This window comes from Polypterus senegalus, chromosome 8 (genome assembly GCF_016835505.1).
Source record: "Polypterus senegalus isolate Bchr_013 chromosome 8, ASM1683550v1, whole genome shotgun sequence".
In the NCBI taxonomy this organism is placed as follows: Eukaryota; Metazoa; Chordata; class Cladistia; order Polypteriformes; family Polypteridae; genus Polypterus; species Polypterus senegalus.
In genome coordinates, this window is record NC_053161.1 from 87,112,369 (window position 1) to 87,184,457 (window position 72,089).

Here is a 72,089-nt window from a genome sequence, read left to right on the forward strand (position 1 = left end):
ATTAGTGAGTGTAACAAACTTCTTTCAAAACTTGTGCCTTCCTTACCTCAAAACTTCTGCCTTCATTATCTGAAATAGCTACCTTATAAAAGTGTCCTGTTGGAGGTGCTAATAATATGAGTATGTCTATCTGTATGATTCATATAATTCTCAGCAACCTTATCACCAGAGAGTCAATCAGCTAAGAAAATAATAAAACAATACATTTTATTTATGTAGCACCTTTGCTGTGCTCAATGTATTGGAAAGATTGTTTCCAAGATACATTTCCAAGAAGTTTGTAAAGTAAAAAAAAAAAAACAGTTTTGAATTTCAAGGATTTGTATTTTTATAATTGTAAAGAACATTTTTTAAAACTGGTATTGTCTTTGTAAAATGAAGTTACTATCAAACAATTAACATGTTTATTATGTTATGTTGTTATATTTATATGCTATTTCTGTTTACACATTTTGTGAATAAAATATAATCAGTACTAAAATGCTAAGTCAAATTTACACACATTTATCTAAACTGATAGTTGTACTTGGCATAAGTTATCAAGAATATTGAAATTCGCCAAAACAAGTATATACCCATAGCTCATATAAGAGGCATACATGAATGTGAAAATATATACTGTATATATATACTCATCTTGGTAAAGAAAGATGCAAAAAACTAAACCAATGTTGCAATTTATACCTTCTTTCCCCGCTGATTTTATCGTCACACACACACTTTACGACAGGTTAATTCCAAGTGGCATATGAATATGATTCACTTTTCTTTAAAAATACAGCATATAAGCTAAATTACCGCCTCAAATCCTTTGCAGCCCTAACATCCTTTGCTCATGCTGCTATAACCCTGGAAAGCTCAGATGTAAGGGTCTGAAAATTAACCTCAGTCTTAAAACTACTATGCTAAAATGACGTTTTTTCATTCACATGAAATCATCAATGAAAATCCATTAACAACACGAAATAGCTGTCAATATATTTATTATTTAAATCGCATGCGGTACTTATCCTTCTAGTGAGCATACCGATGCATTTAAGGTCACTACTGCGGAACTCACTGAATCAATGACACGATTACAGTAAATGAGACCTTCTCACCGACGCTGTATAAGGAGAATTGTGAGCCCAATGAGTAACTCTTTCACTCCAATTGGTGAAAGCTCAAACCTCCTCCGAGCACCGATTGGCTAACTCCAGCTGTATTCTTCGATTTCATTGTGTCTAGATGGAGAGGTTTTAAAAGGCGGAAGTGTCTATCATGATACATCTGAATGCGCAAACACTGGAGAGAATACTGTAGTACAAAGCCGCCCCCATTGCTCGAGGTGTACGTTTTCTTCGTCCGTTCATCCAGGACGATTCATTGTACACGCTGTTAATCAGCCTTGATAATGGAATTGGAAAAAGAAGCAAAAAAGGTAAACTTGTAATATTATTTAACTAGAGCTAAAGAATGAGAAATATTTTATTGTAAGTTGTTTAACCGTGCCTTCTAGCTAAATAGTTAAAACAATAAGGAAGGAAGACTTTTAATATGAAATACCATACTTTTCTGTACTGTATATACCACTGTCTACGTTGAGGATGCACTTAGGTCTTGCACCTTTAAACCTCCAAAAACACATGCTGTCTTAAAGGAAAAAAGTTAAAGAAAATGCAGAAGACTTTCAGGTAACGAAAGTGGACTTCTTGAGTTGCAAACCGTAAAGGCATGGGCGTTGTCTGTGAGTCAAGTTCAGCTTATCTTTAATTGAATGCAGCCTTTTCCGTTTTCTTTTATATGTTTTATCTTTTAAGTTTTATTTTATGTTTTCCCGAGCCTTTTGTCATTATAGCATAGCATTCCATTTCTTAAAGTGGTAAATGCGTTTTCTGTTTTTTTTACACGGTACTTTCGCTTTACTTTTATCTTGATGTCTTGGCCAAGTTACAGTAATTAAGGGATTTGGATTCGAGTCCTATCCTGATCGTTTTCTTTGTGGGCTGCACATCTCATTATCGTGTAGGTTTTCAACGATTTTCGCCTCATCACTAAAGACCTGACAAAACAGAGCGAAAGTGCATGGTTCATTCCTTATTTGCACCTCCTGCCAGTTCACGCCCCACCGCCCAGGAACTTGAATATTGGAGATTTAAGTAGATGAGGATGAAGGGTCTATGGTGCCGGAGTAGGTTTTCTCAGTTTTGGTAAATTCTGTCTAGTGTATATACAGTAAGTTGGAGTGCGTTTATTGTTTAACATTTGTCATTAATAATTTGTGACAGCCTCGATTTATCCTGTTAATCGTGGAAGTTGTCGGTGCCCAAAACCCGTTTTTTCCCCCCTAATCTCCCAGTCATTGTGCATGTTCAGGAGGCTCACCACAAAAGACTGGGATTGGGCAACAAAAAGTTACAACTGGTAAATGTATTCACTCATAAACTTGCACTTTACAGTCAAGTAAAAAGAGTCTCCTCCATAACGCAACTTGAACGAATAAAAGCTGTTTTTAATACAGTTAATAAGATGCATACCCACCCAAACAAGCCAAGAAAGTGCCTCTAAAGGGTTTCAGTGGAATGTTTGTCATGATTTTTATTTAGATATTATAGTGCCTTTTAATTGCAATAGACTGGCAAACCTTGTGATCACCTCTGCTCCTTAAAATGGATTAAACAGAATTGAGAATTATTGTTAGGATATAGCGGGTTGGATAATGGATAGATGTTATTTCAGTGAAGCAAATCATGAAGTTTTTCTTGGGAAGCTTTCCTATTTCTTCTGCTGATCAAAATACTTTATGTATGATACAAGTCATATTTTATAAAAACCTAATCTTGAGTTTTCAGTCATAGTTTCATTTTTCTTTTCATTTGCTTGTGTGAAGAATACACTTTCATTGCAGTTAGTTTCAGCGAGTCAAAGCAGGGTGTGGACTGAATATGTAACTTTGTGGTTTCAAATTAAGCTCCTTAGCTACCAGTCCATAATTGCGTAGTTTATCTAATCTTGATAGGCTGCATCAAGCTGTGCCAAGTCACATTCAATATTTTGAATGTAGGAAACATTTTAAATGTACTCTCATGTTAGAAAACAAAAAACTATTAAATTGCCCAATAGTATGTTATACGATGCTGTCAAATAAGAACACTGTGTAAAGTTCAAAGCTAATATGAAAATTGGTTCAACAGCATATAATGAGTATGTTGGAGAAGACTTTTATTGTAGAAACTGCACAGGAGATGTGGTCAGATATGAGTATATCTCATGTAAAAGAGGAATCATCAGGAATGTGTCACAGAAACAGTTTTGTGTATGAAGTTGCCTTTTTCAAATAAAAATACAACCCAGATGTTTTTAATAGTTTGAGATTTTTGTTGCAGCTGTGAACATGTCAGCTGTACAGAATGCTTTGTGATGTGGAGCATATTTGACTTGGAGATGCTTAACTGAAGTTTGAAGTCTTTTATGCAGAGCTGTCTGTGTAGAGGCCAAGAGTTCAAAGGAAGGAAATGAGAAGAGAGTTTTGTGCCATCGGTATGGCAATGGTAGGAAGTAACCCTCCTTTTAACTGTCCTTATTGCAGTACAGTGTATATTAGAAAATTGCTCAACACCCATATTTTTTATCTTAAAGACATGTTAACTTTATTACAGAAATATTTTAAAGGCAAATGTCACTTAGTCCTATGACATTAGAGCAGTACGAAAATAAGACAAAGCTGCCCTCAAAAGGCAATTAGGAGAATATTTTTTGTGCAAAAGTTAAATTTAGTGTTTATCCCTCACTCTGTCCTTGCTTTGCCGTCAAATGCCCCCTCATACTACTACTAGATTATTTCTAAGCTTATAAGTATTATTACTTATTTCTATATCAAATTATTGATTGTTTAGAATAAATTGATTATTTTTGGGGAAAAGTATTAAATTGTGTAACTTCCAGTCATGCATTCTCTGCTCACATTTTTGATTCACCTTCATCAGAAGCACTAAACTGGTGTAAAATGTTTTGACTTTGTTAATAATACTATTTTTTAACTGTCACCTTTGTCCAAGGAGGCATACAAAATAAGGATACTGTACAACTGTTTACTTACATACACTTTTTGAAGCATAGACTAGGCAAGGGGCCTGTTTGGGGTCACATTGCAAACAATAAAGTATCTGGCAATCTTCTGCACTCTGCACGTGTAGCCTGTAGGTCTTTGTTGAAATCATTACATGTAAGTGGGTCTCATTTGGGGGAAAAAAAGTGGATGCAGAGGTGTAAGTCATATTGGGGAAAAAAAGGCATCTCAGTTTCTCTTTGTGAATTTGGGAAAAGAAAGAGTGTCTGGAAAACTAATAGTTACCTATTAAATAAGCCTAAAGTATGCTATCACATTTGATCATATAACCAATCATGGGATAATACATGATATTTAATCAGTTGGTACAAAAAAATGTTATCCCAGGTCACACCTTCAGGCGAAGGGTTTTTTTGGGGCAATAAACGATACCTTCCAAGGACACCACCGTCTGTTATTGTAAGCACGCTAAACTGTAGTGCAATACAGTAATGTGAACTGTTTTGAAAGTCTGAAAGTTGATCAGATAACAGGTTAACATTGTAAAGTACTCTATGATGAATTTCTGTACATATTAAAAAAAAAAAAATGAAATGTATATTGATGAAGAAAGATGGTTGTGAGGAGCACCAAGTAGATCTTTTTTCTGCCTGTTATCTTTGTTTGTTTGCAAATTATTGCTTTTTAATTTATCATTCTTTGTTTTTATTTTACCAATGTTGTTTAATTTCATTGTATGGTGACCTTGAGTGCCAAGAAAGGTGCCTATTAAGTATTAAGTGTATTATTATTATCTTTTTTCTCTTCCTTGCGTCAAACACAGTTGTTAGTGACTTCCTCCAGATTCAGACCGCACTGCTCACATTTTGTTTTAAACATTGAGAAGTGTACAGATCCAGCCTGTGTATCATCCTGATTCTCCTCATTGTTCCAAATTCACTATGATGAACACAGTGTTAAATCTGCATAAAAAATATAATGGCTTTGAATTCATCTTTAAAAAAAAAAAAAAATAAATAAAAAAAAAAATAGCATCACCTGCTGTATTTATGGGATGCCTTTGTAATCCTTAGTTTTTTCCTTTCACTGAAGTGCAGGGAAGCTGAAATTATGCAGGCTCATTGAGTTTACACTGTAGTGTCAAATTGCACAATAATGCTGTGAAATATATTGTTATACTGTATTATATGCAGACTGTCAGAGCATAGCAATGGGTATGAGAGTAAGCGGGAAGACTGCAGCTTTGCTACCGTAAGCGTTTGCACATTTAGTGCAAGTTTAACTTGTCTTATAGTGAATTGCAGAGAATTAATATTAAAATATACAGTTAAAATAAACCTTAATTTCCTTAATTTTTACTCGATATATATCCTGTAACTTCATTCTAAGTATATTTTACCTAAAAATCGTATTCTCTTGGCTTTATAATTGATTGGCGTTAACATGAGATGGCATATGTGCTGCCATCTTATGAACTTATGTGCATAGCTAATAAATCTCCTCTTGGCAGCTTATATTTTTAGTATTTTCTAAAAATTACATATAAAGGTCTTTTTTAAAGCTAGAAGTTTCTTTTGGATAAGAACAAGCATTTTTTTAATCTCTCTCTCTCTCTTACTATTTTCCATCTGTTTCATTAGTTATAATAGTGGTGGACCTGTTGTAATTTTTTTTTTAAATTATTTTGTGATTAACATAAGATGAACATTTCATGCAGAATAACCTCTTCTTACTAAAATTGCTTGTATATTATTATCACCCACTTGATATCCTTTATTAATGTTGTTGGTATTTATTTTTAACTTTGAAAGTAGAGAAAATAGTGGTCTTTTAAGAGGTTTTTTTTTTTCATTGCCAGCTTTGATGAAAACATTTTTTTCCCCAATCAAAGCCTTCAAGCACTATTTTTGTTTTCCTTTATCCTGCTTTCCAGGAGCCTTTCTCGTCACTTTGTCTCCTATTTTTTTTAAATTGAAGTGGCAATCATTCACAGAAAATTGCCCCTGCTGGAAGCACAAGGGGAAAAGCACAGAGAAGAATCCATATAAGATGAAATTTAGAATCCGATTTCACATTATTTCAGAAGTCATTCATTCATTCCTCCATGGGTTCATCCATCCATTTTTGAGCCTGCTTAAAATCCATTTTTTGGAGTTAGCTGGAGGCTGGAGTCTCTTCTGAAAAAGTCGCAAAGAAGGAATCAACACTGGATAGGATACCTATTTGCTGCAGAGCACATTCACACACACACCCACACTCACTCACACTGGACCAGTTGAGAGTTATCAAGTCAACCTAATCATCATGTCTCTAGAATGTGGAACATAAAAACTCATACTAGCTCAATACTGATGTTTCTTGAAACTGCAAAGATAGTTTAAAATTTCACAGTGTAAATGCACATAATCCTGTATGTGGTATATAACTGGGTAGTCATTTCCCAAGGTTATTTCTGCATTAAATTCCTCATATTTAAAGCAAATTGTAATGCCATCATAATACAGTCATGGCCGAAATTATCGGCACCCCTGGAATTTTCCCAGAAAATGCACCATTTCTACCAGAAAATTGTTGCAATTACAAATGTTTTGGTATACACATTTATTTCTTTTATGTGCATTGGAACAACACAAAAATATGGAAAAAAGCCAAATCTGACGACGTGTCACACAGAACTCCAAAAATGGGCTGGACAAAATTATTGGCACCTTTTCAAAATGGTGGGTAAATTGTTTTATTTCAAGCAAATGATGCTCGTTTGAACTCACCTGTGGCAAGAAGCAGGTGCTGGCAATATAGCAATCACACATGAAACCAGTTAAAATGGAGAAAAGTTGACTCAACCTTTCTGTTGTGTATCTGAGTGTGCCACACTAAGCATGGAGAACAGAAAGAAGAGCAGAGAATTGTCTGAGGACTTGAGAACAAAAATTGTGGAAAAATATCAACAATCTCAAGGCTACAAATCCATCTCCAGAGATCTTCATGTTTCTTTGTCCACTGTGCGCAACATAATCAAGAAGTTCATAACACATGGCACTGTAGCTAATCTCCCTGGACAGGTACGGGAGAGAAAAACTGATAAAAGACTGCAACGAAGGATAGTCCGAATGGTGGATAAACAACCCCAATCAACTTCAAAATATATTCAAGCTGTTCTGCAGACTCAGGTTGCAACAGTGTCAGCTCGAACTATCCGTCAACATCTGAATGAAATGAAACTCTATGGCAGAAGAGCCAGGAAGACCCCACTGCTGACACAAACATAAAGCCAGACTGGAGTTTGCCAAAATGTACTTGACGAGGCCAAAATCCTTCTGGGCAAACGTCTTGTGGACAGATGAGACCAAGGTAGAGCTTTTTGGTAAAGCTCATCATTCTACTGTTTACAGAAAATGGAATGTGGCCTACAAAGAAAAGAACACAGTACCTACAGTCAAATAATTCTTAGTTTAGTAAAGTGCTAATGTTTCCCTCTGAAACTATAGAAAAGGTAGAAAGAAAGAGAATCAAGCTAGCTAACAATCAAACTTTATTCTACTGTATTTTAAGTTTTAACTACCTTGTGTTATTTATTGCCATTATTTTAATAATGACAAGTGTATATCGTCAATAATGTCTCATGTACAGAGTGTAGTAAAATTTATGCCAGTATCCTTAATTCTATGTATCTATTTTTTTTTTTTACTTTAAATATAATTCAACCATGTCAATAACTTATTACTAATTATTTTCCTTACTTCAGGTTTGAGTTCAATAGTACATGAAATTTTGTTAAAGTAGTTTATTGAATTACTAAGTACTGCTGTTCCATAACATGGATTTATCAGAAAAATATATATTTTTCACATTGTTAGGTGGTAGAGGATTCAAATACTCTGCATCGTTGAAAGTAGTAATTTACACTTTTTTTGGAATGTTTATTACTATCTAATCGCATTTAACCAAAATACTTATAGAGTAATTAGTATTTACTTCATTAACCATTTTCCTTATTTCTCTCATTTTAATACAAGATGACAAGCAAGAGCTCATTCTGGCATTACCTGGCAAAAAGCAGGATGCTAGTTTATCACTGGTTGTGTGCACGATCAACCACACAAATGGTCTCCATTTGTATCAACTACTGTGCCTCTGAGCTGTTTATGTGATTAATGTTTTCTTATATTGCATGGTTTCAATTACTCTTCCTACTCCAGTATAATGCCTGTGCTTGAACCTTTTGGGTTTGAGTAGCTTTTCTTTAGAGTATTACATTATTGCTGGTATCATGCATATACCTAAATAAAAATTACACTTAATATAGACTCTCACTAAATCTTTTGTCCAAAAAAATAGATTTACCACATTGAGTAGTTTTGTAGTTAAACATTCCCACATAGTACATTCAATTCACCAATATTTTTTTCCACTTGTATTCTTACTTGTACTAAAAGTTTGTTTACATAATGCAGATGCTTGAGTACTATCTTCACTGCTGTCTTTACTTATCACATAATATATCAAAAGAAATCCAAAATGGAAGTTGTTAAAGTAGGTAGAAATTGCATTCAGGGTTTGCTAGCTTTTTTTTTTCTGGTTTTTGGTTATTTATTAGTTTCCTGGCCAAAACTGGTCATTTTTCAAGACCAGTGAGGCCACTTTGCCTGAATTTAGTGCATTAAGAACATCTTATGAACAGCTTTTAGGTACATGTATTAAGGATATCATGTGTAACTTTTACCTTTCCCAACAAAAAGAGGAAAGGTCATGGCATTATTATTAGCATTAATGTAACATTTAAAGTGATCCGTTTTTTTTCATTTGCATAAATGGTTGTTGGTTGAAGTTACGTTTTGTGTTTCTGACATTAATATGGCTTTCACAACTGGTCCTAATCCCATACTTTAACAACTTCACATCTTTAAACAGTTTGGTGACCTATCATGATAACACACTACTTCATCACAGGTAGTCCCCAAGTTACGGACATCCGACCTACGACTTACAAATGGGGCCGCAGCTGCGACGCATGCGCCTCAGTAACTGCTGTTCCGCCTTCTTCAGCCTGGGGACACTGCAAGTGGTGGCTGGACAGAGGCTGGAGGGGGGTGATTTTGTTTCTTGCGCAGTGTAGTGTCCCTCGGGCTGCTCCCGGCAGCATGCGGTGACCCTTGGTCCATAGTCACCAGAGCCACAGCTATCGCTCATGTGCAGGACAGTGGCTTGATGGGGCGGTTTGCTGTCCGCTCACCATACTGCCACAGCTACTGCTCCTGACTGGACGCAGCCTGTATGGAGTAGAGGGGGGCGTTTCACTGCCTACCCACCACACACACGGCTGCCCTGTTCGATCTTGGTGGGCGACTGGTGATGCTGCAAGCGGTGACCTGGTTGTGGCTGAATAGAGGACATTGACGGTGAACAGGCGGGCGGGGAGTAGCATTGTAGTGTGCCTCAGGTGGCTGCCTGTTGAATGGGGGCAGTGGTGGGCGATTCACTACACGCCTTTGGCCTCACCGTGTTCCTTCTCGCTGGGCAGACGCTGCAGGCAACATATTCTCAATAGCAAGCCTGCTTGTACTGTTACGCACATAGCAGGAAGTTGTCTCTTGTCAGGTGCCTTCCTGCTGTGATAGCGTGTACAGTGCTGTGCAGAAGAGCTCATCTTAACCATTTGTCTTCACCCTTCAATAATGTCTCTGAAACACAAATCTGATGCAACTGCTGGTAATACAGTAAAGAAGAGAAAAACCATCACCATTACATTGAGAGTTGAGAGAGAGGTGAAACTCAGTCATTCATTGGCAGAGCACTTGGTTACAGTTGGTCAACAATAGCATTTATTAAAATAATGTACCTGTTCCGACTTGCATACAAACTCAACTTAAATACAAACCTACAGTCCCTATCTCGTACATAACCCAGGGACTCTCTGTATTTAGATTTTATATTTTCAGTCTTATGTTTCTGAATTCTAATGCAGCCTTATTGCATTAAGCAAACCTGTTGCTGTAAGTCATTGAGAGATACATATTAAATGCTTAAAGTCATTATTCATAGATGATTTAAAAATGTAAACATAGTTTCACGGTACAAATATTGTAGGTGCACTAAAAATCACTTTAGTGAGTCCCTTGCCAAGCATTCTGTCTTCTGTTTCCTAAGAAATACAGCACATTGCCTTATAAGGAAGAACATTTCCATAAGCATTTCCATTTGCACCACATTCCTTAAGAATGTCTTGTCGCATTTAAATATTAAGACATAAACTGTTTATCAGTTGTTCTTGGAGAAACTTCAACATAAACCTTTAAATGTATTGGAAGCCCTTTCTCACTGGGCTCATTTAAAAACATTGCATTTGAGGTCATAACTGTACCTGCATACAGTGCTGTTTACAGTATATAGAGACCTAAAATTAGTTCCTCATATAGGTTAATAACTATTTTCTCCAAATTCAGTTCCATGTAAAAGTAATGAGTATACAGTCATATGAAAAAATTTGTGAATCCTTCTTAATTCTTTGGATTTTTGTTTATCATTGGCTGAGCTTTCAAAGTAGCAACTTCCTTTTAATATATGACATGGCCTATGGAAACAGTAGTATTTCAGCAGTGACATTGTTTATTGGATTAACAGAAATATGCAATATGCATCATAAAATTAGATAGGTGCATAAATTTGGGCACACCAACAGAGATTACATCAATACTTTTACAAATATAATAGCCTCTAGACGCTTCCTATAGCCTTTGATGAGTGGCTGGATTCTGGATGGAGGTATTTTTGACCATTCTTCCATACAAAATCTCTCCAGTTCAGTTAAATTTGATGGCTGCCAAGCATGGACAGCCTGCTTCAAATCATCCTATAGATTTTTTGATGATATTCAAGTCAGGGGACTGTGACGGCCATTCCAGAATATTGTACTTCTCCCTCTGCCTGAATGCCTTTGTAGATTTTGAACTGTGTTTTGGGTCATTGTCTTGTTGGAATATCCATCCCCTGTGTAACTTCAACTTTGTGACTGATGCTTGAACATTATCCTGAAGAATTTGTTGATATTGGGTTGAATTCATCTGACCCTCAACTTTAACAAGGGCCACAGTCCCTCAACTAGCCACACAGCCCCACAGCATGATGGAACCTCCACCATATACAGTGGGTACGGAAAGTATTCAGACCCCCTTCAATTTTTCACTCTTTGTTATATTGCAGCCATTTGCTAAAATCATTTAAATTATTTTTTTTCCCTCATTAATGTACACACAGCTCCCCATATTGACAGACAAAAAAAAGAATTTTTGAAATTGTTGCAGATTTATTAAAAAAGAAAAACTGAAATATCACATGGTCCTAAGTATTCAGACTCTTAGCTCAAAAGGGTGCTTCTACTAAATACTGAGCAAAGACAGCCATGAGTCTTCTTGGGAAAGATGCAACAATGTAATCGGTGTACCAGGAAATCATGCATTGACAAAAGCTCCCCTTTGCTTGTAATGCAAAGTGTGATTAAATGCATTATTTTTAGCAGCGTTATGGAGCACATGCATCGAAGCTTCTCAGCTGTGCTTGTGCTAAGAAAAGGAAATATTTTAAAAATAACGTAACACGATTGTCAATGTAACCTTTTGTAAGTAGTGCCTGGAGGATTCAGTGTAGAGAAACTCTAGAGACAGCGTGTGTATTAACTTGTGGATTTTTCTGTGAGTATTTGGTGGCAGTGTGACGAAGTTGCTTCGGAAGACGGCGTTAGCCGCGGAGCTCAGCTCCGAGCGAAATGAGGTAAATGTGAGGGGAGATGATGACGTGACTCCCCAACCCGCCTTAACTGTCAATCCCCCACAAACACAGTCTCTCGGAATTTGCATAAGCACACCCCTTCACCTACAATTTTAACTTAGTTACAAAGTGATCAAAACTCTTGTTTATATCCTGCGTCCTCTCATTAAACTTGTATCCCGCATTACCTGTGGGCATGTGAAACGCCAGCGGTAGCCTGTCTATGAACTTAATTTAAAGTTTAGGTTTACACCTTGCTTTCTTTCCGAGGTAGCAGCACTCATGAATATGGTAGTATATGTCACTCGCGCGCTTCTTATTGTTTCGCTGCCTTCTCAATTATATAATGCATGTTTTCTTAAGCGCTTTTTGGAGGTCTTCCTGGTTTCCTACGTACTGCGTTGACAGTCAGTTCACGTGATTACGTGGGAGGCGTGATGATGTCACACGAAACTCCCCCACGTCTTTCCAGCTCAACTCCATTACAGTTAATGGAGAAAAATACCTTCCAGTTATGACCATTAGGCGTAGAATTTCGAAATGAAACCTGCCCAACTTTTGTAAGTAAGCTGTAAGGAATATGCCTGCCAAATTTCAGCCTTCTACCTACACGGGAAGTTGGAGAATTAGTAGTGAGTGAGTGAGTGAGGGCTTTGCCTTTTATTAGTATAGATAAATTGGAAGGCTAACTAGATCACAGGCAGGACACTTAAAGGATACATGTTTAACGCATGTACAGCTCCTTCAGAGTGTTATTTTAAATGTAAAAAGGTTTTGAAAATTTTGTGCCCTTTATCTGTGCTTCTAGAATAAACTGCAAAAATTGCATTTTATGTATAATTAAAAACAAAAGCTTATTATCTTCATTGCTTTTCATAATTTGCTTTCTTGGTTTTTTTTTGTCTTCTCAGTTGACCCTAGGCCATGAAATAGGATCTGGCGCTGCATGTTTAAAGTGCAAAGACAAATGTGAAGGTTTTGAATTACACTTTTGGAGGTTTGTATTATCTACAATTATTCTTGCATGCTCTTTCGTGCACCAATTTGAAAGTTTTTTTTCATTTGAATGTAATATGTTTTTATAATTTGACAGTGAGCATGGTCAAACAACATCTGTTGTATTCTCCAAAGTATCAATTTGAAGCATCCTGCCAAAGTATGTTAATCATAAAATATGAGCAGCACTATTGTGAAATGCTGAGTGAGACACGTACCATCATCTGAAAAGTAGTAAGGAATTCAAAATAAAATGTAATGTTTTAAGCTTGCTTAAATAATTACTTGCTGAAGTAATAGTTTTGAGTTTAATTGGGTAATGTCATGACATGTGAATAAAACTGATGTATAATATATAAATATATACATACATACATACATACAAGGACTCGGTTCCAAAATACTGTTACTTGAAATAAATTAAATAGCAGAAATTGTTACTTACATAGTCTAGCAAATCCACTTTACACTGTAAATTGTCATTGTCATTCATGTACGAGCATTTTCAGAGAATGTACTGTAACCTGCTGTTCCTGACATGATACTAGTTTATTTGATGCAGTTGGCAAACTCCTTTAGCTATACTAATGATTAATAATTTCTTTAGTGTGTGATTTGAATTTAAGGAAGCATTTGAAACGTAAAATATAGGCAAGATTAATGCAGCAATAAATGTATTGCTTTGTATTAATATATTGCAATGTTTATACTGTGTGTGCGTGTGTGTGTGTGTGAATATATAATATTTACTGTATTATTTAACAATGAACTAGAGTAAACTTTGTTTTTAATCTAGTTTTCAGGGAATAATCTACATTAACTTGCTACAAAGGCCTGTTGAACACTCATAATGGGACATCATATTAGGAGAACTGGACTGCTATGGACTGTGTTCATTTGCAAATTTTCAAACACCTTGAGCATTGACACAAAAAATAAATATATTTTAAAGCTATATTAAAGTTTAAAGAAAAACAGAGAACCCCATGTTGATTAAGAACATGTTGGAATGGCAGATAATGTTGGACCAATACAGTGCATGAGGATTTGTTGATTCGTGCACTAATTTCACATTGGGAAATCACCATCTAGATTGACTTGATTTACCCTCCTCCACACGTTGGAAATGTAAAGCTTTAGCCACTTCATTTACTGCTCAAAGTTGGCTTCTCTGTGATGTGTTTGGAATGAGTAAATCTGTTTTTACTCCTATGTTCCAAATATCTTGGCCATGCTTTTTGATGTACAATAAACTGAGAATGGAAGGAACACAGATCAACAAAAATATACGACTGCCCAGGAACAAAAGTGCAGCTATATTTGTTGTTAGTAAATGCCGTCCATTAAATTTTGAGTGCCTTTTTCCATTCTAGGCACTTTATTGTGCAAGCCCCCTTCTACAGTTGCACTATTGTGTGCTGGCTGTCCTTAGTTTTCTAGACAGATTCTGCATACTTGTTTTCCTTTTGTAATGCACACCACATCTAACTTCTAATATATGAAACCCAAAATGCTAATTCCACATAATGTGCATGACTACATCCTTCTTAGTATTTTACTGCTCTGTATTTTATATGCAGCATATTCAGACAAGTAACATTAGTCAGGAATGAAATCATTTTTGAAACCTTTAAAGTCATACATCATTGACAAAAATAGCTTTGAGTGGCAAATTCCTTTACATCTATGCATCATTATTTTTTAGTATGAAGCAATGCTTTATTCTATGACCTTATACGGTATTTTAACAGAACACTATAAAATTGATTGATTAATTGATCTTTTCTGTTTGTAATGTTAAAAAATGAAAGGGATTGTATATTATATAGGCATATTTTACAGATTTTTTTTTTTGTTTAATGACCTGGTGCTGTTTTACTCATAAGTCAAATCTATTCCTAGGCATAACTGGTAAGAATTTGGCAGTTTGATGCCAAGTAATCTCATATTAACACACGGTACAAGTTATAACTAAAAATTGTCTTTGACCAAACTTGTTGGTACTAAAGTCTTACTCAATTGTCTTTTGTCAGTAGTAAAAAAAAAAAAAATTGTAATCGTTTTCGTGACATGATAAACCTTAAGCATTGGTAAGATTGTAATTGTGAGTTTTATATGAGATAACTTTTGATAATTGATTCCAGTGCTTTTAACCCTTTGTTGATCAGGTTAAAAATTATCGATAAATGTCAACCTGCGTAAGCAAGCTGCCTGGAATTTGAAACAAGCCAGACAGCCCTCAAATACCAGAAATTTGTTGTTCTTTTCACCCACTTTAAAATCATCCCACAAAATGTGCAGTTTAACCAGCACCATGTGTAAACTTTAAAATGCAGATCTTTAATTAAGTTAGACTTTTGTTTAAACATCTCTTCATCAAAGCAAAAGCAAGGAAAAAAACAGCTTGGGATCCAAGCAATCCAGCTGCAGTCTTTTTTGTCATTCCTGAAATATCTGAGCCTTCTTTAGCAGCATTACAAGTGTATTCTCACTGAGGATCATTTAAGCTTCACAATTATCATATAGAGAGTAACTCCTAGCCTCAGGTTTGATTATTTCAAACAAAAAAGAGAACATAGTTAAATAAACCCAGAGGGCCAGAATGATTTTATGCAATTTGATCTTTTTTTTTTCCCCAGGGGCATTTTAGTGCAATTAGTAGCACTGTAAATAAAGTGAGCAGTAAAGCAAAGGAACATGGAGGTTGTTAGTAGGGATAAAAAGTTATTGTAGTTATATGGGACTAAAGAGTTCCATCCAAATAAATTTAAAAATAAGGACAATACAGCACCATTCTTGTGTTATTTTGCACATTACATCTATTTGACTTATATTTGTGAGGTGCCAGCTAGTCTAGCACCTTCAGTACAAGGTTGCTGAATTTGAAAAGAGACAAGATAGCTTGCATTTTAATAACATATTTGAGAAACTTGTTTAGATGCCCATTAGACTGATAGTTCCACTCAATATGTGGTGTGGCAGAAGCCTCCAGTACAGAGAGAGATAGTGAAAGGTGGGTCACAGTCAGGAATAATTGCAATATAAGAGGACAAAGCTATTCCCAAAGTTACACGTGTACACATTTTCTGGACCTTGTAGAGCTGGGCTGCATGTGTGATAACTTTAAAGCAGTATGCTCCAACAGGTAACCTCTAAACCAGTTTCTAATAAGAGTGAAGTATTAATAGCAGGGAAGTCAGGTTTGTTCCAGCAATAAGGAGTCTTTTGTGGTGTATTGCATTCCGGGCACATATATATATGAGACCTCCCAGGGTATATGGAAAGGACACTAACCAGAGCTGGATCCCTTTGTCATTGTCTAGATGGTCCTGACTGAGGTTCTATTTTTACCACATTCTATCCCAGCAATGATTAAGGTTTAATAAATCGGTCAGATCTTGGTTTAGGATTAATGAATTTAGATTCAGAACATATTGGGCAGCCTTTTGAAACAGATGGAGCTTTCACCATCAGAATGAGCTCAGTTTGAACCAGAAGGGCAAGAATGTACAGTGGTACCACAGGTCACAACTGTAATTCATTCCAAAACTCTGGATGTGACCCGATTTGGTCGTGACCCAAACCTAATGTCCCCATAAGATTGTATGCAAATACAATTAATCCGTTCCAGACCTTATAAACTATATGTAAATATATATATATATATATATTTAAGCACAAAAATAGTTAATTATACCATAGAATGCACAGTGTAATAGTAAACTAAATGTAAAAACATTGAATAACAGTGAGAAAACCTTGAACAACAGAGAAAACTAACATTGTAAGAGTTTGCGCTAGACCCTTACGAACCACTCGCTGTACTCACTTTTTTATGAGTTTTAAGCACAGGGGAAAAAAATTAAATGCCACTTCTCTTGTGAAACTTTTCAAGCCATCCTCTACTGGCTTTAAATTCCTCACCTTCGCCACTCGAAGAAGGATTTTTTTTTTCAGCAAATCGCCATGAATCATCCAGGCTTTCTCGCATATGACCGCCTCGCTTATGCTATCGCCAGCAAGGTGCTTCTTGTTCAACCACACTAGCAACAGTTTTTCCACCTCTTCCAGCACTTGAGGCCTCTGCTTGGTTAACATTGTAACTCCTTTTGCAACATCAGCTGCTTTGTTAGGCCCTGTATATGCAAACAAAAGAAAATGGAAAACTGAGAATGGAACGCGTAGGGAAACTGGCCGCCAGTGTTTTTGTTTGCAACCAGAGCGTGCAGTTGTGAACAGATGCAAAATTTTGGCAAACTTTTTTGATTGTATCCCGATTTGTACATGTTCGGAAACATTCGTGACCAGAGGTTCTACTGTATTGGGAACGCATATGAATAGGTTAGTCGAAAACTGTTTAAACTAATAATTCCATTGGGGGAGTTGCATGAATTTGAGTGCAGGCCAGGTTCATGTAAGGGAGGAAACAGTAATATTAGTAAAATAGGTAACTTTGAAATTAAAAAAGGTAAATTTGAAATCTAGGCTAAATCCTAGAGGTGGCAGTTAGTAAAATTAATGTTATTTAGAAAAAAGTGTTTTGATGAGGGAGTGATCATTTTCATAATTTACATGAGAATTATCTTCAAAGTGGAGATAATATACATCTAAAGCTGATGTCACCTTACGTGGCTTTTTGTCATGGGGGCATATCAAATTTGCAGTTGCTGATCTTGTCACCACACCAAAATACACAAAATGTCAGATTATACATCTGAAAATTGCTAGGCATGTTTACTCTGATGACCGGGTTAAGACTTTCCAGTACAGCTTTTCTTGTCTCTTTTTCTGACTCTTTTCCTGACTGGTGGAAGTGGTGCTGTGCTGTAGAATGGGATAGCTGCGGGGAGTTCAGTAGCAATCTGCATCCTTATTTTTTGTCTTTTTTTTTCCCTTTTTGTCATGGCACTTAAATCCTGAGGCATCAGGCACCTGACAGAGTTGGCCCTGTACAACCACTGTGTGAAGGGTTAATGGCTATGAAGGTTTAGCAGTAACCCCATTTTTCTTTTTTCCATTCTGTTTTAATATATAAAATATGAGACATCATAAAGATACAAGATTTCTCTTGTATTTGCAAGGTGCGAAGCATGCAAGTTCTTGTCACTACATTCTTCAGTATGTATTCATTGGTTGTCAGCTCTTCTGCCAACCTACATACACAACCCATTTGATTTTTTACTAGTCCTTTGCAGACTAGTAGATCTCGGTCATTAGGTGTGTCAGATTAGGTGACTAGCTTCACGGGTACGCTGGCAATTGCCTCCAATTGGCTAAGATCATGTAAACATAGATTACAACAGAAAATTGCTGGAATACAGTAGTCCTCTAATGACTAAGATGTAGGCATTAGTGAGTGTGCAGTAGATTCAAAAAGTATTTAAACCCCTTCACTTTTTGAATAGTTGGTGTTGTAGATTTTGTTTTAAATTAATACATTTAAGAATATTGAACATAAGAGAAGACTATTCTACCCATCAATCTTCTTTAGCTAATAGCTAAGCTGTTGTAGTATCTCATCCCGTACTTTTGAAAGGCTATCAAGGCTTCTGCTACACTCGCATATCTCAGAAATTTGTTTCAGATTCTCAACTCTCTCTCACAGCAGTGGTAGCATACAGTATCTTTGGGAAGTGTAGCAGAAAAGCTGCCATAGAGAGTTAGAATATAAAATTATAAAATTGTGTGACTGATTTCAGTTTTTACTTCTGTCGACAACTAGAAAATAAAGCAGCGATTTACATCTGAAAATCAGCATTCAGTGTCAATAATGGGTATTTGACGATGACTTTCCTAGGTGAATCCACTCCTTGCTGGCACTGAAGGGTGCCACACTGCTGTGGAGTAAGATAAATGGGGTATCAAATTGAATAGGTAGTCTCGTTTTAAAATGGCTGAATCTGAAAACCGTGGTTTGCTTTTTGTTTTTTTCCCTTTTAAAGTAATATGGATGCGCTGTTTTGCAATATGTGTGTAATTGCAAGACACAGATGAATACTCTTATTTTTTTGACTAGTAAAATTGATGTATTTGGTAGGTTAATGCTTTCTGTATCGCCTGTGGACTTGTGGACCCTAATACTCCATTGTAAACTGAAGGAACAGACAAGATATTTTGCAAATGTGTTTAAATAAAATCTCTTTTAGAGCACTATTTTAAACCGGAGCTTAATATACTGTATACCATGATTGTTGATAAATAACTTGAAAAATATCAAACTTATCCTTTAGCTTTGAAGATGACACCATACTAAATAGAATGTCTGAAACTGTAGAGTAAGTAAAATCATTAAAATGGACCTGGACAGAATTAAGACTTAAGTAGATACAAGGCAAGTGGAATTTAATGTCAATAAAAATAGTATTATTACACAAAAGAAGTAAAAGCCTTGCATATCAATAAATGTGTGGGGGTGTAGATTTGAAATGTGGAATTATACTGTCCATAATGAACACCATGTTCAAGCATAGGGGTGTTCATATGTGCACTTGGCACCAGGACACCCTAGGCCTCAGTTTGATGATCGACTTTGTGGTCATGTCGTCGGACTTGCGGCCACATGTCTTGGACACTCTGGTGAAGAGAGGGGCAGAGCTGTCAACTGATCACCACCTGGTGGTGAGTTGGCTTCGATGGTGGGGGGATGATGTCGGTCAGGCCTGGTAGGCCCAAACGTGTTGTCAGAGTCCCATGTCAGAAGTAGCTTCAACTCCCACCTCCGGCAGAACTTCAACCATGTCCCTAGGGCAGGGGTCCTCAGTCACGGTCCTGGAGAGCCGCAGTGGCTGCAGGTTTTTGCTCCAACCCAGTTGCTTAATAAAAAGCACTTATTGCTAAAATAACACTTCTGCTTCACTTTAGTGATTTTGAGCCCTTATTGCTTAATTTTGTCTTAAACAGCTATTTTAATTGCTCCTTATTATCAATAACATGCAAATGACAAGAGAGAGCAGCATTTCTCCATTTAGCTTATTTACATTTACACCTGTGCGTATTTATCTGCACTATTGGGTTTAATTAAATACTTGGAAGAAAAATGAAGAGAAAAAAGTGAAGGACTGAGAATTACTCGTCCATTTTAGCCTTCAAATCATTTGCATGATAGAAAGGGAAAGAAAATCTAGGATATGAGAATGACCTGACATAGCAGAGTTAATTTAATTTCATAGCTTGTTAGTGCTTTATTGGCAAGAATTGCTTTCTAATTAAGCAACCAGGTCAGAACAAAAACCTGCAGCCACTGCGGCTCTCCAGGACTGGGATTGAGGACCCCTGCCGTACGGAGGTGGGGACATTAAGTCCGAATGGGCCTTGTTCTGTGCCTCTATTGTTGAGGCGGCTGAATGGAGCTGTGGCCGTAAGGTGGTCGGTGCCTGCCGTGGCAGCAATCCCCAAACCCGTTGGTGGACTCTGGAGGCAGCTAATAGTTACCGGCAGGCCAAGCGGAATGCGGCTTTGGTGGTTGCTGAGGCAAAAACTCGGGCTTGGGAGGAGTTTGGGGAGGCCATGGAGAACGACTTTCGGACAGCTTTGAGGAGATTCTGGTCCACTGTCCGGCGTCTCAGTAGGGGGAAGAAGTGCAGTGTCAACACTGTATGTGGTGGGGATGGTATGCTGCTGACCTTGACTCTGGATATTGTGGGTCAGTGGGGGAGTACTCCAAAGACCTCCTCAATGCCACTAACATGCCTTCCAATGATGAAGCAGAGCCTGGGGACTCCGAGGTGGGCTCCCCCATCTCTGGGACTGAGATCACTGAGGTGGTCAAAAAACTCCTTAGTGGCATGGCCCCGGGGGTGGATGAGATACGCCCGGAGTTCCTCAAGGCTCTGGATGTTGTAGGACTGTCTTGGTTGACATGTCTCTGCAACATCGCATGGACATTGGGGACAGTGCCTCTGGATTGGCAGACCAGGGTGGTGTTCCCCCTCTTTAAGAAGGGGGACCGGAGGGTGTGTTCCAACTACAGAGGGATCACACTCTTCAGCCTCCCTGGCAAAGTCTATTCAGGGGTTCTGGAGAGGAGGGTCCATCGGATAGTCGAAACTCGGATTCAGGTGGAACAGTGTGGTTTTTGTCCTGGTCGCGGAACAGTGGACCAGCTCTACACCCTTAGCAGAATCCTGGAGAGCGCATAGGAGTTTGCCCAACCAGTCTACATGTGTTTTGTGGACTTGGAAAAGGCGTTCGACCGTGTCCCTTGGGAAATCCTGTGGGGGGTGCTCCGGGAGTATGGGGTACAGGACCCCCTGATAAGGGCCGTTCGGTCCCTGTACAACCGGTGTCAGAGCTTGGTCTGCATTGCCGGCAGTAAGTCGAACCCGTTTCCAGTAAGAGTTGGACTCTGTCAGGGCTGCCTTTTGTCACTGATTCTCTTCATAACTTTTATAGACAGAATTTCTAGGCGCAGCCAGGGAGTTGAGGGGGTCCGGTTTGGTGGACTCAGGATTGGGTAACTGCTTTTTGCAGATGATGATGTCCTGTTTGCTTCATCAGCCCGTGATCTTCAGCGCTCTCTGAATCGGTTCACAGCCGAGAGTGAAGCGGCTGGGATGGGAATCGGCACCTCCAAATCCGAGACCATGGTCCTCAGCCGGAAAAGGGTGGAGTGCTCTCTCAGGGTTGGAGGCGAGATCCTGCCCCAAGTGGAGGAGTTCAAGTATCTCGGGGTCTTGTTCACGAGTGAGGGAAGAATGGAGTTTGACATCGACAAGCGGGTCGGTGCAGCGTCCGCAGTGATGAGGGCTCTGCATCGGTCTATTGTGTTGAAAAAGGAGCTGAACCGTAAGGCAAAGCTCTCAGTTTACCAGGTGATCTATGTTCCTACCCTCACCTATGGTCATGAGCTATGGGTAGTGACCGAAAGAACGAGATCGCGAATACAAGAGGCTGAAATGAGTTTCCTCCGCAGGGTGTCTATGCTTTCCCTTAAAGATAGGGTGAGAAGCTCAGTCATCCGGGAGAGGCTCAGAGTAGAGCCGCTGCTCCTCTGCTTCAAGAGGTGTCAGATGAGCTGGCTCAGGCATCTGATCAGGATGCCTCCTGGATGCCCCCTTGGTGAGGTGTTCCGGGCACATTCAACTGGGAGGAGGCCCAGGGGAAGACCCAGGACACGCTGGAGAGACTGTCTCCCGGCTGGCCTGGGAACTCCTTGGGATTCTCCCAGAAAAGCTAGAAGAAGTGGCCGGGGAGAGGGAAGTCTGGGCATCTCTGCTCAAGCTGCTGCCCCCTCGACCCGACCTCGGATAAGTGGAAGAAGATGGATGGATGAATGGATTATACTGTGTGGAAATGTCTGAGGAGCTGTATTTGATTCTTCATTCTCTTCATCCAGAAGCCACTAAGAACACTAATAGGATGTTATTTTACATAGTGAAATGTGTCCTCTACAAATCAAGATTATCTTTTAAGATATACATCATGCTAGTGAGGCCTCATTTGGAATATTTAGTGCAGTTCCTGTTTCCACATTACATAAAACATAACATCACTAAAGAAAATCCAAAAAAGAGATACCAGAAATATTTAAAGTCTTGAATCTTTGGAACGTAAGCAAGCAAAAGTTAGCAATTATGATAAAAGTAGTAATTATTTGGCATCTTTCAAACCTCTAAAGGAAGATGTTTTAGAAAAATTATGAGAATGGAGATTGATTAGCTTTTTTGGGCTGAGTGGTGCAGTCTTGTAAGATATTTTATTTTATTTTTTTCCCCTCTTAACTGTGTATTTCCTTCTTTCTATTTGATTTATTCTGTCTTTGTCCACCAGATTTCAGGATTAGGGGAAAAATCATGAACAGCTTGCCTGTTGTAATATAACTTTTACATTAAGGAAATTGAGAAGTTAAGCAAAATGACACCTATTATTGGCTAACTAAACAGATTGTAATATGCAAACTTTCAAGGCAACTCAGGCACCTTCTTGAGGCAGTTTGTAAACAAAATAATGCTACAGTTTTTTGCAATACTGCTTTTATATTAAATATTCCTATTACTTATAGGAATTGTTTTGCATCAACTTTCAAGGCTTAGTTAACTTTCCTTGTTGCAGAAAACCCATTACTTGTTCCATGAAAGAGGCCTTTTTGTATAACTGAAAATTACATTATTTTTTCACTTAACCTAAACTTTTTTAACCTGCATCAGTTTGTTTCACCTGTGTACCATTTTAGGTTGTTCACTGGACTTAAACAGCTTAAATTCTAGTAAAAAGTGTAAACAATGAGGGTGTTCTAAAACCCATGACCAGTAGTGACAGTTTGTGTGTGTATGCATATTTAGACATTATTATATATGTATTATATGTTAATTTTGTATCTGATCTGGAAACCGTTTTAATAATGTACAGCATACTTGTCTGGTAGTATTTTAGAGCGGCATCAAGTGTATAGATAAAATATAATGAAATAGTGCCTGATTGAAAAGAGATTGCCTGATTGATGGCACCTCGAATTTTTGTTAGTACAGGCTTACATCCCACAGGGAGTGTCCAAGAAGAGGTAGCTATTACCAACAGAAGAAATCTTGCATCAATTTCCATTTCATTATACACATAAATAAGTTAATGATTCGGTACAGTATTTTAAGAGAACATTATATAGCAGTCCTTAGCCAGACCATTTAAAGACTGGGCCTGATTGACAGAGAATTTCAATACTTCTCTAATCCCAAAGAATCAAGTATAAAACTTTTTTCAGTAATGTAAAGAGTTACGACACATTTTCATTTATTTTTGGAACAAATTCTTATATGAATAATGCATACCTAAAACCTTTTTGGGAGATTTATTCTTGCATTATTTTATGTGTTGTCTTTTTTGTTTTTAGCGAGTAATGGTTATTAGGTGGTCAAAGGGGGTTGATTTATTATGAAGTGAGAGTAATGTTTGCATTCTTAATTTAAAAAATTTCAAGTTGTACTTTTATTGAAAGTTGCTTTCAGTTTCAAGTTGAGCAATGATTTTGCAAAGAATATAACAATTTGCATTAATGAATATTAATTCTTTGTACCATACTGTAGAATGTCTAGATCTGTATATTTGTTTAAAACCATTGTGGTTTTATGGTGAGTGATATATATAATATCTCTATTGTAAAAAAAAAAATCCTGTGGAATGAATGAGACGATACGTGATCTTAACATTAAGATCATGAAAGACAAATAAAAGAACCGCGAGACGAAAGAGAATGGGCAAAAAAAAAATCAGTAGTGTAATGGGAAGCGGCACACACAGATACAGGTGTCTCAGTGCATATAAAGCATATAAAGGACAATACGTTATAAATGAAACGTCGACGAATAAAAGATCGCATTAGCACAAAAAAAAAGGAAATTAATCATCAGGACCAGATGTAATTGAAAAAACAGCAGGACAAAGCGAGGTCAGAAATAAAAGGAAAAGAGCAGAAAACAAAGTTTTCGCATTCGCATCATTCAATGCACAAAACATAGATTTACACAATAATGGAACATGCGCTATGAGAATCTGTGGACCCGCAACAGTTAAATCAACGACAAGTTTACTTTCAAAGAAAACACAATTCGGTCAGGTGTATATTTATGATCACGGAGAAGCGATCTCGACGCGAGCAGCAGAGACACAAAGTAGCAAAAAGGACAGCGGCCATACAGGCTTTAAAACGATCGAAGGGCAGCACGACAGCAGCGCCCCCACTCCGACAGCGTGAGCATTTATAGGTCCTGCAAGTAAGAATTTAACAACGCCCGGGGCCGGAAATAAAGAACAAGTATTGTTATTATGTATATTTATTTGCGTATATGTATTATTGCTTACAATACAAAATTTTAAACTAATCAAGCCCAGAAAATCCTTTTTTCTCAGTAAGCAGAATGTTTTAATGGTATACTGCTCAATCAAAAAAAAAAAAAAAGATCTGACCACTGGAATACAAGGGAGAAAAGCAACAAAAAACAAAGCAAATTACAATTCAAAGCCCACCAAAAGAAAGGGGGTGAGGACACAAGATAAAGGAAAAAATCTTAACTATGTCATATTAAACAAAAAATAGGATTAATATTATGGAATTGTCAAAGATAGGCTCATCATTTTTATTCTAATTTAATATTAATGAATTCTTGCCAAGTTTTAAAATGGTTTTGGATATATCATGTAAGAGAGAATTTGATTCATATAGATATTTTGTTAAAGATATACAATTAAAGAAGTCTAATGGCTGTACATTGTGTTCTTTTAATTGTGTGTTTGTGTGCTATGGCTAAATGATCTCAAATCAGTCATCTAATGAATAGACTAGCATAGTTTAGCAAGGGCAAACCAGTGTATAAAACTAATTAATGATGCTGGCACTGTGTACTACTAAGAATTAAAATAAATGTAAATGCGATTTCATCTGGATAAGATGTAGTTGTGTCTCACTGACTTGTGAGATCTATACTAATAAAAGGCAAAGCCCTCACTGACTCACTCACTCACTCACTCATTAATTCTCCAACTTCCCGTGTAGGTAGAAGGCTGAAATTTGGCAGGGTCATTCCTTACAGCTTACTTACAAAAGTTGGGCAGGTTTCATTTCGAAATTCTACGCGTGATGGTCATAACTGGAACCTATTTTTTCGTCCATATACTATAATAGACTTCTGCTGGATGGTAATTTAGTGCCTGCCCATATAAGGCCGTCCGTCAGCGGCAATCCAATAGAAACACTTCCGCTAAATATTCATGGGTGAAGGACTGTGCTTATGCAGACGAAGATGAGATGGTCAGGGTGGTGTTTGGCACAAACTCAGCGAAACTGCGAGAGAAACTTTTAAGTGCTGGTTCTTAGTTAACATTAAATACAGCCGTGGACATCGCACGAGATGGCACCAGCACAGCTGGGAACCTTCGATTGCATGTACACCGAGTGGCTCACGTGAACTGACGCAGTGCACAGACAAAAAGCAACAGTTCCAAAGAGTGCTGAACAAAAAACTGAATTACACAATTGAGAAGGCAGCAAAAAAATATGAAGTGTGTGATACATACAAGCATATTCATAAGTGCAACTACTGCGAAAACAAAGCACATGGTGGAAAAAGTCAATGTCCCGCTAAAGAAAGACAGTGTAAAAAAAACCCGTGCATGCAGTGTGTCGGGTCTCAGATAAAGAAGAAGACGAGCTGTGTATTGATGCAGTAAGAAACGAATCGATAAATGAAACCTGTCATCTTTACAACGATTGACAAACACGGAATGTAACTTGAACACAACACATCCTACAAATGTCAATTTATTTATATAGCACATTTGAAACAACATAGTAATGCTGCGGCCAAAGTGCTTTACAATAATAGAAAAAAGAAAAAAACAATAAACAATAAAACATAAATAGTAATAAAATATATGAACATAAAATAAGATAGATAACAAATAGAAATAATGTTATATGATCACAAAGAGGAAACCATCAGTATTACTGAAGGTCACTAAATGCAAGTGAAAAGAAGTGAGTTTTTAATCTTGTTTTGAACAGTTCAATTGTAGACGACTCCTTAATATGGTGAGGTAGAGAGTTCCACAGGCGAGGGGCAGCAGCTGCAAAGGACCTGTCCCCCTTGGTTTTACATTTGGTGCGAGGGACAACAAGAGACAAATACAAACCTGATTGAAAGAAATAATGATAATCAAATCCTTGATGACAGCAACACTCAGTAAAACTCACAAAACAATTACTGTATATTGACAGTCATGTTACGTTATTTTTAAAATGTTCCCTTTTCTTTTTCATAGCTTCTTTAACACACTACGTCTCCGCTGCGATACGCGGATATATATATATGTGTATATATATATATACCCCGATCTACATACTCGAATAATGGATACTTTATTCGCCATCAATGATTGTTTAGGTAAAGCCATGCTCAGTGTATTCATTAGATGAACGGTAAAAAAGTAAGAGCGAGGGGAGGATGACTTATTGAGGCATGCAGGCTGTAGTGCACGTCAACTCTATCTGAATTGCGATCACATTTGAAAAAATATATCTTTTCAAGTTCTATTTAGTCCATATGTGTCAAACTCAAGGGCCGCGGGCCACATCTGGCCCGGCGTGTAATTATATCCGTCCCGCGAGATCATTTTATATACTGTATTATTGTTATTAATGGCCCGGGTATATGAAGCGCTGGTAACACAATAAACTACAGATCCCATAATGCAGCGCTTCAGCTGCCTTGCCGAACACTTACGCGTTAATCAAGTCTAGCTTATGATGCTGCAAGTTATTGTGAAGCTAGCTCACACGATGCTGAAGAGAAAAGTTGATTCTGAAAATAGAGCCTTTAAAAACCGATGGGAGGCTGAGTATATGTTTACTGAACCCGTGTGTCTCATTTGTGGAGCTAATGTGGCTGTAATTACAGAATTTAATCTAAGACGGCACTATAAGACAAAACATCAGGGTAACCTGAAAGACCTGAATGCAATGCAGAAGATACAGAAAGCAGAAGACTTAAATAAGAATCTGACACTTCAGCGGACGTTTTTACCCATGCACAATCACAAAGTGATTTCAAGTGAAGCTGCTTTTATGGGAGACACAAATGCACCAGTGCAACTTGCCCCACTTTCCCTGTTGCCAAGTAATGTTGAACCAAGTCGTCACTACGGTGTTCCCAAATACGCACTTTGCTAATAAACTCAGCGCACTGAGTTTGCATGGCGCTTTGGTGACTTTGAAGAACAAAAAAAGTCTGTCTACACGCGGCTCGAACCTTGTGCATGTTTGGTAGCACATATCTGTGTGAGAAGCTCTTCTCAGTGATAAAGACTAACAAAACAGCACACAGGAGTCGCCTCACTGATGAGCACCTGCAATCCATCCTGAGAATCTCCACAACACAGAACCTCACACCAAACAGAAACGAACTTGTTGCCAAAAAAAGATGCCAGGCTTCCAGCTCTAAAATGACATATGAGCAAAGACAACTGAATGATTTGATTTGTTATTGCTGAAAGGAACACATTTCATTTATATTTCCAGGTTTTGTTATGCACCATGTTCATATTTGAATTTGTATAATTTTGACAGGATATATAGTTTTATGGAGAGCAAAATCTTTTGGGATTTAAAATTACATAAGAGTAAAAAATTTTAATGTTTGTTCTTTTAGCGTTTACTTTATTTCTAACTTGTATAATTTAGACAGGATATATTTTTATGGAGAGCAAAATATTATAAGTTGTTTAAGGTTTGAGTGGATTTATTCAGGAATAATATTCCTGTCTGTTTTTACCATTCCTACCAAAGATATTTCTGTCGACTAAATAAAAATTCCTTCTATTTAAAATTTAAATAGAACTTGAACAAATACGATAGTTCATAATATCCACGCAGACTTGCACGTAAGAGCGGGAGTTATCTGTTTTAACAAGCAGCGTATTGCACTGATACGAAATAGCTGTGTGTGTATATATGTAGATATGTATGTATATGTATATATATGTGTGTATATATATATATATATATATATATATATTTGTGTATATGTATGTGTATATATGTAGATATTATATATATATATATATATATATATATATATACAGGAGTGCAGAATTATTAGGCAAGTTGTATTTTGAGGAATAATTTTATTATTGAACAACAACCATGTTCTCAATGAACCCAAAAAACTCATTAATATCAAAGCTGAATATTTTTGGAAGTAGTTTTTAGTTTGTTTTAGTTTTAGCTATTTTAGGGGGATATCTGTGTGTGCAGGTGACTATTACTGTGCATAATTATTAGGCAACTTAACAAAAAACAAATATATACCCATTTCAATTATTTATTTTTACCAGTGAAACCAATATAACATCTCCACATTCACAAATATATATTTCTGACATACAAAAACAAATCAGTGACCAATATAGCCACCTTTCTTTGCAAGGACACTCAAAAGCCTGCCATCCATGGATTCTGTCAGTGTTTTGATCTGTTCACCATCAACATTGCGTGCAGCAGCAACCACAGCCTCCCAGACACTGTTCAGAGAGGTGTACTGTTTTCCCTCCTTGTAAATCTCACATTTGATGATGGACCACAGGTTCTCAATGGGGTTCAGATCAGGTGAACAAGGAGGCCATGTCATTAGTTTTTCTTCTTTTGTACCCTTTCTTGCCAGCCACGCTGTGGAGTACTTGGACGTGTGATGGAGCATTGTCCTGCATGAAAATCATGTTTTCTTGAAGGATGCAGACTTCTTCCTGTACCACTGCTTGAAGAAGGTGTCTTCCAGAAACTGGCAGTAGGACTGGGAGTTGAGCTTGACTCCATCCTCAACCCGAAAAGGCCCCACAAGCTCATCTTTGATGATACCAGCCCAAACCAGTACTCCACCTACACCTTGCTGGCGTCTGAGTCGGACTGGAGCTCTCTGCCCTTTACCAATCCAGCCACGGGCCCATCAAGACTCACTCTCATTTCATCAGTCCATAAAACCTTAGAAAAATCAGTCTTGAGATATTTCTTGGCCCAGTCTTGACGTTTCAGCTTGTGTGTCTTGTTCAGTGGTGGTCGTCTTTCAGCCTTTCTTACCTTGGCCATGTCTCTGAGTATTGCACACTTTGTGCTTTTGGGCACTCCAGTGATGTTGCAGCTCTGAAATATGGCCAAACTGGTGGCAAGTGGCATCTTGGCAGCTGCACGCTTGACTTTTCTCAGTTCATGGGCAGTTATTTTGCGCCTTGGTTTTTCCACACGCTTCTTGCGACCCTGTTGACTATTTTGAATGAAACACTTGATTGTTCGATGATCACGCTTCAGAAGCTTTGCAATTTTAAGAGTGCTGCATCCCTCTGCAAGATATCTTACTATTTTTGACTTTTCTGAGCCTGTCAAGTCCTTCTTTTGACCCATTTTGCCAAAGGAAAGGAAGTTGCCTAATAATTATGCACACCTGATATAGGGTGTTGATGTCATTAGACCACACCCCTTCTCATTACAGAGATGCACATCACCTAATATGCTTAATTGGTAGTAGGCTTTCGAGCCTATACAGCTTGGAGTAAGACAACATGCATAAAGAGGATGATGTGGACAAAATACTCATTTGCCTAATAATTCTGCACTCCCTGTATGTGTGTGTGTATATGTATAGATATGTGTATATATTTATTTATATATATTTATATATATATATATATATATATATATTATACAGTGATCCTCGCTATATCACGCCGACTTTCGCCTTCACTCTATCATGATTTTTCTCATACACGCTTACGTCCTACGCATGCGCTTTCTGAGAACTTTTATCTAAGCCCTACGATGGCTCCTAAACGTGCTGCTTTTTCTAAGCCTGTGTGTGTGTGTGTGTATATATATATATATGTATATGTATATATATATATATATATATATATATAACTGCTCAAAAAAATTAAAGGAACACTTTGAAAACACATCAGATCTCAATGGGAAAAAGAAATCCTCCTGGATATCTATACTGAGATAGACTGGGTAATGTGTTAGGAACGAAAGGATGCCACATCGTTTGATGGAAATGAAAATGATCAACCTACAGAGCCCTGAATTCAAAGACGCCCCAAATATCAGAGTGAAAAAATTATGTGGCAGGCTAGTCCATTTTGCCAAAATTTAATTGCAGCAACTCAAAATTGCACGCAGCACTTTGTATGGCCCTGTGTTCTTGTATACATGCCTGACAACATCGGTGCATACTTCTAATGAGATGACAGATGGTGTTGTGGGGGATCTCCTCCCAGATCTGGACCAGGGCATCACTGAGCTCCTGGACAGTCTAAGGTGCAACCTGGTGGCATTGGATGGACCAAAACATAATGTCCCAGACGTGTTCTATTGGATTTAGGTCAGGAAAGTGTGGTGGCCAGTCAATGGTATCAATTCCATCATCCTCCAGGAACTGCCTGCATACTCTCACCACATGAGGCCAGGAATTGTCGTGCACCAGGAGCCACTGTACCAGCATAGGGTCTGACAATGGGTCCAAGGATTTCATCCTGATACCTAATGGCAGCCAAGGTGCCTTTGTCAAGCCTGTAGCGGTCTGTGTGACCCTCCATGGATATGCCTCCCCAGACAATCATTAACCCACCACCAAACTGCTCATGCTGAATGATGTTACAGGCAGCATAATGTTCTCCATGGCTTCTCCAGACCCTTTCACTTCTGTCACGTGCTCAGGGTGAACCTGCTCTCATCTGTAAAAAGCACAGGGCACCAGTGGTGCATCTGCCAATTCTGGTATTCTATGGCGAATGCCAATCGAGCTGCATGCTGCTGGGCAGCGAGCTCAGGGCCCATTAGAGGACATGGGCCCTTGGGTCACCCTCATGAAGTCTTTCTGGTTGTTTGGTCAGAGACATTCACACCAGTGGCCTGCTGGAGGTCATTTTGTAGGGCTCTGGCAGTGCTCATCCTGCTCCTCCTTGCCCAAAGGAGCAGATACTGGTCCTGCTGATGGGTTATGGACCTTCTATGGCCCTCTCCAGCTCACCTAGAGTAACTGCTTGTCTCCTAGAATCTCCTCCATGCCCTTGAGACTGTGCAGGGAGACACAGCAAACCTTCTGGCAATGACACGTATTGATGTGCCATCCTGGAGAAGTTGGACTACCTGTGCAACCTCTGTAGGGTCCAGGTATCGCCTCATGCTACCAGTAGTGACACTGACTGTAGCCAAATGCAAAACTAGTGAAGAAACAGTCAGAAAAGATGAGGAGGGAAAAATGTCAGTGGCCTCCACCTGTTAAACCATTCCTGTTTGGGGGTCATCTCATTGTTGCCCCTCTAGTGCATCTGTTGTTAATTTCATTAACACCACAGCAGCTGAAACTGATTAACAACCCCCTCTGCTACTTAACTGACCAGATTAATATCCCATAAGTTTCATTGACTTTATGCTATACTCTGATTAAAAAGTGTTCCTTTAATTCTTTTGATTCTTCTATATATATATATATATGTACGTATGTACGTACGTACGTTTGTGTGTGTGTGTGTGTGTGTATATATATGTATGTAGATATGACAGCAAAACTCATCACTCACAACAGTGACAAAACAATTACATTGACAATCATGTTACGTAATTTTCAAAATGTTTCCTTTTCTTTTTCATTACTTCTTTAACACACTACTTCTCTGCTGCGCGGGTATTTTGCTAGTATGTAATAAAAAGTAATATTTGAAATCAATCTGTTACTTTCTAATGTTTATTTTTAAAAGTGGATTTGTAGTTTAATGATTACTATTTTCAACATTTGCAGAAAAATATGCCGGAATTGCAAATGTGGCTTAGAAGATCATGATGTTCAGACAACTTCAGAAGAGGACAAAAAAGTAGGCCGTCTCCTGGAGGATACGAAATACAGCAGCCTTATAGCCAAGCTGAAGACTGATGATCATCCCCTTTATAAAAGAAATGTGGTTACACTCACTAGCCCTGTTTCAGCCAAGAAGGATGTCGACATCAAAACTATTACCTATGAGTGGGCACCGCCTGTGCCAAGCCAGATTGTGGTAATCAGTCAGATATATTTTTCTTTGTTATTAGATGTTTTATTACCAAGATATTAGACAATTTGTTGAAAGATTTTAGAAAATAGATAAATGATTCTGTGATTTTTTTTTTTTTTGGGTAACTAACTATTAATATGTTAATGTGCCAGCAAGGCAGATATACACTGTCTCAAAGTATCTGCACACCTTAAAACTGTGATATACTTAACTGGAGTAAAATCTAGATAACATTTCAAAACCTCAAATGGGTCTGTTACTTTGCATGCCTCTTGGCCTTTCTTATACAGGTGCTGGTCATAAAATTATAATATCATGACAAATTTGATTTATTTCAGTAATTCCATTTAAAAAGTGAAACTTGAATATAAGATTCATTCATTACACACAGACTGATGTATTTCAAATGTTTATTTCTTTTAATTTTGATGATTATAACTGACAACTAATGAAAGTCCCAAATTCAGTGTCTCGGAAATTAGAATATTGTGAAAAGGTTCAATATTGAAGACACCTGGTGCCACACTGTAATTGGCTCTCAGTCTAGTTCTGTAGGCTACACAATCATGGAGAAGACTGCTGACTTCACAGTTGTCCAAAAGACGACCATTGACACCTTGCACAAGGAGGTCAAGACACAAAAGGTAATTGCTAAAGAGGCTGGCTGTTCACAGAGCTCTGTGTCCAAGCACATTAATAGAGAGGCGAAGGGAAGGACAAGATGTGGTAGAAAAAAGTGTACAAGCAATAGGGATAACCGCACCCTGGAGAGGATTGTGAAACAAAACCCATTCAAAACTGTGGGGGAGATTCACAAAGAGTGAACTGCAGTTGGAGTCAGTGCTTCAAGAATCACCACGCAGAGACGTATTTAAGACATGGGTTTCAGCTCTCACATTCCTTGTGTCAAGCCACTCTTGAACAAGAGACAGTGTCAGAAGTGTCTCGCCTGGGCTAAAGACAAAAAGGACTGGACTGCTGCTGAGTGGTCCAAAGTTATGTTCTCTGATGAAAGTAAATTTTGCATTTCCTTTGGAAATCAAGGTCCCAGAGTCTGGAGGAAGAGAGGAGAGGCACAGAATCCACGTTGTTTGAGGTCCAGGGTAAAGTTTCCACAGTCAGTGATGGTTTGGGGTGCCATGTCATCTGCTGGTGTTGGTCCATTGTGTTTTCTGAGGTCCAAGGTCAATGCAGCCGTCTACCAGGAAGTTTTAGAGCACTTCATGCTTCCTGCTGCTGACAAACTTTATGGAGATGCAGATTTCATATTTCAACAGGACCTGGCACCTGCACACAGTGCCAAAGCTACCAGTACCTGGTTTAAGGACCATGGTATCTCTGTACTTGATTGGCCAGCAAACTTGCCTGACCTTAAACCCCATAGAAAATCTATGGGGTATTGTGAAGAGGAAGATGCAATATGCCAGACCCAACAATTCAGAAGAGCTGAAGGCCACTATCAGAGCAACATGAGCTCTCATAACACCTGAGCAGTGCCACAGACTAATCGACTCCATAACACGCTGCATTGCTGCAGTAATCCAGGCCAAAGGAGCCCCAACTAAATATTGAGTGCTGTACATGCTCATACTTTTCATGTTCATACCTTTCAGTTGGCCAACATTTCTAAAAATCTTTTTTTTGCATTGGTCTTAATTGATATTCAAATTTTCCGAGATACTGAATTTGGGACTTTCATTAGTTGTCAGTTATAATCATCAAAATTAAAAGAAATAAACATTTGAAATACATCAGTCTGTGTTTAATGAATGAATCTAATATACAAGTTTCATTTTTTGAATGGAATTACTGAAATAAATCAACTTTTTCATGATATTCTAATTTTATGACCAGCACCTGCAAAGAAGTTTTTATTCATGAATATAGCAATTGTTTTCATTGCCCACTAGATGGCATTGGTGCAACAGCTAAAGAATGATGTTTTCAGGTTAGAACACTGTTAACTCATTTTATGGTTAAAAACGCTACCTTATATACATTGTAAGCTTGGAAAATACTGAATTATGTTGATTTTCTTAAAGGTATTTACAAAGATTATTTCCATTTTGTTGGTCATGTCTTCCTACTAGAAGAGTTGTTTGGTTTGTTTTTTATGACATACTTTAAAATAAGCAATTAAGCAATACAGTACTAGGCTTATAGGCTTATGTATACAGTCATAACATTTTATCTAGAGACAATTGAAAACATCTCTGGAGTGAAAATTAGATTTTGCGGTACCATGTATATTTACTATTAGATTTTTTAGGATTGTTTTTTATACCAATTTTTTTTCTTTTAGTGGAAACCATCAGCAGTATCAGCAGCATGTCTTCAAATAGTTTTTTGTTAACCAAAGTGTTTACTAAAAATAAAGAAAGTTTCTTCTGTCTGTACCAATATTCAAAATCCAGTGAATATGAAAAAATCCTTAGCTCAAAATGCAATGCATTATTATCAGGCGTTTAATTTAAAGGTATTTGGATATATTTTCAAAGTTTAAGCTTATTGTTCTAGATAACCTTTTATTTTTTTATTAATTACAGCAAAAAAATAATTTTAGTAATTTCATCAACACTTGAAAATGCAAATATTAAACTTCCAGTACACACCTTTTCTAGATTGTCAAATGGACAGAAATTCATTTTTTCTAGTAAGTGTTTCAAAACATTTTCAGACAGTATTTCCTCCCTCCTTAATCAGGCTGTACGCTATATTGAGATGCTGCCAAAGGCGAAGCAGCCTGTGTTTGGCACTGAAGGAGCAGTCTATCGTAAGAAGCAGATGGCAAGGCAGTTACCTGAACATGATCAGGACCCCTCCAAATGTCATGAGTTGTCTCCGAATGAGGTGAAGAAGATGGAGCAGTTTGTTAAAAAGTACAAAGATGAAGCACTTGGAGTTGGAGATATTAAAATTCCAGAAGAGTTAGAAATGCAAGTAAAGGACAAAGGAGCCAATGATACTGGAAACAAAAGCACAAAGACAGTTGTGGGAGCTATGGGAGATGGGGCATCTACTGGCCAAAAGAAGACTATTTATGTAAGTATATCTTGAGATTTGTCTTTATATGCTTTTGTTTTAGAACCACGCTAATGTAGTAACCCTTATGTCTTAAAAGCATTGCCTAAATTATTGAAGGTGATCATTTGTGTTTTAAGATTTTTTTATTGCAGTTTCTTTTTAGTATTACAGAGTCAGTTTGCAATCTGAGCTCTTTACAACCTACCCTATTGATAAGACCACTTCAGCATGGAAAGCCATGTTTATTTCAGCAGTTGATGTGTGGTGTTTGTTTTTAATTCTCTTTCATATTATAGTTAACCAAGTTTGAGTCAAGTAATAAAGCAGGAAATTAGGTTTTCCCTTTTTTCACTTCTCAGGCAACCCATCCATCAGCAACATCAGTTTTACATTTCCTCACAGTCCAGACTTAATGTTCTTTTCACCTTTCAGAGATGAGATTATTTTAAATACACCCTTACTGGTCTAAGTAGGCAATAATTTAATCTCTTCTCTGTCATTATATCTGAAGATAAATCTGCATAATAAAGGTTTCATGAAAATTGCAAGGAGTTTTGTTTTTGTTGTTGTTGGGGAAAATGTATTGTCAGTGTTTAGGTTATGTTCTATATAACAACTCTTGTTTGAAGCTTTGTTAGTCCATATGCCTATTGCATCTGCTTGCTAATTCCTACATAACACTTTATCAAAGCATGGAAAGTCTGATTGGCTTCTGTAATATTCAAGATGAGCTATAATTACACTTCTAACCAAAAGCAATTATTTTATTACTTCCTTGACTATGAAATATGTGTAAAATATACTTTATGAGTGATAAATGTGTGTTTTGATGTAAACACATTTTAAAATATTTAGTTAGGCATATATTTTATTTATTCATTTTATATTGGTGTGGTTAAAATATACTTAATTTGGAAAGTAATGTAGTATGTGTTTTTAAATGTATCTAGTATTGATGGTCTACATTATTATTATAATGCTTGAAAAAATTGTTTTATTTGAGGAACTAATGAGCTTTATACAAGCATTAGTGTTTTGCATCTTATGTACTGTTACATGCATAAAGCTATAGTGTTAATTGATTTATACTTTAAAACTATGTATACATTTTTTTGGAAATGAATGTATGAAATTTGATATGGTATGTTTCTTTGAATTCCCTGTGTGGAGAGTATAGAACAAATATCAGGTCCGGTCAGATTGGGGAGCATGCACTGATGCAGCGTGTTGCCACACCCACCACACGATGAAACAGCTGGGGATCCTGGTTGGCAATGCCCCCAGGCAGTTGCGTAGTCCAGTCCCACTCCAGAAATGACCCTTTATCTGCCACAGCCAGGTGTTATGTGGATTTCCTCTTGGCCTGGTCCAGCCACTCGGGTCCTCAACAATGAGGATACTGTGAGCTGGATCAGCCTTGGGAACTCATGTCACATGGCTGTAGTGCCATAACTGATGCTCCCTTACAATGCAGGTAATGTGCCTCATTCAGGACTCCATGAGCAACTGCTCGTTCGACACAAAGTCAAACCAGCGGTATCCAAGGATTCTTTGAAGAAACACAGTACCAAAGGAATCCAGTCTTCATCTTAGGTCACTGGACAGCATCCATGTCTCGCAACCATATAGCAAGACAGGAAGTATCAGGACCCTAAAGACTTGGACCTTCATCATTTTGCATAGATCTCATTGAAAGGAGTGACATCAAACACCATCAGAAGAAGCCAATCTGCTACAGCAACAGCTACTCTCGGAGTATGACAGCCATCAGAGGTACCAGACCAAAAAAATGTGTACCCACTAATAGAGGTATGGCCTATCCCATGTCTGCACACCTCAGAGAGTTCCACCACTGACAGCAGAGGAAGATGATCATCATGTAGGAGAGACGAGACATTCCACACGCCTACCAGGATGGGCTGCCTCAAACTGGGACCCAAGCGCCGCTGTGCAGTGGGCGATGCCTCAGTACTACACCAGTTCTAATCCCCCGACAGGGGCCTGATCTCATTGGCTCTCTGACGGTTTTGACTCTTCCGGGGATGAAGTCCCCAAGGGCTTTCCCCCACCCTCTTCATAAAATGAGTAGCAGAGCTACGGATAGCAGAAAGGAAACCTTTCTGTCATCTCAGAGGTGTTGGAAGTTTTCTTTATGGTGGCTGGAGTGCCAGTACGGTCACCAACACCCATGATTTCCCAGCAAGTTGGAGGACCGCTTGAAGGGCCGGATGTAGTTTAACGTCATACCCAGGACAGAACGTATAACACAACTATGTGGTGTTTTAAATTGTTACCAAGGCATTTAGCATGTACTAAACATAGTTTTTAGTCATGGTTGAGCTATACTTAAAATTTGTGTTTGAATTCTTAAGATGATACCTCACTCTCTCCTTACTTTGAATTGACTGCTATAGACTGCATTATTTGTATATTCCAGCTGTGTTGGAAAATTGCCCCTTGAACATTATCTTTAGACTGTGGGAAAATGTTTTCTCCTATATCCCTTTGGAGCAAATAATTCAACCTTAACATTTCAGTTGCTTTTAGACTTTTCTAAAATTACACAAGGGTCATGAAAATGGTATTTAACTGCCTTTGCTATCAAAGTTAAAATATATTTTTAGACATCTTTTACAAGCAACTATAAAGAGACATGTTACTAAGAAAAAGATTTTGTAAGCAGCTAAAGAGTATGATTTATCAGTTTAAATTTTTCTTCTGAAAAGAATTCTTACAGGCTACACTTGCACACTCTGATATAAATCTGATTCATCCTTTGTGACCTAAATGTCCACTGTTCTTCTGAAATCTATTATCATCAATCCCTGTTTGTACTTGTTGCACTGTATGAATTGCAGATCATGTCTGACTCGTCATTGTTTGTCTCCTTGATTTTTGTAGTCCTGTTATCACTGCAAGCTGAACATGAAAGAAGGTGATCCAGCAGTGTATGCTGAACGTGCTGGTTATGACAAGCTTTGGCACCCAGCTTGTTTTGTGTGCTGTGTTTGCAGTGAGTTACTAGTTGATCTGATTTATTTTTGGAAGAAGGACAAGCTTTATTGTGGCCGTCATTACTGCGATAGCGAGAAGCCACGATGTGGAGGTTGTGATGAGGTATGACTTAAAGTAAACATGTTTAAACAAGTAGTGATGACTTCTGTCTTGTTTCTTAAATCTAATACCACCATTCTTGGTGCACTCCATCCATTTAATACTTCAGTTTAGCACTTACTTTTCCAATGCTGAATTTTTGAGTTTTATGATTTATTGTTAGATATGCATATGTGTTTAAGATGTAAGAGGACGTAAGTGGCTTAATTATACCAGTATATTTAAGAAGCCTTTTACAGCATTATTTTACAGACAATTAAATAAATGGTGACAGTTTTACAAGCACCCCATTCTGACCCTGTAGGCCTGCAGCACACTTCTTATGTTCCTATAATGTAGAGTGTTACAATCTGTATATCTGTTTCTTATTGTTGTAAAGAAAATAACTGGCAATGTAATGCTGTACAACAAATCACCCAAGGCATATTAAAATGTTTAGCCCTTATCCATATTTCCAGGGTGCAGGTGAATAATTTGGAACTTAGGTATTTAATAATTAATTCATTTTCAATATTCCCAGTGGCATAATTTTTTATTTCCAGTGTATGTGAAGTCTTTTAGATTTTACTTTTATAATTCACCACCACTACCAATAAATGCCCCTGCATTCTTGTTTTTGTTTTTTTAGTTTTTTGTTTTTTTTTACTTTCAGCACATGTACTGTAGTAAACATTTAGGAAAACAGTTGTTACAGGGGCAAATTTTCACTTTGAGTTCACAATGTATTTACACTTTTTCAGTACATGATTTGACCACTTTGGAGTGATGTGTGATTTATCTAAATGAGTGCGTATTTGAGTGTAAGGATATTGGTGTGAGAGCATAATTACTCAATAATGAATCAGAATGAAACCTGGACAGTCATTAGCACTCTTAAATATTTGAAGCCTTTTTATTTTGGGCAAACTCATTTCAGTAGATTTTGCTGTATATTGATTAAGAAGTTTGCTTTTTCATATATTTTTACTAGAATCTCAGAATGATTGAGAAAGGAAAATTAACATTTTTTTAGCATGATTGGGGACTGTTAAAAGCAGTATTCTCAAAACCCTTCTCAAAGCTGTGAACAAGGAATCACTGGGTGAAGTGTTAGTCTGTGGCTTTTTAACTTGTATAGTAAAAAAAAATATTTGAATATGGATAGTTTTATCAAAGTTAAACAATAAGCAGATACATAAAATAGATAGATAGATACTTTAGTAATCCCAAGGGGAAATTCACATAATCCAGCAGCAGTATACAATATCGACAAAGCGTGCACTGATTTTATTTTTAAAAATGAAAGTCAGCCCCAATACATTCATTTAATCTTGTAATTGCATTAAGTAACTATTTAAAGGTAATCTCTAGATTTGAGAATTTTAATTATTTCTGTAGATAAATTACTGCCTCATTTGAGAGGCTTAGTTTTACAATTGTATGTTTGGCACTGTCTTTTTGGGCAGTTGAAATCATATCCATTAAGCCATTCATAAAACTTTATTATCATTATGCTTTCATTTCTTCAGTTTTGTTTTGTACTTCAGTTATTTTCTCTTTTTCTCAATATAAATGCTATTAAAGTCCTAAAGTATATACTGCAGTAAGTGGATAACAAATGGACTGTTTCAAAATGACAGCAAATCTAATGCAAGTTAGGAATAAATTTTTAGATTATGCAATAAAGGCAGGTTACATTTAGCATTATTTTAGATAATGGCCTTGGGAAAAGGTCAAGAATCATTTTGATGTACATGTGTAGTTGTCTAAAATACTTTGGACAGCTATTGAGTATGCAGTGTCAACATATCTCAGGTTAAACTCAATCAAAACCTAAACTAATCTTCTGAGTGAAAACGGACGTATTACTAAAAATTTGAAATGGACAATTATTGGAATAAATATATATATATACTATATATACATATAGTTGGAGTACAGGCAACTGCACCACTATATTTAGTACCAATCAGGGCTATAAGTGGTGAAATTGACTCTTACATAACGCACTTTTATGTTGGGGATCTTACCCATTAGATCATATAGTCTATCCTGTCTTCTTTCTTGTATATTGTAGACATAACTTTATGCATATCCTTTTTCTTTTTTTTGTGTTAGTTGCTAAATTGTGTAATATAATTTAAACAGACCTTTGAAAGAGTGTAATATTAAATAATTTACAAAATGTTAATTAACTTCTTTAGTTGAGAATTCATTCGATTGACATTTTTAGCATATTTCTTAGTTGGTAGTTAGTTAAATTAGTTGGTAGTTGATTAGCTTAATTATAATAATTTGTGTTTAAATTGTTCTTTTGCAGCTGAAATTATAAAGTATTAATTCACTTGGATATTTTGTATACTTTTGTTATAATATTGACCCTTATTGTATTTATGCAGTGATGAAAGATAAAACAAAAACTCTTAATAAATAAACAACATAAGCTGTTGGATTCTGTCTAGTTTTATATGTGTGCAGCTGTAACTTTGAAATAAGAGCTTTTAAAATGACTTCAAGTCTGCCAGGTCTTTTGCAGATGTGATTGCTGCTTTTCTTATAGCACAAAGCAAAAGCTGTGACTTTGTGCAGCTTTGACATTCTGTATTTTTTTTTTTTATTAAGAAAATTTGACCATGTAGATATTTGTTATTTTCAGTGATACATTTCTAATTTTTTTTTTGTGTGTGTGTATACAGTTAATCTTCAGTAATGAGTATACCCAGGCAGAGGGACAAAACTGGCATTTGAAACACTTTTGCTGCTTTGACTGTGACTGTGTGCTGGCTGGAGAAATTTATGTAATGGTGAACGAGAAACCAGTCTGCAAACCATGCTATGTAAAAAACCATGCTGCGGTAATGAATACTATATATATATATATTTTTTTTTTCTTTTCATGTTATGAGACTTAGTGTTTTTCTGTGCATATATACTGTAACAGAATATTCAATGTAAAACTTTACATTACCAAGTGAATTCTTTAGCATAATGGGGAATGTTGCAGCAAAATTGACTTTTTGTTCCCAATAAGTAGTTCCTGTCTTAATTTTATGTTAATGTGTGTCATTTTTAAAATATTCCTGTACTTAATTCATAAATAAAAATAGCTGCCGATTTCCCAGACAATTATTTAAAAAAAAGCAGAAATGAGGCTTTGTGAGATTCAAAATATAATAAAGAAATAATTGTAATCAAAGAAACTTCTGCTTATGTGTAGTAATGCTTTTGAGAATATCTACATTCAGGGCGAATTAAAATACCGACAAATGTTTCAGAACAGATGTGTGAGCTCATAAAACCACGCAGGATTGCAAAATGAGTTATACAATATGTTGAATGCTCATTTGTAAATTAGACAAAATTACTATTTTTTAGGATGACCAACAAAAACTGACATAATTTTAAACTTCTTTATGTAATAATATAACTTTTATTATTTAACCATGCGATATAGGAGTATGAAGTTAAACTGTTGTTCATTTTCCATCCTTAGGTGTGCAGAAGTTGCCAGAATGCTGTTGACCCAGAAGCTCAACGTGTGACCTATGGTGATTTCACTTGGCATGCGACTACAGAATGCTTTCAGTGCTCTTGCTGTAGCAAGTGTCTTATTGGCCAGAAGTTTATGCCATCTGAGGGTTTTCTGTTTTGCTCAGTGGAATGCAAAAAGAAAATGAAGACTTAAAATATAAATGCGTTATTCATTAATAGGTGCAAAGCTTTCTTGGAAGACTTTATCCAAATCTGTGTATTATACTGCATTTTTACTACTGAGTTCTACTGAGCAATAATGGCAAATTGAAGCAAAATATATCAGTTACCCTTTTAGCTTCTACTAATCCAGAATTTTTTTTTATTCTTTTGATTGCTGATCATTCATAATTCTTCTCGGAAACAAAGCACACCAGCCTTTGCCAAAAACTGTATTTACCGTTAATATTCATATGTGAACACATTCCAATATTATTTGATTTATAAACTTTATATATATATATATATATATATATATATATATATATATAAAACCTGGCTAAATTGTCCTGTCCTTGTATACTTCACTCATTTATTACATAACTCATTATGTGTACATTTAATAAATTTAAATGCAAAATATTCAGTTATTTGAGTTATTTCTAAAATTAGTTATCACATATACAGTAGTATGCATGATCCTGTTTCATATGACCCTTCCTAAAAGTCCTCTCATTTGTTCTCTCTTCTTTTTTCTTTATAAGTTATATTTTTCGTTCTCTGTGAAACATGATCATTTTTTTTCCCCAGACGTTTACACTTACATTTGTATACACAGTGTCTTTCTCTGTCTTATTTTTGTAATTCCCATAGGCTGCCTCTCAATGCCAAATGATATCTGGATACTTGTAAACATGACTGCGGGGCATGCAGTTTAGCATAGCATAAATCAGTAATGTGTTAGTTAAGGAAAGAAAAAGTGTTGTATTTTTCTGTGTGTGTGTGTATTTACAGCACCCTCCACAATTATTGGCACCCCTGGTTAAGATGTGTTCTTAAGCTTCTAATAAATTTTTTTTTCTCCCAAATAATATAGGCTCACAACACAAAAAAAGAAAAATCCAACCTTTAATTGAAGAGCATTTATTCATTTGGGGGAAAAAAAACACTTTAAGAAATACATTTTTTTACATGAAATCATGTGTGCCACAATTATTGGCACCCCTAACAATTCCTATAAAATAAATGTAATTGAAACATTTTTGTCATTTCTAGTTTAGTTTTTAAAGTTGATCAGAGTAAATTGGAACTTTTAATTAGTAATTAATGACTCCCTGGGGTATAAATATGACGTGACACAGAGTCCTATTTCTCATAGCCACTCTTCAACATGGGAAAGACAAGAGAACATGCCGTTCAAGTAAGGCAGAAGTGTGTCGACCTTCAGAAGTCAGGTAATGGCTACAAGAAAATAGCTACTCGCCTAAACCCACCTGTATCTACAGTCAGAGGAATAATAAAGAAGAGTAAAACAATGGGAACAGTGACAAACAAGGTTGGACGAGGACCCAAGTTTATCTTGCCACCATGCACAATGAGGAGGATGGTAAGAGAAGTAAAAAATTCTCCAAAGCTCACTGTTAGAGAACTGCACCAAAGAATGGCATCTTGGGGTCACAAAGTCTCCATGACAACCATAAGATGCTATCTCCATGACAACAAGCTGTTTGGGAGACATGCAAGGAAAAAGTCTTTTCTCACCTACAATCACAAACATAAACATCTGAAGTTTGCTAAGCGGTGCTGGGGCTTCAACTGGGACCGTGTGCTTTGGTCAGATGAGACTAAAATTGAGCTTTTTGGCAACAAACATTCTAAGTGGGTCTGGCATGAATCCAAGAAGGAGTATGTGGAAAAGCACCTCATGCCCACTGTAAATTATGGTGGAGGATCTGGTGGAGGATCTGTGATTTTTGCAGGGCTGTTTCTCTTCCAAAAGACATGGGAACCTTGTTAAGGTGCATGGCATCATGAACTCCTTCAAACACCAGGACATTTTAAATTCAAATCTGTGGCCTCTACCAGAAAGCTGAAGATGGGTTGTCATTGGGTCTTCCAGCAGGATAATGACCCTAAACATATGACAAAATCTACACACAAATGGCTCAGAAAATACAAAATAAAACTCCTTCCATGGCCACCTCAGTCCCCAGACCTCAACCCCATTGAAAACCTGTGGGGTGAGCTGAAGAGGAGAGTGCAGAAGAGAGGACCCAGGACTCTGGATGATCTAGAAAGATTGTGCAAAGAGGAATGGTCAAAAATCCCTGTCTCTGTATTCTCCAACCTTGTGAAATGTTGTTATAGGAGAAGATTAAGTGCCGTCTTGTTGGCAAAAGGGGGTTGTATGAAATATTAACAACAGGGGTGCCAATGTAAAAAATGTATTTCTTAATGTGGGATTTTTTTCCCCATAAATAAATGTACTTCAGTTAATGGTTGGATTTTTCTCTTTTTTTGCGTTGTGAGCCTTTATTTTTGGGGAAAAAAAAAAGAATTTATTAGAAGCCTAAGAACACATCTTAACCAGGGGTGCCAATAATTGTGGAGGGCGCTGTATGTGTATGTATATTGTGACCAGTATGTCGCGTAGCAGCACTCAAAAACCTAGGACACAACTACACAACACAGTCCTGGTTTCAAATACAAGATCATCTTCTTTTTTTTACCTCCACCATTCTTCCAGTTCTCTTGCATAATAACACAATTATCAGAACAAATGTTTTTTTTCCTCCTTCCATACCTCTTTTTTTTAACCAAATTTTACCTCAAATTTACACAGTTTTGCTGTACGCTGTGCTAAAGTAACACAGATCCAGGAAGCTACTGTTAACAAATCAGTTAACAGAATATCACCCCTAATATATGGAGACCCTGTGAATCTCATTTTAAATTCAAACTGTTGTACAACACACACAGCCTATTTAAATTAAGCAAGAATGTTAGTGCTTAGTAAAGGAAAATGATATGAAACATCAACAGACTGTACTTTTACGTCACTTATGCTAGTTTAGTCTAAATTGTAACCAAAACCAACTTAAACCGCTCAAAGTTTCAGTAAATACATTGTGATTTGAAGAGTCAACCTTAATGTAATTCTGTTTCACAAAAGCACTTAATGTCTAATGTTAATTTTCAGTCCTTGACCTGTCTTAAGATTACCACACCATACAAAATTAAATTTAGAATAAATGTAAATATTTGGTGTTACTGATTAATAAAACATCCTTTTGTATATATTGTTTGAAGGTTGCACATGTAAACACTGGCATCTTGTAACAAATGTAGGAAGTGCATCTTTACATAGACTTTATGCCTGCTAAAGCTTTCTATCTCCACTCTCTTCCTCTTAATCTTTAGCTTTACTGACACTAGTCATGTAATATGACAAGCTAATGCGATGAGATCAATAAATGTACCTGTGAAGTTTCACATCCTCTCCAATTGGAAATGCTCTAATGCCATATCAAGTTTGATTTATACAGTAAATCTCTTTGGATAAATATTAATGGTGACTGACTTACTGATCACTACTGTATTAACATTAGGTACATTTGGTTGTACCTTTTATGGAACAAATGAAGCGACAGTTTATGTAAGAGACAGCAGTGACTTTTCTTGATAATCTCTGGATGTCCCCAGAGATGTAAAGATATGGTGGTGGATTCATAATGGTGTACAATGCTTACCCAATCAAACAAAACATTTCATAAGTCTGTTTTGCACAAAAGTCTAGCAGTGTTTTCAACAGGTAAAACCCATTACACAAAGTACATACTTTTTTTTTTTTTTTTACTTCTGCCCATGTTAGCTTCAGTTTGTGTTGTATATACAGAGGTTTGCCTACATAATGTAAGAATCAGTTTTTGAGGTATCAACAAATTGGCCTGGAGAAGTGAATTACCGCAAAGGCCTAGCCCATATAAAACCCTTTATTGAGACAAAGGAGAAAGAAAATGTTTTGGGGCACCTTTACTGCCAAACTCGTAAATTAATGCATGCCAAAAGCATGAGGGGGGAAAAAAAAAGCACATGTAAAGTGCAGTGTTCAGAGTCTAAGAGTCATCTTAGATTTCCTCATTCATACTGCCCATGATGGTGTCGCTTAGGCTTAAGATGCATTCTAGGAGACCCTGACATCACAGGTGGAGTTGTGTCAATCATCCTGTCTGTTAGTGTACAGAAAATTACAATCACATAAGCCCTTAAGCTCTTCCCTGTACGCACGCGAGTGACACTGTTTTAGAGCACTACATTGATTATCATAGTATATTTAATAAGGAAACAAAAATAATCCAATTTGTTAAATCAAGAAAACAAGAATCTGTCATTTTTTAATAGAGACAAAACAAAGAACAAAACAAAACCAACTGCATGTGAAAAATAACCGCAAAGGCAAATCGTTAGAACAAAACCCTGAAGAAAAAATACTGATTAAAATCTAAAATAGCCAAACACCTGAAATACTTAATAAAGTTAGCTATAAACAAAAACACACTCCAAAATGTAAAATCTTTATGGTAGAAAATTAAGGACAACATGAAAGAGAAAGATTAGCTCTTGTATCTCCTTCAGGTAAGCGCATTCCTGAATGCTGCAGCGCCAGCGGAAAAGTAATGGGACGGGGCTATCAATTAACTTATCAGCTAAAAAAGAAAACAAAGCATAGAAATGTCTGAAAGAAAATTAATATGTAAAAATATAAAAATAATGTAAAATGGTGGAACCTGTGTAAAAAGCAAATGAAATTCTGACACCAATTACTTAAGAATATACTTGTGAAACTGTAGAATCAGCTGGTAGTTGTATTAGTTAAGGTTATGCCACCTTGTGCTTCCACAATATAACACTGAAGGCTGAAATATTAAAGAAAAGCTCTTTAAATGATTCTAATGTGGCATTTTAAGGCAGGCTTAATTCTTTCAGTAGTGTAGCCCATTAGTATTTTCTCCATTTTTTTTTTTTTTAAATAGGAATGATGTGCCTTTCTACTGACATAAGGTAAAGATAGACTTTACAATTTGCTTCTGTTGGTTGCTACCCTGGTTCAATATTGTTAAAAAAATGATAAAAGTAGTAGGCATGCCTGAAATGTGGGGAAAGAAACAATATTTCAGCTAAAAACCTAAATGTATTGCCTTAATATGAGTTTACTGCTTTATGTTAATTAGCCCAAAGTAGCACTGCAGCTGGCACTGTTCTGCTCCACCCACAAATGTTAAAAACACGAAGACAAATGTTTAAATAATAACACTACTGTGGCTACAGAGTCGCTACTAATCAGTGGCACTGCAGCGTCGCCATAGAAACAGTTGAACATCAAAACTAAAAATACACCCACACTTGTGTGAAATGAAATCCCATGACTGACCAGCAGTTGTGCTGCAGAAAACCACGAAGTCCATTGAGAAGAAAAGAGTGTTTGTTATGAGAGGAATTTCTTCCTTTTAAACGTAATTTTGATACGGGCTTGTAAAATATGACTTAAGTAAGTCATTAATGGGTGATCTCAGCAGCCCCTAGCAGCTTAAGTGGCACAGCAAACTGTTAGCAAGCTGCATGTGGAGCACATATTCCTTTACTCTTTATAGCGTCCATACCAAGGACTAATCTTTAGCACAGTTTATTCCAAGTGTTTTTTTTTTGTTTTTTTCTAACAAGAGCACAGGCAGGTTTCAGCATCACAAAGTGAGTCAGAGGTGGGGACTGAGCCAACATGTCTAACACCCCGGCCTCTAGGCGCATGACTGTTATTTATTGCATATGGGCAGTAAAATCAGCAGTTGTTGAAGTGCTTAGTAATTATTGTCAATTTACCTATTATTAAGCCATAAAAAACTTCACATTTATTTTAAGATAAATTACTAAACCAATTAGAATGCATTTGTGAATCTTCTTGTGTCATATCAATGCTGCTGAGAATTCTCATTGTGGTTTTTCTTTGCCCTTTGCTTTAATCTCACAAGTGACCTCAAGCCTCGTTCCCTTTAACACTGCACTAGTCTGGTCCTGCTGGGAAGTGAACTCTCAGCCTCAGACATGGAGGCCGAAAGTCATTATTATCAGACATGACCATATTTGACTAAGTTTATCAAACCCTGGGATAGATGTCTTCCATTAGGATTCCAGGACTACAATTAAACTGCAATAATGCAGCTGTTGTTATTGTTTAGGATGGAGTGTGTTGATATTAAGGTGATATGGGCTGAACAGAAATGTTTTACATGAAAGCTCAAATGCTAACATTAGGTGCTAAAAATGAAGTTTATTCATACTTGACAGCTGCTGTTTGCATATAAGATGAACCTTAAAAGTTCATTCATGGATATTACAGCAGAGGGTGCCATTTCATGCTATAACTAGCATAGCCATTTGAAATTTGATGAGAAGAAAAAAAGCTAGGCATGTATCATAAGCTTTAATCTGATAATGACACTGTTTAAAAGATGGATTAAATAAATGATAAACTTGGATTATAAAAAGAAGAAATTGTACATTGGGTTTAGTTTATAAAAAAAGACCTTTTTTAACAATTGTGTGCCTCAGTTCTTGCCTTCCAGCAAAGCTAAACAGGAATGATTGGTAGTGTGGCCAAGATATCCTAGGGGTCAGTGCGTCTTCTGTAAAAGCCAACAAAAGGAGAAAAAAAAAATTATACTTTTGCAAAGGTTTGCACTGTTTTCATGAAATAGTTCAAACCTACTTAAAGAAGTTAATTCAGGAGAAATAACATTGAAAGATAAACCCTCATCGATGTAAAGCGAACTGAACTGCTGAGAAGCAAAACTGAGGGCAAGAGAGAAGACATTCAATAAATGTAAAAGAAATGCATATTTGAAGAAAATCTGTAAGTATAAAACAAACCCAATTAAAACATGAACAGGTGGCTCTGAGGCTAAGGATCTGTGCTGGCAACCAGAGGGTTGCCGGTTCGATTCGCGTAAGTGCCAGAAGTGATTCCATTCCATTGGGCCCTTGAGCAAGGCCCTTAACTTGCAACTGTTCCATCCTGGGTATGACATTAACCTGCATCCAGCCCTGCAACCGGGTCATCCAACTTACAGGGAAAATTTGGGGATTGGAGGGAGGATTGAAACTCCAGCCACTGTAAACAAACCTCACACTGTTCCACTCCATTCAAATTAGCATGGTGCTGAGGTGTTGCATTGCTGCGCACAGGTCCTAATTTGGGATTCTGAGGTGGTTTGTTGTGTGGTGGGTGCGGCAATGCACTGCATCATTGCGTGCTGCCCACCTAAACCAAAGCATAAAGCAAGTTTGCAACACCTTGACACTCTCCAGTACCATGATTAGTGAACAGAACTATCTTGTCTTGAGGCTTCCTCAGCTGTCAGAACACATTTGTCATTAACAGAAGAACAACCAAAGAATTTCAGGAATAGACTGTAAGTAATCAAAATACGGCTACAGTTACTCCATGACTTGCATGTATGTTGACCACATATTTCAAAAAAAATATTTAAATACAGTGAGTTAGTAAATATACGTACACATTGTCACGGTTTACTCTGTGTGTGAAGTTTGAGATGGAAACACACAGAGAACCTGCAGATAAAGAACAAAGTATGTTCTCTTTTTCTCTCAGGAGAAGAGGCTCTGCCCAAGAAGGTCATGGCAGAAGAGACATTACTTCTTGTCCGGGACTCTTTATAAAGAAAGACCAGTATGTTGTGGATTTCATATTTTTTAACCAAATGCTCTAAATGCTCCTTGAATTTTTATGTGTAGAAATCCTTTCCCTTTGTTAGGTTGATTTTTGCTTGGTATTTGGTGTTAGGAAGGGAAACACCTACTTCTATTAAAAAGGCAAGGGTCGATTCACTGAGATCAGAGTAAGGCAACTTGTACTTGAGCAAGACAAGCTCAAAAGTTATCAGCAAACTAGGCTGACCCGCCTTTTAAGACGACCGACTTTTAAGTTGACCACTTCTTAAGGCAATTCAATATGTAGGTCAATTTGATATTTTATACAAACTCATTAGTTTGGTTATATTGCATTTGAGCGGTATTACTTTAATACTCATAGTTTCTGTTATTTTTGTGATGAAATTTAAACTTTTTTTCTATATTGAGGTCGCCCTTTTGAACCCCCCCTGATATTTACTACATGGTGAGCCATTTGTACTCTATCAACATTAATTATTTCCAGAGACATAATTTTGTCAATTTTTCCAGCGCATCGCGCACAAAAGCAAGGGAATGATGGGAGCACCAGAACTCTGCTCACATCATGTCGCTTCGTACCACAAGCTGCAAGTAGTAAGTCTGTGATAAGCGGAATACCGCTACGCTTTCCACTCATGGGACGGAAGGACAATCCCGACCGCTTTTATATAAAAGGATGCTTGGTCAAATTCTAAAACAATTCCTTAAAGATTTGTAATTATTTCTAAAGTGATTTCTTGAGGAGAGCCTCTCCTTTATTATAAACAAAGTTTTCATGAGTTTAAAAATGTGACTTCATATTACATACAGGATGGTCCAGATCGTCTGGATGACTTTGATTTATGCAGGGACAATTCCAGTTTGGCGCAAAGATGATTCTTCATGTCGTCAGTTCGCACACTTCTCGATGGTCCGGGATTTTTCGGGTGATTTTCTATGTAATAAGCTTAATAAGTCATAGCGTAATGAAAATTGCATAATTAGATCTGGACCACCCTATAGATGTCTTCTCTGATGCCACACGGTGTGCAGGACATACAGTGCCCTCCATAATGTTTGGGACAAGACACATATTTCCTTGTTTTATGCCTCTGCGCCACAGTTTAAAATTACAAATCAAACCATTCAGACGTGATTACAATGCACATTGCAGACATTTCATTCACACCTTGTATAAATAGCAGCATTTTTTCTACATGGTCCCCCCATTTCAGGGCACCATAATGTTTGGGACATAGCAATGACAGATTTATTAAAATAGATATATTAATTACTTTGTTGCATATCCTTTGCATGCAATGTCTTCTTGAAGCCTGCAATTCATAGACATCATCAAGTGCTGACTGAGTGCCTTCTCTGGTGATGCTCTGACAAGCCTCTAATGCAGCCATTTTCAGCTCCTGCTTGTTCCAGGGCCTTATCCCCTTTTTTCTTCGGTATATGAAAGGCATGCTCAGTTCGATTAAAATCTGGTGTCTGACTTGGCCATTCAAGAATTTTTTCATTTTCAAAAATTCTTGCGTTGCCTTAGCAGTGTGTTTCAGATCAATATCTTGTTTAGGATGAAGAGCTATCCAATTAGGTTTGAGGCATTTACCTCAATTTGAGAAGATGTTTCTATACACCTCAGAATTCATTGTACATCTGCCATCAGCAGTTCCATCCTCAATGAAAACAAGTGTGCCAATACCTGTGGCAGCCATTCATGCCCAGGCCATAACACCCCCGCCACCATGTTTAACAGATGAGGTGGTATGCTTTGGATCTTTTATCTCCACACTTTGCTCTACCATCACTCTGATACAGGTTTATCTTTGTCTCGTCTGTTCACAAGACCATTTTCTAGAAGTTTGCAGGCTCTTTGAAGTCCTTTTTCAAAAACTGTAATCTGGCCATCCTCTTTTTGTGGCTGACTAGATGTTTGCATCTTTTAGTTTGGACTCCTGTTTGTATTTCTGCTCATGAAGTCTTGTGCGGATAGTAGTCTCTGACACATACACATCTGCCTTCTGATCTGTCAGACAGGTGTTTAGGGCTTTTTCTTTATCATAATGATGATTCTTCTGACCTCACCAGTGCATTCCTTCTTCTTAATGATATTCCAGAAAGTTGATTTACAACAACAACAACATTTATTTATATAGCACATTTTCATACAAACAGTAGCTCAAAGTGCTTTACATATTAAAGAATAGAAAAATGAAAGACACAATTATTAAACAAAATAAATCAACATTAACATCGAATAAGAGTAAGGTTCAATGGCCAGGGGGACAGAAAAAACAAAAAAAAAACTCCAGACGGCTGGAGAAAGAAATAAAATCTGTAGGGATTCCAGACCATGAGACTGCCCAGTCCCCTCTGGGCATTCTACCTAATATAAATGAAACAGTCCTCTTTGGATTTAGGATTTAGGTCATCCTAAGGTTTTACCAAGGTCTCTAATGGTATTATTGATGTTATTTATACTTATAATAGCTTCTTTGATTTTGATTGGCACAGCTCTTGTCCTCATGTTAAACAATGGCAACTGCAGACTCCAAAGGGTGGAAGCAAGCCGAAGTACGTTATGAAACACACCAGAGGAGTCACAAACACCTGTGACGACAATTGTCCCAAACACTACGGTGCAATGAAATGGGGGGACCACGCAGAAAAAGTGGTGTAATTTCTATATGCTGTGACTGAAATGCGTGCAAATACCCTTAAATTAAAGTCTGCCATGTGCATTTTAATCACTTCTGAATGGTTTGATTTGTAATTTTATACTGTGGAACTGAGAGGTAAATCCAATTAAAACGTACCTTCGTCCCAAGCATTACTGAGAGCACTTTAACGCTAATGAATAACAGCATGTAGTGTCATAGTAACTGCCGCAAAAATGTTGGTGTCCATAACATCTGAGCAATAAACAGTACAAAATAAGCAAAAATGAACACAACACAAAACAATAATACTTGAATTTTGACAATATGGTGTATTAGAGCATCAAAACTTTCACCCAATGAAGGTAAGCAGATGACTGGTCACACGTGTTAACTGAAAATAGGAGGTAGGTAGTTGGACTATTTGTTTTTTGAGCAGCTAGCAGTGCTGACTCTAAAACACAATTAAAAAAGGAAAGAAGAAACAAAGGAAATACCATTTATGCATGTCTGATTATTTTCACACAAAGATGAAAAGTCTTTGGGTACAGGGCATAAAATATTTCATTTCCAGATTCACTTTTACCAATAATATGTTAACACATAAGGCATAATATTTGTTAACTTGGACAAATAAAATGCAGATAATGTGGTGAAGTACAGGATCATAAACCACACCTTTTGACTCTGCGCTCACATTGCAGAAGGGACTTCTTTAAGGTTACTTGAGAGGATGCTTACTAAACAAAAGATGCTCAATAAAGTTGGTTTAAAGACAGCAGTTTTTTTTAAAGAGCAGCAACTCCTTCCACTTTCTCCAATCTCACCAAAAAATGGTCATTTGCATCAGGCTGGTGGTTAACAGCTCAACACAACAGATCCGTAAACACAATACTTAATTGTAGTTTTAAGGTGGCAAAGTTAGATTTCCTTTAATGATCACTCTGCTAGCTTCTCTCTCCTAACTGTTGTGTTTGGCCCCAGTTTTACTATACCTGTGAAATGCCCTGGGTCCATTTCCAGTTGCTTACAATTGTGGCAGCCGCACAATGGTGGTGGACAGTATTATCTGTGTGTGCTGCTCCTGAAATATATAGATGTTGTGCAAAAGAAAATTTAAAATAAAAATAAGGCAATAGGAATATAGGAAAACTGCCAAATAAATTAGTGCTGGGAAAAGAACCAGAATAACAATGGAGAGCACAATAGGCTTGGGCTATATGTAATATTTCCCCAAATGATTCACAGGACATGATGCTTTTCCTAATGGAGCTTTCCTTTGTGCAGATCTTTTATTCTGCTGAGTACTGTACCTTTACCAATATATTATGCAGAATTGGAAAATTTACTGAGCAGTTCTGGCAATATTGAAATTTCATAGATGTAAAGTTTCTTCTACACCGTCCCATACAGATCATCCAACTGACGTTAAATGTGAACCCACCACCACATTGTAAGCCCGTTTGGCCTCTTTAATCAGAGCTTGACTAAGATTCATGGGTAATGAGGCCATTGAGGGCTTACCAGTGAACACCACTCCCTAGGGAGGAGCTGCAGCAGTTTGAAGAGGTCAATAAAGTCTGGATTGAGCAACATACTCTGTGGCTAAATTATGAAAAAGCACTTTAAAGATGAGATATTTATTTCATTAAAAATATAGTATATGCACATTTCCTAAAAGATGATGTCTTCATGATTTGACTTGATCGGTAATAGAGAGTTTGTTAGACATCAGGACAATTTATAAGTTTGTATTAGTATTAATTAAACATACACAAAGCCTTTTCTAAAGTTTTATTAAATATTTAAGCTTTTGATTATCAACACCAATCAAGCCTGTTATCTCTGGGACCAATTTCAAACCGTATTATTCCTTATTCCAGTTGTTGTGTTGTTCAGGGACTGGAGCCCACCTTGTCTGCATCAAACTCAAAACCAACCCTACACTTGGCATACTTATTCACGCCCCAGTTCATTTTTTGTTTGTTTTTAGAAACTTTGTTAATCCCTGAGGGGAAATTGTCATTTTGCATGACTTTGGAGAATACTGTGAAAAAGAATTTACCCTAATGGACTTCTTTAATTATTGAAAATGTTTCAGGTCTGTACAACAACAACAACATTTATTTCTATAGCACATTTTCATACAAATTATGCAGCTCAAAGTGCTTTACATGATGAAGAAAGAGAAAAAAGACATAATAAATAAAAATTAGAATAAGGGAATACTAATTAACATAGAAAAACGTAAGGTCCATTGGCTAGGGAGGACAGAAAAAACAAAAAACTCCAGACGGCTGGAGAAAAAAAATAAAATCTGCAGGGGTTCCAGGGCATGAGACTGCTCAGCCCCCTCTAGGCATTCTACCTAACATAAATGATCAATCCTCATTGTATTCAGGGTTCTCATGAAAGAATTTGATGGTGACGGTCACGTAGACTTCTGGCCTTTAATCCATCAATGTAGGGACATCATGGTGCTTTGATTAGGTGGTGGTGGCACAGATCGCCACCACAGAAAACCGGAAAAAGAACAAAAGAGAGAGATGGGGTTAGTACGGATTTTGGAGCCACCATAAATAATCATAATAATTAATTGAATATGCAGAGCAACAGGATTAAACCAAGATAAAGTTATGAGAAAGCCATGTTAAAGTAATGTGTTTTCAGCAGTGTTTTAAAGTGCTCCACTGTATTAGTCTCCTTAGGTGTATAACAGCAGAAGGCCGCCTCACCACTTCTTTTAAGTTTAGCTCTTGGAATTCTAAGCAGACACTCATTTGAAGATCTAAAGTTACAATTTACTAAGGGCACCTGACTGAACAAGTAAACAAATTACTTTTTTAAAACTTATTTCATTTATCTAATGAACAAACATCAATTGGCACCGTGTGGAAAAGTAATTGCTCCTCAGTTAAGTCAGCCCAATTAAAGACATGTTAGCGTCACTTGAATGAACACACCCGGCCTCGATTACATCCATGAAAATGGTTACATTTTAGTTTCAGCAAAAAAACAGTTTAGACGAAAAGTGAGTTGTTTGGAATGAAAACGTTATTGCTGGCTACATAGAGTAGGCAGTAAGCATATATAAATTGTGACAGATAGAGGGTGCTATCGCCCTCTTGAACCCTCGGACAATATGTCAGACACCAGATAAAAGTCCAATAATTTGATTTATTTGAACTACACAGTGCACAAAGCACCCTCCTATCCACAATACTCATTAACCAATACACACTACAGTAATCAATAAACACTCCACCACTCCCAGACGCGTTGCCACCCTTCCACCCAGCTCAGCTCAACATCTGGGGATTTCCCATAGTCCTTTATATTGCCTGACCCGGAAGTGTTTCCAACCCTTCAGTCCATGTGACTCCTTATCACTTCCGGGTCAGATAAAAAGTCCTCTTCTTCATCCCGGAAGTACGTCATTTCCCCTGTCACTTTGCCTATGACGTACTTCCGGGTTATAGGGCACATATGATTCTCTGGGCCTCCCTGCAGCGTCCTCTGTTGGCCCCTGTGGTATCCAGCAAGGCTGTAAAGGAAAACTCCATAGTCCAGGATTCCCTGCTGGTATTCGGGGCCACTCCATGCTGCAGGGAGAGCTCCACCTGACGGCCTGGGGGTATTGGCTGGGATGACAAGCCGGCCATAGTCCACAAAGTATATACAATATAACGGGGTACACATCTTCGGTCCTGGAGGCTCACAGTGGCTGCAAGTTTTCATTCCAACCACATTCATAATTAGAAGCCAGACCTAGCAGATAATGGAACTCAGTATTGAATTATATGGCTTGTTAGTGCTTTCATTCAGTCTCATTCATAGTGCTTTCATTCATCTCTCCCTGGTACTAGAGTGTTGTACCGTGTTAGCCATTATGAATGTAGTGAGAAGTCAAGCAAAATGACACCTTTTATTGGCTAACTAAAAAAGATTAAAATATACAAGCTTTCAAATCAACTCAGGCCCCTGCTTCAGGCAAGATGTAATCTTTTTAGTCAGCTAATAAAAGGTGTCATTTTGCTTGACTTCTCATTACATTCATCTCTCCCTGCATCTTAACTCACTCTCACCCCTTTTTCTACCTTCATTCCTGTATTTAATACTCATCCCATCACTTAGCCCTAGCCAATAAAAGGGGTAATTTTGCTTGACTTCTCACTGCTTTCCTTCTTCTATGACAAATCTTCATCACATTGTAGATTTTTCATTTTCTAAGAACATTATCCATATGTTTTGTGGTCTGGAACAGATTTTTACCTCTTGGTCCCTCCTCTCTCATTTATTTCTGGTACTCCGGCACTCATCCCAGATAGCGCATCACTCAACTGCGATGACCATTTTTGATGTTCTACTTAATGACATTAGAAACTTTGTGACAGAAGTAATGTTTCAAAAGTAATTAAAAATCAAATTTGACATATTCTTGGTTTTGTTTTGTAAATAAACAACTATAAAAAGGTTTTTCTCTTGCCTATGCCTGTGGCGGGGTTATAACACACAAGTACCCACTTTATTAACACAGTTCCTTCATGATGTAGCACCCTGTCCAGGGTTTGTTCCTGCCTTGCACCCTGTGCTAACTGGCATAGGCTCCAGCACCCTCTCAACCCTGATCAGGATAAAAGTGGGTTAGAAAACAACTGGCTGACTTCATGATGCCTATACACATTTTTAAATGGAAGCATCTTAACTGTGGATCAGGTGGTTCCTTTGTCATTTGGACCTCATTATTAACTGATGACTGGTTAAGTAAACAGGCAACAATTAAAGCCATAATGCAGCAGTAGGCAATTAAGAACTCTGAATCATAACAAACTAAGCCCAAAAACATTGATTTAGAAGTAAATAAATGGGCTCAAATGAAAAATTTGGTTAAAGCAAAAACCTGCAGCCACTGCAGACCTCCAGGCCCAGAGTTGAGTGGCCCTGGTATATAATGTGTGTGTAGGGGTTTATATATCATACTCTCATTATTACTGGGTGATTACAAAACACACTCCATTTACACATAAGGCTAAAATGAAGAAGTGCAAAACAGTGATTAGTGTAATAATATTATTTTTAGTAACACCAAGTTTTTCTGATATATAAATGTTTACTACATGCCTTTAGAGTCCATGTGAAAATAATTTTGCGGACCTCAAGATTTTTCACAAAATAGCTTCTTGCCCCTCCTTAACTGCTAATCCCACAAGCATGAGAAATACCAGAGCCCTGAAAACTTCAGCTAACCCTTTTTACGGTTCCCTCTCAAGAAGGGTGACAGATGCTACCATTTCAGCAATTCTTCAGTTAGTGAAAATATTTTAAAGAACTGTCCAGCAACTGGCTTATCTGTAGGGCTTTGGCCTGTTTCTGATCAGAGGCTCACACATGTTGCTTTCACACAATGGTGCGGCTTTGGCTGTGAATGTAAGTAGTTGGCTGACAATGCTATGTGCAGTATGTCTTGTGTGATGGCAGAACACAATGGGCAGTTATTAGAAGAATAAAAACTGGAACTTAAGCCAAACTGTATTATTTTACCCCTTTTCACTAGTAAATAAACAGATTTTTTTTTCATATGCATGGTTTGAGAAAAGAATAGCTAAACCCATAAATAGCAGTTCCATTATCATGAAAACCAGTCTAGACTGGGAAAATAGCTAGGTACATATTTAAATAACAGGGTTTGCTTTTTCATTGTTCTAACAACCATTGTAACCGTAAAAAGGCAAAAACACACTGTTTAATTCTGCAAGCCTAGAGAAATGAAACCATATTCTTTGTTTTTAAGTGTCATGATAATCTTAAAAAGGCAAAAAAAAACACTTTTTATTCTGCAGTGCTAGAGAAATTGCACCATATTGCTCTGCTCTATGAGATGACAGCATGCAGAACGGAGGTCATATTAATTATGTCAATTACATCATCTGACATTGGCTACTTGCCATCACCAGTTTGAAGGATGGCCTGCATCGTTACCCACCCGGGACACCTTTGGGATGGAAAGACCAAGGAGAGAGTGGGCCCAGGGCATTATCACCCCTGGAGTGTTAGACAGCAGCCCCCCCTGGTGCATTGGAGTCCTACAGGGCAGCATGGGACATGGAGTACTTCAATTCAATCCTGTTGCGTTCCGTGGGTACTGTCAGGGTTTGCTGCAGAGACTGGGAGCCCTCCATTCATGGAGCTTGGAAGTGGAAGTACTCCCAGGTGGGAGATAAAAGGAGCTGCCTGTTTCACATGGATGAGCCAGGGTCGGCTGGAAGATGGATGAAGCTTGCAAGGAGGAGAGAAGGAGGCATGATGTTATATTTAATGACATTTGAAAATTTGCGACAGAAGTAATGTTTCAAAAGTAATAAAAAATCAAATTTGACATATTCTTGTTTTTGTTTTGTAGATAAACTTCTTCTTCTTCTTTTGGCTGCTCCCGTTAGGGGTTGCCACAGCAGATCATCTTCTTCCATATCTTTCTGTCCTCTGCTTCTTGTTCTGTTACACCCTTCACCTGCATGTCCTCTCTCACCACATCCATAAACCTTCTTTTGGGCCTTCCTCTTTTCCTCTTTCCTGGATGGAAAAAAGTTCTTCTCTTGCATGTGCCTGTGGTGGGGATATAACACACAAGTACCCACTTTATTAACACAGTTCCTTCATGATGTGGCACTCTGTCCAGGGTTTGTTCCTGCCTTGCACCCTGTGCTAACTGGCATAGGCTCCAGCACTCTCTCAACCCTGTTCAGGATAAAACGACAGGCTGACTTCATGATGCCTATACACAGGTTTAAATGGAAGCACCTTAACTGGGGATCAGGTGGTTCCTTTGTCATTTGAACCTCATTATTAACTGATGGCTGGTTAAGTAAACAGGCAACAATTAAAGCCATAACGCAGTTTTTTTTTTTTTTTTTTTTTTATTAATTTTATTACAATCAATACATAGCAATCACATTTTTACAAAAAAAAAAAAAGAATTATGCTAAGAACAGATCGATCCCCACCCTTGAGAGAGAGAGCAAGCCAAACGGTGTAAAATTTAAGGCTTTTAAAAATACCTAAATCAACAAATTCTCTGTGCTTTATAAACTTATTTCAAAATATTACTGATTAGATCCTGCCATGTTTTGAAAAAGTCTGCACAGATCCTCTAACTGAGTATTTGATTTTTCCAATTTTAAATAATATAACACATCAGTTTCCCACTGACTTAAAAGAGGAGAGTTTGGGTTCTTCCAGTTTATCAGAATAAGTCTGCGTGCCAAAAGTGTAGTGAATGCAATCACAATTTGTTTGTCCTTCTCCACTTTAAGACCCTCTGGAAGAACCCCAAACACAGCTGTTAATGGGTTAGGAGGGATTGTGAGTCCAAGACTGTCTGAGAGGTAATTAAAAATTTTTGTCCAGAATAATGTTAATTTGGTGCAGGCCCAGAACATGTGACCTAGTGAGGCTGGAGCTAATTTGCAGCGTTCACAGGTTGGATCATGTCCTGGAAACATTTTGGAGAGTTTTAGTGAGACAGATGTGCTCGATATATAATTTTGAGTTGTATAATTGTATGCTTTGCACATATGGAGCTCGAGTGAATTCTCTGCATTGCTACTTTCCACTCCTTTTCTGATATATTAATTGAGAGATCATTTTCCCAGTGTCCTCTTGGATCTTTGAAAGGAAGGGATTGTAAAAGGATTTTATATATTGTAGAGATGGAGTCTAACTCCTTGAAATTGAGCAATAATTTTCCAGCGTGGATGAGGGTGCAAGATGAGGAAAATCTGGAAGGTTCTGTTTAACAAAGTTCCTGATTTGAAGATAGTGAAAGAAATTTGTAGCTGGAATGTTAAATTTGGAATGTAATTGTTCATAGGATGCAAAGACGTTGTCTATATAAAGATCTCTAAGCAAGTTAATTCCAAATTTTTCCAGATATTAAAACTGCACATGTTTGTGAGGGTTGAAAGAGGTGGTTCTTTTGCAGGGTGCCACAGAAAGAAGCTTCTCCGTCTTAAAATGCTTTCTACATTGGTTCCAGATTCTAAGTGAGTGGAGCACAATTGGGTTATTAGTGTATTGCCGATAACGTGTGTTTATTGGTGCACAAAGCAAGGAATACAAAGAAGTACTGCAGGATTTTACTTCTATTGCGGTCCATGCCTGTGTATGTTCTTCTATTTGTGTCCAGGTTCTTATCGACTGTATATTTGCCGCCCAGTAATAAAACTGGAAGTTAGGTAGAGCCATACCGCCTTCTACCTTTTGTCTTTGTAGAGTCGCTCTTTTGATGCGTGGATGTTTAGAATTCCAAATAAATGAGGTTATTGTTGAATCTAATTGCTTAAAAAAGATTTATTAATGTATATTGGTATGTTTTGAAATAAAAAGGAGCTTAGGAAGAATATTCATCTTAACAGTGTTAATTCTTCCAGCTAGTGTGAGATGAAGGGTTGACCATCTATGCAAGTCTTGTTTAATTTTTTCCATGCAGACACGAAATTTTGTTGATAAAGAGCTTTATGTTTACTTGTGATGTTTACCCCGAGGTATTTAAACTGTTCTGCAATGATAAAAGGAAGGGTGTCTAATCTAATATTATATGCTTGCGAATTCACGGAAAGAGTACACTTTTATTCAGATTAATTCTGAGACCAGAGAGCTTTTGAAATTCTGTGAGTGCTGCTAAGACTGCAGGCACAGAATTTTCTGGGTCCGATATATACAGTACCATGTCATCTGCATATAATGAGATTTTCTGTTCCAGTCCTTCTCTGCTAATCCCCTTTATCTGATCAGTATTTCGACAATGTATTGCCAGTGGTTCAATGGCAATTGCAAACAGCAGTGGTGACAAAGGGCATCCTTGTCTTGTGCCACGTTCTAGTTTAAAGTAGTCTGAGCAAATGTTATTGATGCAAACTGAAGCTTCTGGGTTAGTATACAGTAATTTAATCCATGCACAAATGTTCGGGCCAAACCCAAACTTCTCCAAAATAGTAAAAAGGTATTTCCATTCAATCATGTCGAATGCTTTTTCTGCATCCAATGATAATAATATTTCTGGGGTGTTTGATTTAGTTGGTGAGTATATTACATTAAACAGGCGAAGATTTGAAGATAAGTGTCGGCCCCTAATAAATCCAGTTTGGTCTTGTGATATTACTGAGGGAGCACTTTCTCCATCCTTCTAGCTATGATTTTAGAGAGTATTTTAACGTCGTTATTCAGAAGTGAAATTGGTCTGTATGATGCACATTGTAATAAGTCCTTATTTTGTTTTGGGAAGACAGTGATTAGTGCTTGGCGAAAGGTTTGTGGAAGAGATTGGTTATCTCTGGCTTCTGTAAATGTTGCTAATAGGAGGGGAGCTAGCTGAGCGGAGAATTTCTTGTAAAACTCTGCAGGGTAGCCGTCAGGGCCTGCTGCTTTTCCACCTTGGAGTGACTTTATAGCATCCAGTAATTCTGATAATGACAGAGGTTTATCGAGCTCCTCCACACTAATAGCGTCAATTTGTGGTATCTGTAATTTATCCAGAAATGCATTAGATTGTATATTGTCTTCTTTTCAGTTTAAAACTAAATTAGGCAATTAAGTACTCTGAATCATAACAATGAGTAAACTAAAACTAAGCCCAAAAAGGCTGATTTAGTAGTAAATAAATGGGTTCAAATGGGAAGCTTGTAAGGAGGAGTGGAGGAGGCAGTGACCAGTAATAAAGAGGGAAGTAAGAAAACAGTATGCTGTATTGTGTGTGTGCATAATTTTACTTGTAGCTGTGGTGGGAAACTCTTGGAGAAGAGTTTCCCACAATAAAATACACTTTGCCTTTTACACTTGTGTCCAAACCTGCTTGTGATGTGTGTTTAGGGAGCTGGAGTGCCCCCCAGGTATCCATACCAGCTAGACATACATGGGTTTTGAGACTTAATCAGCCTGGATTGGCCTTGAATGATTTTTAGTAATGAGTCCTGCTTTTCACTTGGGGATGATAAAAACGGGATTCAAAAAAGGAGACAGTGTAGATGAGAGTACGTTCGAGAAAACAGTCATAAATGTTATACTGCCAGAAAGGTCAACTTCTTAGTACGTGAGATGCTGCCTTCATTAGTCATTTCAGCCACTTGATACAGGCAGGGCAATTTTATAGAAATGTGTCAAGGTGATTCTGTTGCCCATTGCAAGACTTTTCAGGATATCTTTGCTCGATGCCAGAAAAACTTTTAAGCACACATGTCTGCCATCTCCTGCAAATTCTTGCACTGCGTCAGTACCATTTTGGTCCAGTCATGTCCCAAAATCTGTCTTTTTTAGAGCATAACCTGGACTTTGTGAGATGCCTATTATAGTCTGCTCCACTCTTAAACTTTTGTCTGCTTGGCAGTTTATACCACTGGATGCCATTCATACCAAAGCAGCTTGTGTCATCAACTGAGAGAGTTTTACACAGTACTAACTACCCTTCCTGATTTATAAATCTTCCGATCAATAAATCGTAATGCTGGGTCCAACTCTATTTATTCAACAAGGTTAATTTACCTCTTATGGGGTTAAAGCTCCCATATCAGAGTACATGCATTCAATAGCAACTATGATGTTGCACTATGATGTGCACTTTTACTTGCTATATGAGAATAAATAAAATGGCAGAAGAAATGTTCTTAGACCATTTTGAATATGATTACTCTTGAGTTAGATAGACTATGGTCAACAGTACAGTTAGTTAAACACTTAGCCTGATTTACACCTAGATGCACATTGATGCAAGTGTGTCGACGTGTGCAAGTCATTTCATATGAACTGTAGGCTTTTTATTTGAGCAGTGTGATGTGTTCTGGCAGTATGAGGCCCACTATAGTAATTGTGATGATAGTCATGGAGGTTATAGTTCTATATAGATATATAGAAAGTTTACCACTGGAAATTGCAGAGTTACACCAGCAGTCAAAACATACACAAATACACATATAACAAGAATTATCTGTAAGTAAATTAACAAAGTGTAGATATTTACTACATGTAAAGTGATTAGAATTGGGATTTCAGCCATTGGCACAATATCTTGCACAAGATGTCTTCTCGACTGGCTCAATTCCACTTAGCAAACAGGGCCCAAGGCTACCTTGGCTGAGGAGTGTATCATCATAGAGCCCGATGGCTGTGGGTAGAATCATCCTCACATGTTGTCTCAGTCTGTTGCTAAATGTGCTCCTCTATTTAGCCATAACCACAGACAGAGGGCGAGAGTCATTGCCCAGGATAGTCAGCAGTTTCCTGAGTGACCTTTGTTCTACCACTTCCGCTAGTAAGTCCAGCTTGACTCCTAAGACTGAACCAGCCTTTTCAATCAGTTTGTTTAGTCTGTTGGCATCACCCACACTAATGACATTTCCCCAGCACACTACAGCAAAGAAAAATACACCAGCCACTACAGATTGGTAGAAAACAAATAAGATTGACCTGAATACACTTAATAACCTCAACCTCCTCAGTGAACAGCGGCGACTCTGACCCTTTCTGTATCCAGCCTCTGTGCTGACATTCCACTATAACCTGTCATCAGATGCACTCTGAGGTATTTGCATCACCATCAATGAGAACCAGAGGTAGAGTGGGCTTGAGTCTTCGTCAGAGATTCATCACAGAAACAGATCATATTGGTCATGGTCCTCCATGATGCCTGGAACATGCTTCTGCTCAGCTCCAACTGCAGAAAACAGGAAAGGGGGCTTGATAGGGAATGGCAGGGTGCATTTTTCCCACAGGAAAAAAGGCACCGATATGCACAAGAGTCTGTTTTAATGCATCTTGCAGATAATATGCTTCATGTCCATTTATTAAAAGGGTGCTTCTTGGCAGTGACATGAACCTTCATTATGTGGACAGAGAAATCATTTTTCTGAAGTTATGTATATTCTTATCACTCACTATAATAAAGTATTTATCTATCCATCCACTTACTGTACTCACACTGTTCAGGTAAAGTTGTGGCAGCTTGAGCCCAGAGATGGCATGAATAAGCAGATCACTCACCGTTCCATTGGGTTGACAGTTAACTCAGTGCACATAATAATTCTAAAACATAGCTTAAAGTTGTCAAACCCACTTAATCTACTTCAGGGTTTAAAATAAGACACAGTCTACCTTGGCTGCGTTGGGTATAAACCGGGACCTCACCACGAGCAGAGACGCAATCCATTACAGTGCCAGCTGACAGCACACACACCCAACCTCCCACACTCACTCACACTCACACTGAGCCAATTTACTGTTAGAATTAGAATTAGAACAATCTAGACGAGAACAGGCCATTCAGCCCAACAAAGCTCGCCAGTCCTATCCACTTGCTTCCTCCAAGAAAACATCAAGTCGAGTTTTGAAAGTCCCTAACGTCTTACTGTCTACCACACTACTTGGTAACTTATTCCAAGTGTCTATCGTTCTTTGTGTAAAGAAAAACTTCCTAATGTTTGTGCGAAATTTACCCTTAACAAGTTTCCAACTGTGTCCCCGTGTTCTTGATGAGCTCATTTTAAAATACAAGTCTCGATCCACTGTACTAATTCCCTTCATAATTTTAAACACTTCAATCATGTCACCTCTTAATCTTCTTTTGCTTAAACTGTAAAGGCCCAGCTCTTTTAATCTTTCCTCATAATTCAACCCCTGTAGACCTGGAATCAGCCTAGTCGCTCTTCTCTGGACCTTTTCTAGTGCTGCTATGTCCTTTTTGTAGCCTGGAGACCAAAACTGCACACAGTACTCAAGATGAGGCCTCACCAGTGCATTATAAAGGTTGAACAGAACCTCCTTGGACTTGTACTCCACAGATCGTGCTATATAACCTAACATTCTGTTAGCCTTCTTAATGGCTTCTGAACACTGTTTGGAAGTTGATAGCTTGGAGTCCACTATGACTCCTAAATCCTTCTCATAAGGTGTACTCTCGATTTTTCGACCGCCCATTGTGTATTCAAACCTAATATTTTTACTTCCTATGTGTAATACTTTACATTTACTGACATTAAATTTCATCTGCCAAGTTTCATCTGTTGCTAAGTAACCTAACATGCATAATAATTAATATAATAATAATTTAAAGTGTATATGTTGTGGTACAGAGAAGGGGGTATCTAGTGACATTTTAACATTTTGCTTGGTTGAACGCTGTTTCCTTGCCGTTACGTAGTGCCAGCTACAATTTACGAACGTTTGTGTTTATCCCACATACTATTTTGCTCCTCAGTTAAAGCCAAGAAGAGATTAAAAGCAGACTCATGCCCTTCAGCTGGCTTAGCTCATGCACCGAGTGAATGTGTATAGAAGACTCCTCCACAGTACTGTACTGTAAAACATATTTTTCAGAGATTTATGCTTTACAGAGTTTACTTTTGCATGTTTTAAATAAATAACTAAGGACTGAAAAAAATATTCTGTACTAGTTTGCCAGTGGAAGGCTCTCATTTCACTGTTAAGTACAGGAGCCTCCTACGGAGCAGTGGTGGAGGCTGGTAGTGGAATGCACAGAGTGACACTCCAGGAATTATTGGGTGTGAACTGGGAATGAATCTGTCTGCCAGAGTTAGGGAAGCTGTCAGGTCATGTAGCCTGCATCCGAGCTGCCATGCAGGGTAGGCCTGAGCCTAACATAAGCTTGTATTGGATTTAATCAGGTTTGATGATGGATAGATGAATGTCACTTTTTAGTGCAGGGTGTGGAACAAGCCCCGGACACAGACAGGCGGACAACGTTTTGTCTCCCAACACACACATCTTTATTTACACTATTTACAGTTTTACTTTACTGCACAACCCAGTGCCTCTACACCGAACCCCAAAGTCCAGGCCTCTCCTTCCAGTGCCTGTCTTCTTCGGACTGCCTTCACTCTTCTCCAGCAAGACTTCGTCCACTCCTCGCCTGACTCCAGTCCTCGAATGAAAGGAGGCGGTCCCCTTTTATACAAGCCGGATATGCTCCAGGTGCTTCCCGACACTCCTCCGCGGACACTCCCCTGTTTGGCGGAAGTGCCGGCTGCGCACCCGGAAGCCCTCCGGGTGTCCCCAGTCTTCTTCCCCCAGCACTTCCTGGTGTGGCGAAAGTGCTGAGGTCCAGGGCTCTCCAGGCACCGGGGCGCCCTCCTCCAGTCCTCCTGGGCGTCCCGGCTGAGTACCACCCCCAGCCGTCTGCCACACAGGTAATGAGACCCTTGTCCACTAGAAACACATGGAAGCCACAAATGCAAGTGTTATTAATGACAATTTGTGATAAAGGCTTTGGTGCTAAAAATCTGAACTTGCAAATTAAATTTTTACTTCAGTGGCAATAGACGAATAGAATCTCCCAGATTCTCCCTTTCCAGACTTTTATATTTTGAAGTTAAGAGACTGTTTGTGCTCAGTATAACCATATCCTTTAGCTTTTTAGCAGTTGGAGCCTGCACTGTATACAGACGTCTACATGAGATGAGGGGAACAGACAGAAATACACTTTTTTTTTTGTAAACTGCACATCCTTACATACCAGAGGCTTTGATTAAAGCTTCTGTTTTTTTCTTCAACCCTTACTGGCAATGGAATAGAGCTTTTATTAACAGCAGCTTAAGACCCCGTCTTTTATTTGCTAATTACAAAGCATGGAGGCGCGTAAAGTATGTGTTTTAACTTTTGTTTGCATATGGTAGATTATAGGAAACTCTGCAAATTACTTTTAGGAATGGACATCTGACGTTGAGGAATGTCAGCAAAACACAATGTTGTGTGTCATTTGGCATAACCACCCTTGTAAACTGCAGATACCGTAAGCTCTGTTTCCAGGAAATGCATTGTGATTGAATGCGACCTTGACATATTAGTGCACCTGTACAGTACAAATAATATCACACGGGTTTCTTCTTCTCCTGTTTAGATTACAGAATGGTAACATCTGTTATTTCTTTTTGTATTTTAGCGTTCACTTCTGGAAAGAGTAATTGTTACACTACACAGCATGCTTCTTCATTAATTTGCACTTAAGTTCAGAATTTTCCTTCTAGCTGTGAATCCTGTAGCTCTTTAGAAGCCTGAAACTTTAGGATGACAGGCCAGCAAGTGAGGCTAACAAGCCACTGTTCAGGTGGTGTTACTAGGATATCATCCTGTGGCGTTAGTTGAATATGTAGGTAGGGCATCTAAATAACAAAATAGGCCAAAACATTTTTTACTTTTGATGTGTCTTGTGACTGGGTGAGTACTGCCCATCTCCCACCCCCTTAAAGCTCACTCATATCCCACCCATAGCCAAATACTGACTAGTACATTATACCCTACTATATTTTTGATGGATTTTTAGAGTATCATGCACAAATTCAAAACTTCTTTTGAATTCTGTAATAGCATTCTTTTTTTCTACTATTTCATTGATTCCAGCACCTTAAAATTTGAACTTTGTCAATATTGCCTTCTAGTCTGTTTAACTCAATGCCTTGCAAAGGGTTTCAGACATTTTAACAATTCTCAAATTTTACTAATTACCAAATACAATGCTGATGTTATGTTCTTGGGATATTTTTATATCAAAACACTGCAATTTAAAATCATTTTTTAAATATAACATTGTTTTATGTTAGAAAAAAATAGATACAATACAATGCAATAAAATTTATTTTTGTATAGCACAAAATCATACAAGAAGTGCCGCAATGGGCTTTAACAGGCCCTGTCTCTTGACAGACCACCAGCCTTGACTATCTAAGAAGACAAGAGAAAACTCCCAAAAAAAATCCTTGTAGGGGAAAAAATAGAAGAAACTTTGGAAAAGGCAGACCCCTTTCCAGGTAGGTTGAGCATGCAGTGAGTGTCACAGAGGGAGGGGGTCAATAAAATACAATACACAGAACACACCACAAGTAATCCTTAATACAGTATAACAGTAAAATAAAAATATTACAAGTACAGAGACAAATGTAACAGTAGATGATATCACATAATATGATTTGGATTTGTTTAGAGTCCTGGAGACCTTGGTCATCAAGCTGCCTCCCCCTATTGGCCATTCCACAGCTGAGACAGCACTGGGCCAGCCAATCCGATGAAAGAACCCCTCTACCTGATGATTCCTGTGAGCCTCCATCAGAAATGACTTTACCTTAGGCAGGCAAAACAACTTGGCAGTAGAACAGTGGCACCAAGTGCCACATTTGAGTACAGAGAAGAGAAACAGAATAGGTGAGGGTTAGTAACAAATTATAACTATCAGATTACTTATGTTTTAGTGCTAATGACTAACAACAGAGATGCAGTCTGTACAGTTAATCAGCAGCTCTATTCAGGGTATGCTAAACTGAAGTAGTGAGTCTTCAGCCGAGATTTGAAAGCTGAGACTGAAGTGTCATCTCTTATAGTAGCAGGCAGACCATTCCACAGTTTAGGGGTCCTGTAACTAAAAGGTGAACCACTCAGTTATTTTATTAATCCTTGGAATCATAAGTAGATCATGCTAGAAAAATAGATGATGCTATTGTGTATTCAATTCTGACTCATAATAGACTGACTTTAAAATGACAAATTCTCCTAGGTATGGACCAGATACACTGCTGGTCTGACGCCATAGCTAAACTTGGCAGTTTCTTGTGCATCACTACAGTACAGTCTGCATTTGCCTCAACTATCATAGATAGATAGATAGATAGATAGATAGATAGATAGATAGATAGATAGATAGATAGATAGATAGATAGATAGATAGATAGATAGATAGATAGATAGATTCTGCAATTCCCTACTAATCTCTGCTATTATCTGCTGTCTTTTCTGATTCTTCTGTGGTGGTGATCTGTGCCACCACTATCTGATCAAGGCACCATGTAGCCACCTGTGTTTATGGGTTGAATGGTGGGTGTCCCAGATGTCCACATGAATACCATCATCATCAGTTTCTTCCATGTGAAGCCTGAAAACCATAAGGACTGGTCTGATTTCCACCTGACTCCAGCTCTCGAACTGAGGGAGGCGGCCCATTTTATGCTCACCCGGAAGAGCCTCCCAGGTGTGGCGGAAGTACCAAGTGCAATCTGGGTGTCCTTGATCTTCTTCCGCCCAGCACTTCTGGGTGTGGCAGAAGTGCTGAGGGCCAGGGCTCCTCAGGCATCTGGGCCCCCCTTGGCGGTGGCCACAGGCACCTATAGGTTTGAGCTTCCATACTCCTTTCCCGTGGTCCCCAAAGCCACAAGGATGGTCACCCGCTCATGGTCTGGAGGAGACGTAAGCCACAGTATGTCATTTTCAGCTTTCTTATGTACATGTTGTGGGTAAAATCAGAAATTAAATAAACCTGGCATTACCCGAGTAAAGCTGACCTGGGTAAAAGTGGAATAAAATATGAGTTTCTAATTTTACCAGGTTTATCTCTTGAGATAATGCAAGCTTTACCCAAGTAATATTAGGTTTATCCAATTTCTGGCTTTTCCTGTAACACATACATTGCAAAAAATGCATATACAAAAACGAGACAAAAACAACTTTAAATGGGAGTTGTTTTGCTTTTATTTAGCAAAAATATCTGCCAATATGGCAAGCAAAATTTACTTGACAAGATTTCTTAAAGTAAGCTAAAAATCATTAATACAGTATTTTTGATAAGTCAATAATATTTAAATTAAAGAAACCAATAATAATGTGATGCTTCCACCAGCTTGCTTAGATTTCATTTTTTGCAGTGTACATGCCTGGTATTTCTGACTGAATGATTGCGTTTATGTGTTCTTAATATTTTTTGCCTTAAACAAAATAATTCTGATCCACGTGGCATAGTCATTTACAGTACATCAGGCCATTTCAAAATCTCACTAAACTTAATGTGTATGGCTTTAGGATTGTGCAAGAAAAGAGTTACTGGAATACCCGGAGAAAATCTTTCACTACCAAAAGAGGAATTTGAAAACCTGGAGGTGTATGGAAACATTAGGCAGCTGTAAGGACTAAAAAGGGCAGATAAGTATTGTATTGACTGTGTTTGTTCCATTGCACATCCCTCTTTTATGTTTTTAATGAATCCCTTTGATACATTGTATTTCCATGTTGGAGTGACACTAAAAATACAAAGGTAGCCCTCTTGTTTTAGCATTTAAAACTTAGCCTTCTTCTGCTACAGCTCCTGCTGTGGAACACGATTTCCTTGTGTTTCATTCTTCTTTCCTAAAATTTAATTTTGTTACCAAACCTAACCTAACCATGTTTCCACATGTTACAGACTTGCCTTGTAACTACTACAACTTCTGAAGCTTATAAAAAAATATTAAATAAAATATAGTCAAAGAACCACTGACACAGCCTTTTTCTAGTGTGAGATCACCATCCATATGGAACCCTTCAAATGACTGAACATTTGTCTTTTACATATTCTGACTACATAGCATTTACCAAGGGTGGTCACCTAGTTTATATGGATCTAACCAAGGTCATCCTGCCCTTATTGATTAGCATATTTTACAGTTAGGATAATGAATACTTTCTATGATAAAACAGTGTACAAAGTCTATCCATCTGCATAGTGCAGTGTGTTTGTACAAATATACATTCGTTGTATTGGAATTCAGGTCTGTTCTTTTTTAGCTAAGTATGACAAACCTCATCTAAAATATGCTTAAGGCTTAAAATTAAAATGCACTACTGCTCAAGCTATGTTTATGCATGTGCTTCCTTCAATTGTGATCTTACAGGGGTTTCTCATTTCCTCCATCAACTTTCTGTTAAGCTTTTGTGAGACAAATAAGCAAATGTAGTTTCCGTTATGTTTAAAGTATTCATGTTTTTTTTAAGACAAAAGTCTGGTGCTGAACATAACACACAACTATTTAGTCCTTTATAGTTAATTTTGAAACTCCACAGTTAATTTTTGAACTATAAAGTATTTATAGAAAACTATTGTGTTTGGACAACACAGAATGAAAAAAATGCTCAAAGCCCTGGGGTAAACTTTAACTGAAGAATGAAAGACTAAGAATGAGAACAAGCATTTAAATAATGAAAAAGCAAGCATAATACTACTATAGCATAATATAACAATAAAAATAATTAGCTTATACTAACTCAGTATATACGGGTCATAGAAGAGTGAAGGATTTTAGTAGAAAAGCTACCATAGTTCAACCAGTGGAATAGCAAGCCTATGTGTGCAGCAAATGAGCTAAATTGTGAGATGCAACAAGAAGTTAGAGTAAATCGCCAAACAGAAGAGATGACAAGAAATGAGTTTACGGAGGTATTACAGGTAAGAGATTACAAAAAACAAAGGAGAATGAGGACCCTGTATTATGAGTGTGAGGTGTAGTGGTTAAGGCTTTGGACTTCATACCCTGAGAAATGTAAATACTAATCTCAAATGTTGTAAGTCACCTTGGAGAAAAATAAATGAGTTGAACTGATGTATTAACTGATCAGAGAAGGAAAGACGAAAAATCTGGATGAAACTATAATCTGATTCTGACTTTTCCATTTAGGGTTACTCAGTGATACCAAATGGAGCAGGTTATTTTAGATAGAAATAGTTATCTTTTCTTTCCTAGAAATTTCCAGTTATAATCTCTTTAGCATCCCCTGGGTCAGTGCTCAGTGGGCCATGCCCAGTACACTCCTAGGAGTGACATGACTACTTGCCTAACCTACTGACATTCACGCTGTGATCCTTCTGATTTTAACCCTTTTCCCAACAGATGTACTTATTAAAGCTAATTGGTGATTCCAGTTTGGCTCTTTGTGAATCTGAGTATGTTTTGGACTGAGCCCTGCAGTGGGTGCCAACCCATGGT

General features: G+C 37.7%; 1 protein-coding gene across 1 annotated transcript; it reads left to right on the plus strand.

Moving 5' to 3' along the window:
• Positions 1-1,224: 1,224 nt before the first annotated feature.
• On the plus strand, positions 1,225-42,277 carry tes (testis derived transcript (3 LIM domains)). Its single transcript, XM_039761382.1, has 7 exons — positions 1,225-1,420; positions 12,724-12,809; positions 32,083-32,335; positions 35,036-35,374; positions 38,258-38,473; positions 41,146-41,304; positions 41,943-42,277. Exons 1-7 carry the CDS (start codon positions 1,394-1,396, stop codon positions 42,132-42,134), a joined length of 1,272 nt encoding a protein of 423 aa, XP_039617316.1. The 5' UTR covers positions 1,225-1,393; the 3' UTR covers positions 42,135-42,277.
• Positions 42,278-72,089: the final 29,812 nt, after the last annotated feature.

Coding starts and splice junctions, on each gene's coding strand:
- tes (XM_039761382.1), top strand. CDS start 1,394: ATGGAATTGGAAAAAGAAGCAAAAAAG. Junction 35,375..38,257: donor GCCAAAAGAAGACTATTTAT/GTAAGTATATCT, acceptor TGATTTTTGTAG/TCCTGTTATCACTGCAAGCT. Junction 41,305..41,942: donor ATGTAAAAAACCATGCTGCG/GTAATGAATACT, acceptor TTCCATCCTTAG/GTGTGCAGAAGTTGCCAGAA.